This window comes from Cupressus sempervirens, chromosome 1 (genome assembly GCF_028749045.1).
Source record: "Cupressus sempervirens isolate cs-2001-9-10 chromosome 1, ASM2874904v1, whole genome shotgun sequence".
NCBI classification, from domain to species: domain Eukaryota; kingdom Viridiplantae; phylum Streptophyta; class Pinopsida; order Cupressales; family Cupressaceae; genus Cupressus; species Cupressus sempervirens.
The window spans coordinates 140,556,256-140,628,344 of record NC_143118.1 but is presented as its reverse complement, the minus strand read 5'-3'; the positions used below and the strand labels follow the sequence as shown (position 1 = coordinate 140,628,344).

General features: G+C 36.1%; 1 protein-coding gene across 1 annotated transcript; it reads right to left on the bottom strand.

Moving 5' to 3' along the window:
- Window positions 1-11,680: 11,680 nt before the first annotated feature.
- Window positions 11,681-67,782, bottom strand: LOC149576579 (uncharacterized). Its single transcript, XM_089818027.1, has 2 exons — window positions 67,258-67,782; window positions 11,681-12,091 (listed from the first exon to the last, which is right to left on the bottom strand). Exons 1-2 carry the CDS (start codon window positions 67,322-67,324, stop codon window positions 11,907-11,909), a joined length of 252 nt encoding a protein of 83 aa, XP_089674153.1. The 5' UTR covers window positions 67,325-67,782; the 3' UTR covers window positions 11,681-11,906.
- Between the last annotated feature and the right edge of the window lie 4,307 nt (window positions 67,783-72,089).

The following is a 72,089-nucleotide window of genomic DNA, read 5'->3' as shown; positions in this document are numbered from 1 at the left end:
ATTTAATCTTACCAAACATGGACATTTCAAATTATTTGTTCATTTGCTCTAAAAAATTCTTTGCATTGATCATCATTCCCTGTAAACAAAGTATCATCCACAAATATTTCTACGAAAACAATATTGTTATCCGGTCCTTCATTAATGTACAAACTACAGTTATCATTAGTTCTCTGGAAACCAATTTGAATAAGGTAGTTATGCAATCTCTCATATCATGCTCTAGAAGCTTGTTTCAAACCATACAGTGCTTTGTGTAATTTGCAAACCATGTCCCTTTTATCTAGATCAACAAAACCTTGAGGTTGTTCAATGTAGACTTCTTAATCAAGAATACCATTGAGAAATGCAAATTTAACATCCATCTAATATACCTTAAATCTTTTATGTGTAGCATATGCAAGTAAGGTCCTGACACCTTCCAATCTTGCAATAGGAGTAAAAGTCTCACCATAATCAATTCCTTCTTCTTGAGAATATCCTTTACACACCAATCTAGCTTTGTTTCTTGATACCTTACCATTTTCATTCAACTTATTCCTGAATACCCATTTTGTTCCAATCACATTTTTAACTTTAAGCCTGGGTACAAGAGTCCAAGTTTTTTTCTTTTCAATTTGTTCTCTCTTCATTCATAGCCTCAATCCAACTCTTATTTTCCAATGCATCTTTGACATTTCTAGGTTCAAAATCAGCAAGTAAACATGTACCTTTTAGCTTACTTCTTGTCATAGTACCTTCTAATTTATCTCCAATAATCTGATCTAGTGCATGATGCCCTCTAACATACTTGGCCAACACAAGTTCATTGCCTTTTGAATGAATTGCTTTGTCATCCTCTTGAACTTCAACTTCAAGTTATGGCTGCTCAAATTTGGTGGGCATTGGCTTGATAGCTTCAAAATGTGACTTGGGTCCTTGTGACTCAGTTTGAACTTCTTACAATTCAGTGACTGAGGAAGACTCGGGAGTAGTAGTCTTCTGATTGATAAATGTGTCTGGAAATGTATCAAGTTCAATGTAAACAAATCTCTTGTAATCCTTTGGTTCATTTCTGCTTTCTTCTTTAGTCCTTTCTGCAAACTCATCAACTTTCACATGTGCACTTTCCATAATTTTGTGAGTAGACAAATTCAAACACCTATATGCCTTACTCTTGCAAGAATATACTAAAATTATACCTTCATCACCTTTCACATCAAATTTTCTTTTTCTAGATTCTTTCAAGATGTAACATTTACTTCCAAATACTTTCAGGTAACTTACATTGGGTTTATAGCCATATCATGACTCATAGGGGGTTTTGAATGAGTCCTTCAAATGTACTCGATTTAAGGTATGAACTGCAGTGTTAATAGCTCCCTTCTAGTATTTGATAGCAATTTTATTTTCAATCATTAGAGTCCTTGCACAAGTCATGATAGATTTGTTCCTCCTTTCAGCTAATCCATTTTGCTCAGGAGTTCCAGGGGTTGATACCTGTCTTTTGATTCCTCTTGCAATGCAAAATTTATTGAATTCATTGGAGATGAATTCACCACCTCTCTCTGCTCTTAAGCATTTCAATATTTTCCCTGTTTCCTTCTCTACGCTTGCCAAATACCATTTGAATTTCTCAAATGCTTTTGACTTCTCTCTTAGATACATAATAGTCATCATTCTAGAGTAATCATCAACAAAAAGAATAAAGAAATTTTCTCCAGTATAGCTCTCAATTCCAATAGGTCCACACAAATCAGTATGCACAATTTCCAAAATATCTTCAAAGTAATAGTTTTTACTCTTAAAACTAGTCTTTCCCATTTTACAAATCTGACAATTCTTGCATAGACCAACATCAGATTTCTTCAAACTAGGAATGCCTCTTACTTTCCTGAATTTTCTTATTTTGACCATGTTATCAAAATTTACATGACATAACCTTCTGTGCCATAACCAAATTTCTTCAACTTGAGCAATAAAACATGAGCACTCACCAAGATCGAGATAAAATAAGTTACCTTTTGTTTGTTTGCCTGATCCAATTAGTTTTCCTTTATCATCTAGCAGCCTTGCCTTGCCATGTATGAATTCTACCTTGAATCCAATGTTGATTAGTTAACCACTTGGAGGATGCTTGGTTAACACTGCGATCCAGCAAAATCCTTTGGAGATCAAGTGAACTCAATAAACACTAAATTTCCTTTGTTAATGATGTGAGCTCGATTAACACTACTTTCTACCACATTTTTCTTTGACACCTGAGTGAGCTCGGTATGCATTGTCTACACAGAGTAATTTCCAAGAATGCTCGGTAGACACAGAAAATTGCCTTGCTAACCAACTGAGCTCAGTAAGCACTATCTACCAACTGATATGACATTTGTGTAACATCAAAGACAACACACAATTAGACAATTGTATCCAACACTTTAGTCTATGGTTTGTCATCCGGCCAAAAAGGACTTTTTGATGCTTTGTCATCTAGAAAGTGAAGGTAGGCTCCCTCTTCAAAATTCAATTCTGCAAATACTTCTAAATTTTCTTTATGCACTACTAGATACATTCTCAATCTGCAATTGTACACAATTTTAAAAACACACACTTAACTCAATTAATCATCTATCACCTCATTAATGTCGATTGACTCGTTTATGATTTGCTCTATCCTGATTCTCCTTTCCCCCCATCTGCACAATGTGATGTCATACATCTCACATCATCATAATCACCCTTCTCATCTATGACTACCCAAGGCTCAAACATTGTGACTAATAATTACCAACTCCTACCTGTCAAAACATGAAAGGTGGAAACCTACCTTAATTCCTCTTCTTCCCTCTCTTCTAAAATGACTAACAAAAAAATATAATTATTTAAGTGCCAAGCTCCAATCCTATTCTGTATAATAGCCTCTACCGCCACCATCGAATCCCGCTCTAAATGTAGATTTGACACACCCAAAGATTGAGTACATTGAATTGTTAGAAGAGAAACCTTCTTCATCCCCCAATTTGCATTCATGATCTTAATACCTAACCATTATTTTTGAATTAAATTGTCTACTTTAACAGGGAGAGTTTACACATATTACCTCTACAAGAAGAAATATCGATCCCAAAAAAGATCAACAACATCAAAACATGAGTCCTCATTCCTCGAAACCAAGCTATAACCTGGTTTAACATAATACTCCCTTGAAGATGAGGCACACCAAAACACTCTATCTTCCTTATTAATTCTAAAGACTTCCCTCACACTAAAGGTATATCTTAGTTGTTTATGTTGTTGTGTTGAAAGTCCCTCCACCTTTTAAGTCCTCATACTCTTGAGAATCAGCGAGATTTGGATAATTTTTCCAAGAATCATCCCAAAACTTAGCCTTGTGCCCATCCCCTACCTTCCAAGATACATGAAAAATAATTAAATATCTACAAGACATCATTAAGTTCCAAATGGTTGACCCCACAGGGGGGTTTCTCATAGTGAAAATCCTCTTATCCTCCCATGAGTCTAAGTACTACTAGAAGAAAATATTTTAATATTATTACCTATTAGGCTATTTATTGTGCAATTAATTTCAATGCAAACAAGAAAAAAAAAAGTGGTATTAGTCAATATGTTTTTCAAGCACTTTCAAAACAACATTTTAAAAATTTAAAAAAAATTCACCAATTTGACTCTAATACATAATAAGGAAAAAATTAGAAAATGTAAATTTATTCTCAATATGTTATTGTAAAATTGGTGATGTTGTAGTGTGGGATTCATTAAGAAGCAAGGGGAAGATTTTAATAACAATTAGAAAGCCATTGGTGTTATGCTTTCGAGCAAGATTGTGTGATTTTTTTTGACATGGTTTACATAAGAAACCACATAAAGTTTTGAGAAACACTTCTTGAGGTATCTCAAAGGTCATTTTACATGTTTCAAGGATGTGCATCCACTCCCACGACATTTAAGGTTGAAACAATTTATAGAGGGATCATTAATCCTTATCACATGTGCCTAGAGTGATATTATATTTTTTTGAGTAGTACTTCCTTACTACAACATTCCTCTATAAAAGGTTGGCAAAATTAAATAATGTGTCACAAGATTTTGAAATGGTTGGCAAGATTCAATAATGTGCATCAATAATTAGATAGTCTTTCATTAGACCCTCCAACAATAATAGTTTCAAGAGGCATCAAAGTTTAGATTTGAGTCCTAAATAAACTGGAATAAAGAGTCTTCTAACACTAAGTTGTTGTGTAAGAGACCCCTTTGGAGAGTTGTAATTATGGTTATGATAAAATCAACAAAGTGTGAGCCAATTTGAATATGATTTTAATTCATAATATGCGTGAATGTCTCCATAAAGAGTGGACAAAGCTTACGAGGTTGTTAACACAACAAGAAAAAGATGTTGAAGATGTTGAGTGACTCTCGCCAACTGCTGAAGATACCCAGTCATCATTAGAACACATTTCTTTTGTTTTTGGCTCATTCTAAGCACTTAATTTTCCTTAAAATAGGTTTGAAGTGTGGAGTAGAACTTGAAGAAGGTGAAAAAACAAGATCATAACAGAAAATGAGAGCTAGGTAAGTGATTTTTGTTCTCCTTTATTATTATTATTTTATTTCCATTTATTGAAATTCAAAAATATCTTGAATTTGGTTGTGGTTGTGGTTTTTTCATAAAAATGGACATAATTTGGGCTATGCATTATGGTATTTGATTGGGTTGTTGTTTTCTTGAAGAACATATTTGAGACGCCAGGCTTGACTGCGACATAGATAAGTCTTTGTCATCAGTCTTTGATCCCCCTGCAATGACAAACAAAATTTGACAATAATGACTCATCTGCTCTCTTTTGTAAGTTGAAAATTGTAGCAACAAGTTTGAGCACATGTTCATATTTTTTGCTTCAATTTTTAACTTATAGAAGAGAGCGGATGACTCATGACTATTAATTTTGGCCATTGTGAGGGGATCAAAGACTAATGCCAAAGAGCTATCTGTATCACATTCAAGCTTGGCATCTCGAAGGTGATCTTCTAGAAGGCGTTGGCCCTAGCAAATACCATGTAATGGCCATCGCAATTGTGAATGACTCTCCATTTTGCGACATCTATTTCCACATTTGTGTTGTACATCTGAAGCATGTTTTGACATCTGTGTCGTTGGAATTGTGACACATTACTAAATCTTGTGATGTCCATTTTGACGTCTATGATGTGCAAGCAACAGAAGTGTCATGGCAATGTTTGACGGAACGTTGTCACAATTGCAATGCCAAACAAAATTTTGTTATGCCCATTTTGACATCTAAGTCGTGCAAGCGACAAAAGTGTTGAGGAAATGATTGATAGGTCACCGTTGCAATTACAACACTAGAATGAATATAGCGACGCTTTGTGCAATAACATTTTTGATGTTTGCATCATACATATGACGCCTATTGCAATGACAATGGTGTACTTGAGACACATATTACGACATCCAAGTGACACTTAGGGTCCGTTTTGTTCCTGGAAGATGGTAGGAATTGGCTTTTTCAAAATTCGGATTTGAAATTTTTTGCATTTGTTTCAAAATTGGCAAAATGGAATTAGCATACCGGACTTCCAATTTTGCCCCAAAACCAAGTTTTCCAACTTCCTATTAGCAAGTAGCAATTGAAAATCAAAACTTGGTTATGTTTTTTAAGGAGTGTAAAAGCAATAGATTGGACTACTTTTTGAAATTTGCCTTCAACTCCAAGCTTATGCATAAAAATGTGTCTTCACACGCATCTTCCGAGTGAAACAAATGATTCTAGCAAAATTCCAAAAATCGGAATGAAGATTTGCAAAACCTTGATTTGGCTAAACCAAGGTTTGTAGAAATCTCGGTTTTTTAAATTCCACGAACCAAACGGACCCTTATTGTGACACTAAGACAAATACTAGATGACATACCAAATAATGCAATAGCACGTGCAAGTTATAGGAGACACAACTTTCGACTACAATAGTCATCATAATTGGGACACCCCAAGAGAGTGTCACAACGTGTGACAAATTTGTTGCAATGCCTTCAATTGTTGCACTTGCCACACTTTCCTGTCAGAATTGCAACACATGACCATCGCAAAATGCATACAAATGTACTAGTGATAGTCCCATGGGCTAAGTATTGATTACATATAAAATTAAGGGACTTATCAACATTTGGTCATAGTTCAAGATCAAGCATCAGAACCCTCCAGGACTCCCCAAACCGGTCTCATCATCTAATGAAGTTCCAAAAACACTTCAAAAATTAGATACCCTTTTTGGGACTAATGTAGTGTTTCGAACTATTCAATTCCTAATTCAGCATTCAAAGACAACAAGGTTCCAAGAATCATCTAGCATGAATATTGACATTTGGAGCTTTCCTTGACAATATTTGGTATTTTCCTCAATGTCTCATGTGGCAACTTTCTCTACAACTTGTGATTTTTCAAGTGCCTTCTTTCCAACATGTGTGATGAAAAGGCCCATTTTTTCCTGAGATTGTGCTTCATCCTTAATAAGTTTTGTTATTGTTGAGCTATTTATTAATGCTTTTGGTGATCTCTAAAACAATGTTGAGTATCTTAATAGTGGGGTACTTAAAATAAATTATGAACTATGTTAGGCTTCTAGGGTATTTTAAGAACTCATTTTGGACTCCAAAACCAATTTCAGAACCAAAACAATGTTGTTAACTTTCTTTTATTCATCCCTCACTCTGTGTGTCGAGTCTTTTGAATGCTACCATGTAATATCCCATAAGCACATCAAGCTCCAATGAGCATCCTATAGTTTTGAATGTCACTTTCTCCTTTAATTTCCTCCTTTAAGTCTAAATTTTGGGAAAGTGTAGATGGCCTGGAATAATTCCAGTTATTGGATTGTGTATGGAAGACTAGGTCTTTTTATAATTATATATTGGTTGGTGGGTTCCAAAACTTTACTTGGAAATCTTTATACTTTCTCAAGTTTGAAATTCAATTTGGAACAAAGATATAACATCACTAGCATTTAAAGATATTTAATTTTTAATTCTAGATATTATGTCTAGACATTTGGACATTTAGAATTAACAACTAGCTTGATTGGGGACAAGGATTGCAAGGATGAAGCAAGGAACCTAAACTCTCTAGAAATGATAAGTGCTTTATGTCCATTGGGAAATAGAACTAAGAGTCACAAATACAGGGAAATTGTTGTAGTGGGGAGGAGGGGAACATGACAATAGCTAAATCAAACAGGCTAAATTTTACTAAAGCCTACAACAAACAAAAATCTTATTTATAGAAATATACGTATCAAGAAGACCCTACCTCAAGAAATAGACCCAAGGATACTCATGCAAAGTCGTTACTAAGTTGAGGAAAATAGGATCCATTTTTGGATATGAATGCATATCCACAGGGCACCATATGAAGGCTCACTATGATGAATAATCCATGGCAAAGAAACTCACAATAGAGAAGCCATTTTTCATTATATACTTCTTTAGGAAATAAGACACTACATAGGTTGACTGAAATTTGTATTAAAAAGATATTCCTCATTATTTTGCATGATCTTTTTAGAAGGATGAATTAATTTTTACATGGGACGCCCCTTACACAAAATGCAATGATGATGAATATCAACTAAGAAAAAAATTTCATCAAATTCATGGTCTCCAAATACTAACTCATTCTTCAACAGTCCTTGACGAAAATCATGCAAGAAAAATAAAACATGCGTATCTTTATTTTCAAAGTGAGAAGATTCCATAACTAAAGTATCTCTTACCTTCTCCTTGTAAAAAAAATATTTGTTGACTTATTGGTGTTAATGAAAATTCTTGTAGAATTTGTTGAGCATTAAAATTGTTTTAAAGTAATTATTTCAAAGTGCCACTTGATACCTAGTTAAAGACACCACAATAGTTGTGCACTCAAAATTGTCAATACTTGTAGATAAATCTCTCAATAATCATGCACAAATGTCCTCACAGTGGTGCACAAATGGGCTAAATATAAAACTAAAAAACTAAAAATGTTTAAGTATTTGTTTCACTTTTAAGTGTCATTCGATCAAGATATTTACCTCTACCCCTGTTAGGAGCTTTATCTTGTCAAGAATAGCCTTGTTAGAGGACTTAGAACACTAATAATGTCACCATATTAGAGGATTTACAATAAAGGACTTGTTAGGATCCACCCAGTTAAAGGATTTTATTGTCACAACTAGTTAGGGAATAACATGTAGAATGATCTATTAACACCTCATTTGCTTGATCAAATTCAATATAGCACCCACACACACTTTACTTCATTCCACGCTAACCTATGTCTTGATTGGACCTTCACACTTTACTTGCGCCATGAACACTACACCAAATCTTTGCCTTCAACAAATATATAACATTATTTGAAACTTTAAACATTCCACTACCTTAAACTTGCCCTAATGCATTTTCCTTTGATATTTAAATGCATCAATCGCACACAATGCTCCAAAGAGCCCATCTCAATGCACACAATGAATTTCCTATACCGTCTCATCCCATAATTTACTTTCCATTTGAATTCGTGAAGAATAGTCAAACACATTTTGACCAAACAACTCCTAGAATCTTCATGGCATGCTTGATTCAATCCTTCGAATTCTAGATCATCACACACAATCACTTAGACATGTCACCACATCGTGTCCATCTCAACTAAATTCACCAATTCATCCATACTGGTTACCAATCATTGATCTACCATCGGTAGCTTAAGAACACAAATAGTTTATCTAGAAATTTTGTGCATATTCACAATACTTTCTCACAGATCATCCAAATGACTTGTGGTCATAACTACAACACGTACAAGTCATTTTTATCTTACTCATATGGCTGATTCACTTAAGTCATAGATTTGATAAAACAATCGAATCACCTATTGTTTGTCATTAATTGTTCTAGCAGGTTTCAGTGTCGACCTTCCAAGTGATCACAACTTACTCAATCTTCCATATTAAGAGTAGTGATCATACATTTGGCTCACAGATACATCCCAAAGTCTCCCATTAGAATAGCTACCACTAACTCTCACTACAACTACTCATTCATCACTTCTATATTCAAAAACTTGTTAAGAACACTAGGTCAAGACTTGGTATCAATGGCAACACAATAATTGATCATCTTGCAACCAAATATATATCATGAAAGCTCCAATCATCTCCTACCATTATTTCATTAGTTATGCCAATAATCTCGAAACACCTCTATTCAAGTGGACTTTTGTTTCTCACCTGCTTTGTCTCTAGCACAATACTTCTTCTCTGTCAACTCCGAGGAACTCCCCCTTTCACCAGTGTCCTATCTTCTTGTTGTCTTCTACACTACACATTTCTTTTCTTTGCTTTCTTCCTTTGATAGTTGTAATCTACTCCTTGTGTACTCACTATTCTGTGCGTTGCTTCTCATTCTCTCCCCCTTTGACAATAATGTCAAAGGTGCCATATATATCTAACTGGCCATGTACCTAAAAACTATTGACTTCTCCACCAAGTTGGTTTACTTCCTTGTACTAACTGATTGATTCACCATACTGACTTCTCCTCCTAAGGGGTAGTTCCATGGCATCAATCCATGGATAAGACATCCAATAAATACAATGGACTGATGCATCAACATCTTCTTCTAGTTCAAATTAGGTAAGGAAATAACCCCTAACATGCCTCTTAGATACTCAAATGTATCCTTAGGCAATGGATTTGCAAATATGCTAGCTACTTGCTCCTTGGTTGGCACATATTCCAACCTTACCTGTTTATCATGTACTCTCTCTCTAATAAAATGATACTTTATAGAAATATGCTTGGTCTTAGAGTGCATCATTGAGTTCTTGGATATGTTTATAACACTTGTGTTATCACAATAGATAACCATTGATTCACTCACTTTCTCTTGAATGTCTTCCAATATCTTCTTGATCCACACTACTTGTATAAAATTAATAGCAAGAACACCATACTTAGCTTCAACTATGGACTAAGAGATATTTCTTTTTGCTTGTCCATGAAACATGCCTATCACCAAGAAAGAATGCATCTATAAACAAACTTACAGATATATCACCCTTACATGCATACCAAATACCAGTCTTCAATCCCCTTCAAGTACTTGAATATGCTCTTTATTGCCATCAAATGTGATTCTGCAAGATTAGCAAAGAACCTTTCAACTAATTCAACATGTGTTATGTCTAGTCTACTATGCATAACATACCACAACTTCCCTATCATGGACCCATACAAGGAGAACTTTAGAGAGATATGACTAACTCTTTAACCTTTACCTATTATGGTGCGGAGAACTTTAGAGAGACATGGAGTCTAGTAATAAGTGTTGTGTTTTGATAAGTTAGTTGCAATTTGTAGATCATGTTGTATTCTTGACAATGTAGTATTTTGATTTCATCGGCACACCCTTTGTAAAAGTACAAATTGACAAACTTTTAGTTACTTCGATTGACCAAAATTGAATATTGCTCATGTAATAGGAGTACTAAGAGATATGTGTCTTTTGTGGATAGATTTTCATTAAATTGCAATATACACTCAAAGAAAATCAACAAGTTATCTACCATGGATTTAAGAAGGGTAGTATCCAACCAAGAGGAAAGCAATTAATACCTAAGAAGAATAGGAAGGACTATTAAAGAGTATTCACATAGGTGAGCTACCTTCAAAATGCATTGAAGGCGAAATGGAGAAATAAGTGTTCAGAATGGGCCTGGGTGTTGGAAATAGCACTAGGGAAGCTTATTTGCACAATGGGAAAACAAGATACTAGGAGAAGATCACTGCATTTTTTTGGCAACGGATACTCATGTTAATTTTTATGAAGCAAATAGCACAAACAAGCATGTGAAGTGAAGGTATTTGTTGTTTATGAAGCTTGCACGTGAGTTTGTGTTGGTGAAGGTAATTCCCTTTCAAGTCAACAAGGCATCAATGATGGCAGATACTAGTGGTATTATTATGTCTAATTCTGGCTTCAACTATGTCATTTACGAAAGGTATTGTTAAATTAAGTAACAACATTGGATCCACTTTTAGTTTGATGGCATTAGGGAATGTAGATGAACCAAGGATATTTGCAAGCGAGTGACACATAACTAGTAGTGTTTGTGTTCGCAAACTAGCAAGGTATTGAACATGCAACCTATTGGGTCATTGAGTATGCAAATAAGTAAACTTTCAGCTGCTGATATTAACCATAAAGCCAAAAGAAAGGTCACTTCTTTGTACTCAATAAGACTTAATAAAAAAATACTCAAGAAACATGGTAGCATTGATATTAGTCCTGATGAATACAAATTAGCTAGATCTCTTTGTATTCACAAGGTGTAACACCGTCAACTTCTTTTTATTGAAGTGGGGAAATATTAGCATTATCATCTTGCCTCTTGAGCTTTTCTACAAATAGGAGTAATATTAAGATTACCAACTTTAGAAGTTATTTAGTGTTAACCCATAATTGCCAGGAATGTCATTGTTACATAAATTTATTGTATTTTCATTTAAGATATTTTCATTGACAAATTAAAAGGAAAGAGAACACTGATCACAAAGTTGTATTTTCATCTTCAACAAAAGAAGTATCGATTTCAATGAGAAATGACATTACATGTTCTATTTTCATGTAAATAACACATTTTCAAAAAGAAAAAAAATCTATTAAAAACTTTGAATGAAGCTTTCTACAAAGGATATAAAATTAATTCTGTAAACTGAAAAAATAATAGTTAATTCCTGGCATCTTCCTCTTTTAATTATAGTTTGTCCATAGATATTTTTATGGTCCTGATGTTTGTTGTTACTGTACTAAAGGGTTCTTCCTGCTCTTATCAAATAAAATTGTTGAAAGAAGGCATGCAGTATCAAGGAGAGTCTTTCTTTTGCCCAGAAACGGATGCAGTAGCAGCTGCAGTCACTGCTGCAGCTGCTGCTCCCAACTTTACACCACCTGCAGCCTTCACCACACCTGCAACTTTGGCACAAGCAGCAATAACAGCTGCAATTGCAGCCCTAAATGCAACAGTTGGCTTTATATCCATTTTAGAATCTGCAACAGTAATAGTGATGTGAATAACAAAAAACATGATAATATTACTAGATGGTTGATCAAATATTTTCAAGGAAAAAAGCAGAGAACAAAATTTTAAGCAGAGGTAATGTATTTTTGTCTAAAGAGTAATGCCAAATGGAACGAAAAGAACCCAAATCTGATTCATATTTGCAGAAGCTGCAAAAGTAATAGTGGCCTGAATAACAAGAAATATGATAATATTACTCAAGGGCTGACCAAATACATTCAAGGAAAAAACAAAAGAACAAAATCATAAGTAGAGGTAATGTATTTTTGTCTAATGAGCAATGCCAAAAGGAATGAAAAGAACCCCAATCATGATTAAAATTTAACTGTTGAATGAAAATCAAGGTTGAATAAGGTTAATATAATTTTAAATTTAACGTTAGCAACTTGCAACCATCCTTCAAAACTTTCAAAAACACAAATAGGGGTCCATATATGCAAAGAGCTGGTTGGAAGAATCAAATTCCAAAGCTGATACCATAAAGCGAGACCATTCACAAAGAAAAGATGGCAGAGATATTCTGGGTACGATTCTTATTGAAAAATTATTGTCAAGAGATATTCAAATTCCAACTAATTCTGAAATTTATATGAAATGCATCTCAGTTACAGAAATTTTGGCACCAAAATTAAGATTTCAAGCTAATTGCAAAACCATCCTTTTTTCCACAAACTATATATTTACAATGAGCTGCTAACACTATACTGTCTTCGGTGCAATAAACATGGAAACATTTCATTAATTTCTATCTTTGATCCAATGCAATATAGGTAGTCTCTTTGAACCAAGTATCACCACAAAAACAAACCGTGAGGTACAACTCCAATTCATTGCCACCCAATACTTCAGGTCTAAAGAAAACTGTCCTTAAGCCAAGCTTTTAAAGATTTGGTCCAAGTTCAAATCTCTTCCACTGCCAAACCACTTGCAATTTCGGATATGCTGAAGACTAACATTGTTCTTTCCATAGATCATCTTCCAAAAGCATGTAATTTGGCTTTACCATTTAAGCTATTTTCAAGGCATTGCTGTTTGATAAATTAGTCACCAGTCAATTTTTTGGCTAGCAGAACTTGGATTTTATCACTATTCAAATATGCTCTATTCTAATTTCAAAGTAGAGATTAAGGATCTAAGTAATGAATTCGTAATTATTAGAGATGCATCCATCTAATAGCAAAGAAAATGTGGGTGCCAATAAATGAAGAATACTATTTTGTTTGTGCTATACACTTTGTCTCTGACATAGTCACTGCTTGTTTGTGTGGTGTCCCAATCTTTAAACAAGAGTGTTATAGCAATAAAACACATGTGATCAAGGGTGGCAGACCTTGAACACCTCCATATAGTTAGAAAATACACAGTAGTTAATTGTACATAGCGTTAAGAGTTCAAGTAGATAGTTTGAGTTATTAAGCACCAAGTGTATCTCGGAAAATCGTGAAGTTGTATAAAGAAGACAATTTTCCCAGTTATCATCAAGAAGCACAACAGAATGTGTTATGAGAAGGAACCAGCATCCAAGATGACAGATATCTCCACTGAGCACTACCAAGCTCACAAGTGATGCAAAGTGACAAGATAGTCCACAACAATCCTTAGGGCCTCTCCTTATTGGGTATGTTCTTAGGCACCAAAATAATGGTCCTTACACCAACAACCCCACCAAGGTTGGTTCTACCCTTCAGCCTTACTCTTAGGCCCTCCTTAGAGTCCTTTTATCTAACAAACAATTGGAGTCATAACCCCTTGTAACAATACCCTTATTCCCTAGGACCTTCTTGGGCAACTTTTTCACTTGCGACCTAGGATCTTATCACCAAGTCATGGGAGACGTGTGAGTGCCTTCCATTATCCCTATTAGCCATACTTTCTATTTTGACTCCCTTGATGGCACAATTACAATAACCCACAACTTGTTTTGTGCAAATAGGCCTTGATGGCACATTAACAATGACCCAGAACTTGTTTTCTGTAAATAGGCCTAGTGGAAGACCTAAAACAATTAGTCCTCCAATAATCTGGATCTTTCTCCCAAACTTCTTGAACAACCTCCAAATTAAGCACAGTTTATGACACCCTTTTGGACATTGCATGAAATGTCACAAAATGGGATGCGGGTTTTGCATTTGACTGCATCAACCAGAAATGGGGTCAAACATGCTTAGTAGCCATGGCCCACAACTAGTGAGGGTTTGTGATATTTCTATCAAGATTTAACTGTATGATTTTTGAGTCAAACTCAATGACCCATATTTCATGAGTAGTGGTTCACGAACCTATCTCTCATGAGAATGAATGGAACACTTAGCACTCATTGGATCTAGAAGATGCTCACAAAGGTGAAGCACTGGGACTTCCTGGGAGGTCACCCATCCCAGTATTACTCCAACTCAAGCACGCTTAACTATGGAGTTTTCCCCCATGGTTAAACTCACTTTGCTTGCAACCCCATTTGCAAAACCTTCACCAAGTGTTGTGACTCACAAACCATTCATTAGAAAGCCCCTTAAGCTCATCAATTGATAAGTAGGAGATATGAATTGATTCAGACAAAATGGTTCCTGATCCAGTCCCACCTAAGTTTAGTAACTCCAAATCAACAAAAACTTTGCACTTGCACACTCCTTTTCCTTCTTGCCAGGCTTATCACATTTAGATGCAAGGCTTGGGGCATCACAACAAAAATCAGGGACTGACTGCTTTGGACTGAAAACAAATGCATTTTATGGTACAAGTGGAGCTAACATTCCCCCAATAATGGCCCAATTTCTACATTGGAATGTTAGGGAAAAGCCATGAATTTCCAAAACCCTCGTTTGGACTGTTCTTTTGGACCAGTCTCCACTAATCTGCCAATAACATCCTTCAACAATTATCAAATGAATTCAAACAAAATGCAATAGAAAGCTATCTCATAGATCTATATATGTCCCAATCAATATATGTCCATACAGCCACAGGAAATAGCAGAAAAAAGGAGAAAATTCTATGAAACAACAATCCAATCCCTTTGATTACTTGCCAAACCTCCTTGGTACATCTTAAATTGACACCAAGGTCCTAAAACATGTCTTCCTTAGCCGTTCCACCCAAAGTTTGAACCAGTTGACCGTTGGTGTGCAACATTATAACTTTTTACATTTTAATGCATTTTTAGCATTTGTCCTATCCAAATGACCCAAAACTCCCTATTAACATCCAAAATGACATTTTTGGACCCTAAGACTCTTCTACCCAAGATTTGGCATGGTTTGACCCAATTTGACCACAATTGCCCAATGAACAATAAGGCAATTACAACTAAATAGATCACAACCTTGTTCCAGATCAAATCAATTGCTTATATAACGCCTTATTACAATGCAAAACAAGCAAAAGAGGGTTGACCCTTGATCAATCATGGTTAGAGAGGCTGCACCTGCACCAACAAGTTATTGATAGTGAGAATCTAAAAGATAACCCAAAGAAACGAGAATTACCGCAATTCGTCTAGTTTAGGCGATTCACCAAGTTGGCTTGATTTGGGCGATTTTTGCTAACTCGTTGAATCGACTTGGCAATTTCTGGGCATGAATCACCATGAATCGTCGGTTTGGATGATTTCAACAAAAATTGCCAAAAATCCCTCGAGAAATCAGTCACCCAGGAGGCGTTTGGGTCAACACAAAAACATAAAAAATAGAAGTCAGGCCCTACTGATGCTATTTGTACATCCATCTCACATGCAGGGGCTATGGCTCATCGCTCCTCTAGGACATACCTTAGACGCCTTTGTAGAAGGCAGACAAGATACAAAGAGGTTAAGGCTGTATCCAAGCTTGAGGATGATGATGAGGCTTGAGCTAGAGCCTTGTTTATCATTTTGTTCAAATAGACATACGTTTCATGGATCTTCATCTTACATACATTTATGATTTAATAACATTTATAATTCTATATATCTATGTCATGACTCATTGTAATCCTATGATTTCTATTTACTTCAGCTACAATTTACATTTTACATGTATTTTATGTGATGGATTTATCATTTATGTTCCTTGTTTATGTATGTTAACTTCTATTTGATATGTTATAGTGTCTTTAAGTTATATTCAATAAAGAATGCATGAAATAAGTTTTCAATCATTAAAATCTCTAAATTTCAAGGGTTTTTTCATTTTGCTGATTCGTACCTAACATAGGCGATTCATGGCGGGTTTACAATTCGAATCAACCTTGCCGATTTCGAGTTTTAGTTTTTGGGATAACCACCTAATCAACATGTGAATCATGATTGTACTATCCAATCAAAATGCTGAATAGTATACCCATGATCAGTCATGTTGATAAGATGACATCCTATGTCAATCGTCATCAAAGCAACAAGGGTGAAGCATGGTACTAAATGAAGATATAGGCCATCATAATACATCAACACCTTCATTACAACAATCCATTATACAACGATGATAAAGGATAGTATCATCATGACAATCAAGAAGATTATATGTATATCATAACAAAGACGTCACACACGTTCTCTATGAAGTGAAAATGGCAGAGAGCCTGGTCGAGAATCATTTACCATCAGCAAGCTAAATAATATTTTAAGTATCAGTTAAATAGAGTTGGTAGCCAGCAAGCACTGAGCATATCGACCATATTTGAAAGAAAATATTCGTTGATATCTGATAAGAGATATTATCAGACAGCTTAGTTCAAATATCGCTGCAAATTCAAGACCGGTCCGTATATGAAGCCCAAACAAAGATACAAGTGACCGATAAGATAGTAAGCCTTGCATAGATTGATCACATATGTGAACTCAACAAGGAAGATAGAAGGATAAATAAAGTTCATGAATAACTATTAGTTTATACACAGATCTGGGCTTACAAAGTTACAAACCATAAAGATGATCATTAATATTGACATAATAAGCATCCAATTATCATCAATTATGCTACATATTACAAACCAAATAATAGAGATTCAAGGAAGGATTTGACTAATCAAATGATCAGTCATAACTATCAAAAAAACCATCGATATCAGGAAAAGATACAGCTTGTATAACAAATCAATTAACTCATGTTATAAAAGAAGCTCAATCTGTAAGAGCTCCGTCTTCAACAATCAAGAGGTGCAATCCCTTCAACCTTAAGTTTAAGATGGAGATATAAATTACTAAATCAAATATCATCGAATCTTTTATCTCTTTTCCATATATCCTATTTGGATCCCTCAAAATGAGCAATTGGCCTAGTGTCAAGAACCAGTTGCATATAGAACAAAAGCGATATCAGAGAGAGCACCACTATTGTTGGAAGCGCATCAAGACAAATCAGAAACAGCATTGTCTGCCATAGTTGCAAGCATATCAAGTCAAATCAGAAATAGCATATTATCACTATAAGCGATACCGTTATGTTTGCATATACATATCGTTATAGCAGAAACAACATATTGCTATAAGCAATATCATCATACACCTCTACATATTCATAAAAGACATATCAGTAGCAGCAGATCATTAATCACTATAAGTGATAAGAATACATAATTTGGAGCATACTTCATATTGTTATGGCAGAGACAGCTCCCAATCAACATAGCATACTTTTCATTGTCATATCAGAGAAGGCTAATATCAAATACATATTGATATTAAGCCATCCTTGTATATTGGTCATCATTCATATCAGAGACCACAGAAAAAATCATATCACAATTGAATTGCACTAAGTGATGATATATGGACCAACTCATCTTGCATATATTTAAGTGTTGAAACAAGATCGCACTGATAGTGTCTCATATATCTTGCTATTTATATAGCATAAACATTTAGAAGTGGTCTCATAGATTATTATCCTTAGTGTTATTTGAGACTTAGAGGAAAGAAGTCGCATGTAATTGGTCTTTGCAAGTTGACTGTCCCTATTTTAAAAGTTCTAACAACATTACAGTTTGTTGACATGGTTCATAGAGTTGGGTTGAATTCCTCTAATCCATAAATGAGCCTTTAACCAATTCATATACTTCTAATATCAAATCCTGTCTTAGCTGCAAAAAGCTTTCCTGCTACACGCCATATTCTTTGTACCCAATCCAGTAAAGATTCCAACAGTCATCTTTTATTTCTCAAAATACCTTTCTCATTTCAATTGAAAGACATTTATCCACTAAAATTCAGGTGTAAGGTCCTCAGTAAAATTGCATAGGAAAAACAAATGATATAAGTGGATGGTTATAGTTATAAATTATATTGCTATATATAATAGACATACAAAAAGCAGCACAAATGCTAACATATGTTTTGAGTATCAATGATCTTGAGGAACTAATCCTGCCATTTTAGGTGAAGTGGAAACAATTCAATCCAACCACTCGGATAAATGGAAAGCAACTCAAAACCTGAACAAGATTGTGATTTGGAACACAACCTGTTATTCAGAGCTTCAGGCGAAGTCCCAATATTAGTGTTAGATGGCAACTCTATCTAAGTCCTAGAGGTGATTACATCCATGCAGGCAGTTGTCTATTAAACTACAATGTTAGTATCAAAAGGATTTCTTGTAATGTAAGGGTGCTTAACAGTGCCATCAAGTGAATCACCAGATTCTACAATGAACTGCTTAAGATCTTCAGAGGCCTGAACCCAGGCAAAACGAAAAAAACTGATTGCCAGATAGCCACAATGGCTTTAAGGTCTTGGTGCTCTAATTATTTCATGGAATACTTTTTAATCAAATACAGCATCCATATTCAACTCCAAGAAAATATTATTATAATACAATTCCTTGATTTAACACATTCATCATTCATGACATGCTTAACTCCTAAATGTATAATTTCCTCATTAAACATTTGAAAAAAAATTCAATGTCTTAATAGTGTAACCCTCTCCCACAGCAATTTTATCATTGGCAAATTTCTCTTAGCAAGCCCACAAGAAATTCACAATCCCAACCTAATGTTTTAATATTATAATACCTCCAAATCCCAGAAACAAGATTCGGGAAAGAAAATAGCATGGGAACAGAGTCAAAGATGGGGACTGGGGTGTGGGAACATTTCCCTGTAGAAAATAGGAAAACGAGGACCCAAGAAACATGATTTGGAGACAAAAATAGAATGGAAAAACAGCCGAAAATGGGGAACTGGAGTATGGAAATGTGTCCCTGAATACCATAGGAGAAAAAGGCTGTGAGAACCATCTGCCAGTTATAAATTGTCCTACACAGATACCTACACCTAGTGCCTGCCCATTTACCACATATGTTCATTTAAGGTTGAATAGATATAAGGACAGATTAAAATCATCACCAGATCAAAGCTACAGACAAGTATCCATTGACATTCATTGCCAATAAGGAATCAATAATTAAAGAGCCCAAGCATCTCATCTCCATCCAGTCCAAACCTACTCATGCATTTCTTTTGTTTATCAATGGCAAGTCAACATCCACCTGCATCCACGATGGATGCATCTCAAACCATTTCTTGGCTTAACAAGAAGCAGCTTACTGTAACTCTCAAAACCAGGGCCCACAACACATTGTTTGGATGAGACGGGCCTAGAAAGCCTTTGTTTTTTAGAAGCAAACAACACCGTTAGCCTATGATACACACAGAGCCATCAAGTTGCCCAAAAAACTAGCAGAAAACCCCTACATCAAGTGTAAGGAGATACAATAGCATTTTGCTCAAGTACATAGAGCAACTAATATGTCGTGGCGCAGATGACAATACCATAGACACCTACACTAAACCTTTGGCCATTTAAGTTTGTCATGTTTAGATATTCTATTGGAGTTGGAGAAAGTTCCACATGTCATGGATATTCATCACAGTTCATGTCATGTTTAGATATTCTATTGGAGTTAAAAGTTCAACATGCCACAGATATTCATAACAGTTCAATTTGTTGGTACTTTGATTTGTCAATTTTCTAACTACACAAAAGATAACAAAGGATGAGGAAATCCTGTCTTCAAATTTGAAGAGTAAGCTCTTTGATTTAATCATTTCAGGTTTTGCATAAAATGAAACATCTGACGCAAACTTGACCTATCTGTTTTTTTATCTCAAATGACAGAGCATGAGACTTGAAAAACATAGGGTTTCTGTGCCCACTTGTAACACTACATTCAATAAGAGTTTCATTTATCTATAGAATCAAATCCAAGACCCAAATGCCTCCTCAAAGAACTTGTTCACATCTATTGACTGTTGTAGTAACCCCTATCAGTTATGGCTCAAACAATCATCAATTTCCACACCAACAGTGGCTTGACATTTCATCAAACACTTGGCAAACAATTCTATTACCACTGTACATATTATGTTTTAAAATTTTGAACACAATGCTAGTAAGTGTGATGTTCTACTCACAATTATCAGATGAATCAGACTTCAAAAAATTGTATTGATAAATACCCAACACTGATTCGAAATACTGCTCTTTGAATTTAGCATATAAAATTCTGAATTCTTATTTAACTAATTAAACTGAGTTCTTATTTGATAACAGTAATTAACTAATTAAACTTATTTGAAGTCTTCTTTAACTAATTAAACTGAGTTCTTATTTGATAACAGTAAGGGTGCAATGATATAAATTACTACAAAAATTAACCTAACCAAATGTCTTTCATAGAATGGTTGCAGAAGACTTCCATAGAATGCTGCATTAGCATTCAGACTTGTCAACGGGCCTCTGTAATTCCTAAACACAGATCCTTATGCTGATCGCAGACCTTGCCAAATCCAACCACAGCCCAGGGTAAACACAAACCACTGTTTAGGCGATTCCACATGCCCAGATTTGACAACTGTAGGCTCACAATTCTTCAACAGGGCCCTTAGAAACAATCTGCAGGCCGAAAACTTGGCCGCAGGTCTGCAAGTTAGAATGCGGACTTCCAACAAAATTCAACACTGTCAATTCCCCATTAATGGCAGCCACAAAATGAAGTTCAAACCCCCGAACAGTAATTGCAGATGCACACAATGTAAACAAACCCAATGTCTTAATTTGCAGCAGTGGAAATCAATGAGGTAGCTGGGATTAATTTACCCAAATCTAATGCATGATCTCCCTCAGGTAACTGTGACAATGCCCACTTCTTGAAAGTATGATGCAAGCACCGCAATACTCTCACCAATACTTCAGATGCAGATCACTCTAGAACAATCTCTGTATTCGCAGGAGAAATTTCAAACAATTTCCTAATCACTATCAGCAGACAATTAAGAACATTCACAATCCCAAATCCTCAGCTAGCAAGCACTTCTCCCAGCCACAGATAAATACAGTAAGGAGGTTAAATCAAATTTGAAATTAAATCACTATACCTCAGCAGTGATTCCAAAATACCTCTCAACTTCAAACCCTTATACTTTAGCAAAGGCACAGAAGTGAATAAACTCAGAAAGCCTTTACAAGAAACAAAAGAAAATCTCAATCGGATGCTTTTCCATCAAAATGAGCTCATATTTATAACCCCCATTGGCACAAAGTTTCCCAAATGCAACTTCGCTTAAGAAACTTCTTCAACACAACATCATTTTATAACGTGCCATATATTATAATTTATTAATATCTTTTGGCTCCCAAAAACGACCTTTTCAACCATATCATGAACTTCTTACACGCGAGGCCATTGTTTCTTGTTCTCAAGATTTTAAACTTGTCAACCTAGTTCCAATGAGCTATGACACTCAGGTGGCCAATAAACAATACCAACAAAAATAGGAAAAATAACATATTTAGATGAAAAATAATAATAATTCACCTATCTTGCGAAAATGACTGAGGAAGCATTAGAATCAAAATCTCACAACACCGGAGTGATCCTGATGAAGAAAGACGATGAATGAACTGGACGGAGTGACTTACTATAAATAGAAACTCCCTCCAAGATTCTTGGAGCCCAAACCAAAAGTCCAAAATAAAAACTGAGAGCATCACTTAACTCTAACTCAACTGAGCTCATCGGAACCAACTGCTGACTTACTATAAATAGTAAGCCCTTCAAAAGGAGCCAAAACACACCATAGGCTGTTGGAAAGCCTATAACCCCACAACTGAGACCCTCAAATCCCATTTTCAGCTCACGATGGTCGTGATGATGAACTGACCAAGCCAACTGTAAGAACCCGCTAAAAATGAGGACATTACAACAGCTGAATGTGATAATTATATTAATACCCCAAGTACCAGTGACTTTGTGTAATGAGCCCTGCTGGTTCTCGCCCAACTATGCTGTAGAAGTAATACTGTTTGCTTTGTTCTTTGGAAAATTGTGATTTTTTTGTGTTTTTTTCAAATATATGCCCTTTTTTAATTTTCCAGAATATATGATAACAAGGTAAAGTAGAATGCAAACTAACAACTTCTATTTAATTATGCGATTTTTGCAATTATATCCAAAGCAATTTATTTATTATCAGAAAAACAAAGAACCTGGTATGGACATGGAATCTCAGTGTTGCAAGATATCAATAAAAAATGGGTCCCAATATTGACATGGACCTCTCAGAAGTATAAACACAGACCTGAAATGGTGAAGCACAGGTCCATTAGCATCAGTGATTGCTCTATAAACTGATCACAGATCCTTAATCTTGTACGCTGCTCTTCTAGGAATAATCGCAACCCTTAAACACTTGAAGTCAGCTAATTAGAAAGCCCCAGCAACGCCATTTTCCACCTCAGAATTAACAGAAAGCTAGCCATCCAAATTCATATCTGTAGAAATAATCTTCAGCACTTAATATTGATTCAACAGCACCAGATAGCAATGTATCTTTGCTCAAAACTTCAAATACAAATACCAAATTGCCTCAAGCAGTGTAATGACCAGATGCATAATTCATTGGCGAAATTCACCAACCCAAAGTGCCCTTCCTGCCAAGAGAAAACGTTCTCCAGCAGTAAACCCTTGAATGCTCACAAAAAATTGGTTCCCACTATTGACGTGGACCTCTCAGAAGTATAATCATGGACCTGAAATGGTGAAGTGCAGGTCCATTAGCATCAACAATTGCTCTATAAACTGATCACAGATCCTTAATCTTGTAAGCTGCTCTTCTAGGTATAATTGCAGCCGTTGAACACTTGACACCAGCTAATTAGAAATCCACAGCAATGCCATTTTCCACCTCAGAATTAACAGAAAGCTAGCCATCCAATTTCACTTCTGTCGAAATAATCTTCAGCACTTAATATTGATTCAACAGCAGCAGACAGTAATGAATCTTTGCTCAAAACTTCAAATATAAATACCAAATTGCCTCAGCAGTGTAATGACCAGATGTTGCACAATTCATTGGCAAAATTCACCAACTCAAAGTGCCCTTCTTGCCAAGAGAAAACATTCTCCAGCAGCAAACCTTTGAATGCTCACAATTCCCAAATTCATCAAAAACATAAATGTATAGATATGAGTTGATCTTTTGCAAGGAGCTCAATTTATAACATTTAATTCAAAAGCTTCTCAATCAAGCCCAATGGCTAGAAGCTTATTGCCCATACCTTTCCCTAAAAAGGCTTCATCATTACACTTTTCACTTAAATTACAATTTTGCATTAGGAAGCATATTCAAACTTTTAATATAATAACTCCTTGCACATTTATAATAACTTAATCTTATAAGTAATTAATTAATAACTTATCTTTATACACCAAGCACATAAACTTGTCAAGCATTCTTCCAAATGCAGATATTGCTTGACCCAAAGCTTCTCCAAATGCACTGCTAAAAACAGAAACTCGCCCAACAAACTTACTATAAATAGCAAGTTGACCAACAGAGACCCTCAAATCCAATTGCTAGCACACAAGGGTCGCAATGATGAGCTAACATAACCATACTCCTGGAACCTGCTAAATTGGGGACATCACACTTTGGATTAACTTTTATTTCAAGTTCCTGCAGAATCTGCTCAACAACAGACAAGTGTCTTTGTAGATATGCACTTGTAGTGTCATAAATTACACCGTGTGATTCTCCATTACATAATGCCTCTACTTTAGCTGAAAATGGAAATTCCACATGAACTTCCACATCACCCCGTCTGTCTTATCATCTTCCATGTCAAGATTCTTGACCACACGGCCTATTTTTCTCCAGACATGTGCATATCACAGAGACATCCATGCAGCAGACACTCGTCCCACAAATATGCAGACACACAAGTGGTTGTTGGGAGATTACAACTCTTGTTCCTGGCAGTGTAAAACCTCTTCCCACTGCCAAACTAATGTGGAGAATCATCTGAGTTGCTTAATTCTTCATTTTGGACTCTATTTTTCCCTCAACGAGACATCTTGGCACTTCTTGGCCGTTCAAGCTACTTCCAACTTAATTTCACAAGTTTCTTGATCACCTTGGACAATTTTCACAGCTCTTTCGCCATCCTAAATTGTCATTCAACTACCTCAATTGCGTACCAGTGTACTCTCACCTTCATTCCAGTAAGCTTTGGCTTATTGGCTTCAAAGGGCAGTTACCACTCATCTTGCGCTCACTTTTTAATCAAATAAGCATATCAATAGTCTCTTTGACATTATCTTGGATCTATTATTGTTCTATCATTTTACTGATTATCCATTACCTATCAGTATCTATCTATATGGCTGTCTGTGGACGTCAAAACACCAAAACGGGGATCTATCTTTGGCAAGCCTAATAAACAAACAGTCCCAACATTTTTCTTTGTCTTGTGTTCAGATCTCGAAGAAGTGACAAAACGATCTTGGAAATCTTCTACCTCCTTGCGTGAGGTAATATTTATTTCCTTCAACTTTACAATAATATTCTATTCCGTTATTTACATTTTGTTATTAGCAGCTTTCCTATTTCCAGTTTTGTTAGCATATTTAGTAGTCCCGTGCCTTTTTGGTTTTCCCTGTCCACACTTGACGTGATGGCATCCCAAGTCTGCATTGTGGTCCTAGACTCACACAGGCGTCCAAGGCAATGAGCTTGCAGACTTCGCCACTCAATCTTGAGTTTTCAATCTTTCATTTTTAGTAATCAAAATACTTTTATGATTTTATGAATTGATAGCATCTAGTTACTTTTGTTTATTTCCCATGTCTTGCATTCATTTAAGTTTTAAGTTTAATCTACTTAATTAATCATTTTGATCACCCTAGCTCATCAGATCACTAGTTTAATAGGGCTAAGGCTGATTGACTCTTGGGGATTTCATCAATCTCAAAATGTGGCAAATTCCCTTCTCCACAGCACTCTCTTGCTAATAAAACCATATTATTTGCATAGACTGTAGATTAAAACCTCACAACTGTACAAAATTTAGAAGGTTCAAATTTAGCCGTGGGACTTGGCAAAACTTAGTTTGTCCTGTATTGGCAAAATATTCTGACAGTAAAAAGCCACAACATATTTTCAAAATAATTGCTAAAATCATGCATAAAACTCATTTTGAGAACTGATAAATAGTTTTTCATTCATCCATATAGATCAGAAAAAAGTTCAACCCACATCATGATGTTATATGATCAAAAATTAAAAAACCACATTAATATTTTACAAATTTCTTCAAGTAGAACTTCTAAGTGGCTATGTGCAATTGAAGTGGACAATGTTGATTCTTCTCGAGGAATAATATCTACCTCAGCATGCCATGGTCATCCATATCCAATGAAGGCCCAACTCACATCTATAATTGCTGAGTAATATGCTAGTTTTCTATCAATTAGTATTCCTCAAAAAATAAGGATTCCTTAGGCTCATCCACATCATTTGTGATACAAGCGGAATATGGATCTATGTTATCAAAGTCAACGGCATTGTGTTTATCGCTTCCCTCAGCCTTTTTGTTATGCAAATAAAGATTGGAGCACACAAGAACAAGGTCATTCAAGGATTTTTTTTCTTGGGAATTTCATTATATCTATAGTACAGTTAAAAAATTAATAAATAGGTGTTAGTTTAATAGTTAGAAACAAACAAAGATAGTTATGGGCATTTTCCATATGGAGGTTGTATATGCTAAGGTGTAACATGAAGAAACAGTTGCCTATGCTCACCTCCCCAACCCCTACCCACCTGTCTTGGTGAACTACCCATGCTTAAAATTAGCACCAAGATGATTACTTGTGCCCAAACAATATGATTATCCTTCTAGTCAGCCCCAAAATATTGGCATCATGGAAACTAATAGAAAGGTCCAAACCAGTTCAAGGATGATCCAGATCATGTTGGGGAAGGCCCAAAGCAGTCCAGAGGTGATAGAACTGAGAAAAAACAGAAAATGAAAATCTAATTGTTCAGTATGTTTATGTTCTAGTAAATCACATTTTCCAAAGGTCTTCAAAGCAAATTTGATGTTGGAAGTCTCACCTGTCCTTCAGATTGATAGACAAAGGCATTGTTTTAATGGACTAAATTAGATCTCTTGGAGACCTTTCCAACAATGTAAGCTGTTTTAAATTCAGAGCACTGAGAAGTCATGACCCCATCAAGTTGGGGGATCCACTTTTAAAGTTTTCTGAAAAATTGTAAATTTGTTTATGGTTTTATTTTCCAAAACTCTTCAACTTGAATTGGCTGGAATCTGGAAACAGATGAGATTCCAAATATGTGTATAAAATTCATTTTGGTTAAGTTAAATGGTGACTTTTGATGCATACAACTCCTGTTTCAAGTTTTTGCTATTGTCCATTTTTTTCATGCAATAATTGCAGGTTTCTGCTGACCCTGTATTCTAACTGAATTTGCCATTGAATTCAGATCAATGTTATATTTACAAGAGCAATGAAATGATTTTAAAAAAGAGGAGTATATAGCTTATAGCAAGAAGAACTTGTTTATCAAGCTTACCTTCACTAGCAAGAAATGGCTCAACAAAAAAAGGGAATGAGGAAGAATGTCTTGTTGGAGAGAATGCATCTAACGAAGAACCAACAAAGCAAGAGAATCAATTAGTGCCCCCAATTTGTGAGTTACAAATCCCAAGCTTGAGGTTGTCATAACTTACAAGGGCTTATTCCTGGACAAGCTTGCTCTATTAACTGACAAGAAGAGCCCTCTTAGAAGCCCATTCTTCCTCAAGAAATTTCTCAAATCCCAGGGTTTCCTTGCCAAGCCAGTTTTATTGTCCTGGCACCATTTCACTTTTCAAGGGTAGGCCTATCATTTGGAAACCTAGCTTGTTTGATGGGCAATAACATGAGATGCTTTATCCACACGAACAACAACTTGTTCTTTGTAAGCCCTCATGTTCATGAAGATTGAAAAGCCAGACCTATTTGAAGAGGAACACAAGCATAATCAGCTGGAACAGAATGACACTAGGCAAGTAAGTAATGATGAAAGGGAGGAGTTGGTGCTCTCGGTCGATCAGTTTCCTTGTTTTGTTGACAAAACTGAGGAAAGAGTACCAGTGCCCATCTTTGCAAAACATTAAAAGCAGCAAATAAATATTAATGGCCTTGATAAGATGATAATCCATGAAGAACAGTATGAGGATGGAAAAGAACAAAAGGCCAGACTTGTTTCAGAGGAAGGAAGAACTGATATACTCGAGGTTGATCATCAAGTTGAACAAGATGTCAAACAAGAACCTGTTGGAAATATTGTCATTGATATCAAAGGGAGCTAAATTAATATTGTGAAATGTTCATCATTGATGTTAAATGATTTGTACATGTGTATTAACAATATTATCACCATCATTGGTATCAGACCAAGAGTTCAGAAATACAAGGACAGCTTTGGATCAATTACACATCATTTTATGAAATAAGAACAACTCTGGCTATTGTAACGTAATAGACTTATAACATACATAGAACATGTTACAAATTAAGGAAGGCTGTAAAATATAAAATATATCCGTGGCCATCACATCTAAACTATAGACATGTAAAGCAAAAGACTATGATGAACAATTTAATGGCAATGAAAGTAAATAAGTAAAGCCTTTGATTGAAGACTTACATCAATAAAAGTACCAAACTTCATTCAATAAAGATGTTAACAATCATTATTATTTTGAGAGGTTGATTGTATAAGCATCAAAAGCAGTTGCAGCCAGCAATTAAAAGTGCAAAGAGAGGCATCGAGTGCAATGCATTAGAAAACCAAAAGACTTAACGAATGATACAAAATAAAGACAATGATTTATGTATGAGGAAATGGTGCAGCGATAAGAGTAACTCTCAGCAATCAATATAAAAATTGATGTGGCAGTGATCTTTATAAAATGGAGCGACTAAGACAAACAAAGTGGGACTGGGCAGAGTCTATGAATTTAATTTGATGACAAAATTCATTTAATGAAGCCACAAATTACGAAGAGTATTAAGAGTGATCCCAAAGAACGATCTGTTCAGGAAAACAAGTGTAATATAACATGGTGTTGATTTTCTGAGGATCGCTGCAAATGTACTAAGCACTGCCATATATGTGGTATGTGTGTTCCAAATGGTAGCGACCTCTTATTTATAAAGAGAAAAGGATAAGAAGAGACATGTCCCTTCATGGGACATGTCTATTCATTAATTTGATAATTAATATAATAATAAATATAATCATAGTTATATATATAATATTAATTTCTCTCACATAATAAACTTATTTCTCATATGTAATTATATCTCATATATAATTATATATAGCCATAGTTTTTTCCGACTGAAGCTACCAAACATCAACACTCCCTCTTAGCTAGGGAGGATAAACACAAGACAGATATTACATCACTGGCAATCTTTAGGAATGACACATTAAGAGAATCTTTGATCAAAACATTTCCACTATTTTGATATCATGAGTATTGGCTTTCAGAATATCAACATATGATATTCATCAAATACACTGAGTAATGGTCTCCAAAATATCAACACTTGATATTCACCATATACTTAATAAGGTAATGGTCTACAGAACATCAACATATGATATTCACCATGTTGATATCACAATTGAGTATTGGTCTCTAGAATACCAATATATGATATTCACCAGATACTCCTTGAGTAATGGCCTCCAGAATGAGATGCAAGATATTCACCAGGTACTATGAGTAATGGCCTTCAGAACATCAAGTCGTATAATATTCACCATATACTCCATGTAATGGCCTCTAGAACATCAATTTGCATAACATTCACCATATACTCAAAAATGTTTATAAGGTATGTGCATACGCATTCTAATGCTTACCATATAAACATCCACCATGCATGGTATAATCTATAATGATCTACATAGACATCGTAAGATATCCATCATAATAGAAAATTAAGTTATTGTAAGATCGTCACCTTTCAATAACTTTTGCAAATACAAGTGACATCATTTGGAAGTTGTCACTTCCTCATGATGTACACAGGGGATAGGCCTATTAAAATCACATATTCATGAGGCATATTGATGGATCACAGTCCTCTTGATTGCTAGAATTTATTAATCACTAGAGAATCCATCTCAACATGGTTTACTCCTTCTAAATCAATATGACCAAGATCTCCAAAAGTTGACTGAATCATATCCTCTATCTGCTCCTCTTTCAAGGTTGCATCAAATAAAATGTCAAGCTCCATCTAAATCTTAATCTTCCTCTTCTTGCAATAACATTCTCGGAAGAAAAGATCAAGTCACATAGCTCTTTTATACTATGTATTAAAAAACAAATAAGAGAGAGACTAATTATGCTCTGAACATATATGCATAATAATAATCGAATCAATTCCTTAATATAAAAAGTATTCAGATAATATTAACACTTTATATATATATAATCCTTTGCATATTTACATATCTATATAATAATTCATACAAAATGAAATAATTTCATAGACTTACCTCTATATCCTTCGGCTTTATATTTTCGTCAAAATAAAAATGTATCAAAACTCACAATTGTGTTTTTAACCAATGTCATCTAAACTTTTCTTTTGTAAGAATACATTAAAACTAATCATCTCTTCAATAAATTCACATATTTTTCTTTTCCATGAATTGATGGACACAAAGACTATTTTGATAGATTTATGCCTTCCTGTACCTTAATTTCCAGCAATGTAGAAAATTCTCAAAGATTTAACCCTTCATATTCTTAAATTTGTCACAAAGAAGAATATTTTCATAAATTTAGGCAATTTGTCCATCAATTTCCATGAAGAGGAACATTTTGCAAGATTTGTTGCACCTCCAGACCTAGTGAAATATTCAATGATTCTACCTTCTATTTTAGTGATTAATTTTGAAGCAGAGCAAAAAAGGGTGTAGTTCGCTACTAATGTTCAACCGTCAAGTGACAACAAAGAGTACAAGAGATGACATTCTCGCAAATCGATCAAAGATCATTTATCTGATTATCTTACTTTTTCTTTTATATTATGATGATTTCATAGAAGATTGTGCACCTTAATTCTTTTAGGGCTTCCTCGAACCAGGATTCCATATCAGATTTAGTCCCCTAAAAGAGGGAATTTTAATTATACTCTTGATTTAAACTAAATCTTCCATTAATTTCAATAGACTTGACCTCAAAACTTGCTTTTCAAATTGCAAATTATCTGCATTCAAACATTCACCCGAGCACACCACGTGACATTTGGGCCACCGACCAATAGACTGCTCAGCAAGTAGATATTGAAGCACGGTTTGGAGCAACAACTCACAAATGTTCTCACGCGCTTCCTATTGCGTTGGGGCATCAATACCAAGGGGCTGCTTATTTGTTTCTTGAGCTCTCTAGCACTCTCGATCTAAGGTAAGCATCTGATCCTTTGTATTCACATTGGAAACCAAGCATTGCCATAGTTCTAAATCGGTGATAAGACAGTCTAATTTGTCGCTGTTGTATTGATCCCACAAAATGAGTACCTGAGTTGGAGGCATCAAGCTTTGGTCCATCTCACCCTATTAGCTCGCAAAGACATTTGGACATGATCCTTTGCGAGCACAAATCTATTGATCTATCCAATGATATTAGCAAACATGTATCTGTTATCGGCAAAGTCTAAACATAAGCCGAAGGGATTAGTTAGTATTCAAAAGGTTGCGTGACGGTTGAGTCACCCCTTCAGACAATATACATATACATATATATATATACCTTTAATGTATGGTCAGGAGGCCGTAGTACCAACAGAGTTTATGGGACCGAGCTTACGAATAGCAATTGAAAAGAAGTTGGGGGATATGGAGAATCTCAGGGAGAGACTATACAACCTAAATAAGCTTGATGAACGAAGACTACAAGCACAATGGGCTACAGAGATTTCATAGCTTAGGTGCAAGGTCTGTCATGACAAGCATTTGAAACAGAACAGATTCTAACCAGGCCAACTAGTATTGAAATATAACTGACACAATGAGACTAAACCCAGTAAATTCAAAGTAAAGTGGATTGGACCATACAAGATCCATGAAGTTGGTGATAATGGAGGGATCAAGCTTTGGACATTAGATAGGAAGGAAGTGACCAACCCAGTAAATGGTTCGAAGTTAAAATTTACCATCAGAGAAATGAATCCCGAGAAGATAACGACATCCGAAAGAACGATTCGAGTAGAATTTAATGTATATAAAAAAATCAAAAATCAAAAAGATAGAATTATATATAGTCAATGAGACAAACAGAGGAGAGTAATAAAGATGCAAATTGGTTTAAGTATAAGATTACTAACAGTATGGCCCCAAGCAATTGTGTGAAGCATACGACCACCTATAAAAGCATGCTGCAAACACCAAAAGCACCATACGGGCACTTGATAGACACAAATCGAGAGGGAAGTAAAATTGTATGGACTCGGCAAATGGAAAGGAATACCACCATACGGACCTTGACAGCCAAGAAAGCAGTCATCGTACGGCCTAGGCAAGGGAGAAAGTTAAAAATAGTGCATGGTTGTACGACTTGTTTAGCAAGATAAAGCAAACACCGTACAACCATTGCAATTGCCTTACAAGCACAAGCAGGCAGTAAAGCAGCAAGGGAAATAATAGTGCATCATACGGGCATGAACAACAACGAAGGAAAGCACGGTGTACTACACAACTGTACAGTTAAGTTCAAAGACGACAGTAAAGGGAAAGCGCTTCCACAAGGATACTGTATAGTCGTATGAAATAAGCAATCACAGAAGACAATAGAGAGACATGTCGTACAGTGATGTTAGGTGTTGTACAGTAATAAAGGAACGCAATAGGAAGCAATAAAACATACGATGTTGGTAATCATCGGACACATTGATAGTAAGATTGCCAAGGAAAGCGCATTGCACACCAAAAAGGTCATCGTAAGTATTTATATCAAGGAGGTCATCGTGAGTAGCAACGTTAGCAACTTCCAAGGTATTTACATACACCATACGACCTTCTTACGGCAGCCTACGGAGACACACAAGGTAGGGACTGTACGGACGATAATAGAAGTCCTTTCTGAGCATAATTACCACATTGTATCAGCCATAAGGAGTGTACGAAGGAGTTGTGACCTAACTGTTTTTTGTACAGAAAGACAAAAGAGGAGACAGTTATGGAGTTGGTTGAGAAGAGAGCCTGAAAGAAAAAGTTGGAAGAGGATTCGGCTATCAATAAGAGAATCAATAGAAATGTGAAGACATTGCCTTCAAGCGTCCGCATTACAGAAGGCACAAGCACGAGCAAAAAGAAGGGCAAACAACAAGCACAAAAGGCTGCTACAACAATACATCTAATGCCTCAAAACATACCTTTTGAAGGTCTAAATGGGTTAGAATGCAGGAAATGGTGGCAGGATACCCCCGATAATCACCCGATAAAGAATAGCATAAGAAAGGCATAGGTAGAATGGGCAATCCGAATGCTAGCCTTCTGCATTCAAGAATATGAGGGCTTTTTGCACACCATGATCAACACTTATGACAAGTTTTCCCGAACTAGCTCAATTTCCTACCTAGGGCAAGAATTGGTAATTTCCTTCAGAGCACCAGATTTCACTAGGGTATTTGACATACCCGGCCATGCACAACGAGGCAAGAAGATTGATGGCAAACCAAAGAAATTAAGTTGAAAGGCAAAGGCATACCTAATAGAGCTCATGTACAAAAAACTATCTCAACCAGAAAGAGAAGCATTGATGGACACCTTTAAAGGCAGAGGATTGAAAAAGTCTAATATTCAGGAAAGATAATGGCATTGCCTGATGGACTTTGTTAAGAGCAGGCTCACGGGATCGAGTCACACATCTAATATTTTCTTCCCACAGGTAGCAATGATGAATGGGATCATGAATGAAAAAGTGTACGACTAGGTAGTAGTACTTGCGGAACGTATGTACGAGTTTATGACGCTACAGCACAAGACATTTTGCATTCCCCATTACGCCATTGGATTGTTCCTTGATCCTACAACATGGATGATCCCCCTTGACAGGTTGGAAGTCAAGCCTGGCCCACTCACTCCAAGTGAGCCCCCCATCATGTAGTGGAAGCATTTAGACACACCAAGCGAGCAAAAGGCCACGGTTGGGCAAAAGCGACCCAGGCAAGAATTGGACGCAGGCTCGGAACATGGCAATACAGATAGCGATCAGCAGGAGACGTCATCTGAAGATACCAGTGCAACAAACAAAGAGGAAGAGGACATGGAGGATGATGAAGAGGCTGAAGTCATTACCGCGACATTGCTACTATTCCCACGGCTTGCCCTCTCAGCGACATCTCATTTGGCCCCTATAGGTACGCATATTCTGGGTTTTGGACAGTTCAAGCAGCCCATAGTTATAACTCCTGTCACAATAGCAACTTAGCCAGTACCCACAGGGATCCCATCCATTCTGGAGGCAGTGGCTACATTATAGACAAAGTCTCATCCATCGCCACCTACAGCCGTACCGGACGAGGTGGTGGAGATACCAGTGCAGGAGTTACCTGAAAGTTCGAGGGCACCTCAAGTTTGACTGGATGTAGTTGGTTCAGATGTTGTGGTCACTATAGATGCTAAGTTATTGGCTACCAGTGAGGGCACTAGTAGGGCGAGTACAACACAAGACATGAGTGCGCAGGATTTGAGTGAGCAGGACTTGAGTGCGTATCTGAGTCGAAGGTTTACCATCAGACCAATAGCGTTGGCATTTAGTATTCTCTCACTTATGAGAGAAGTATCCCAAGAGGTGGATCCTATGGCTCCATAGGAGGAGGAGAGTCACCCCACTGGTGCAGTTGAGCTACCACCTCCACCCCCAACAAACAACACTGTTGAGAGGATGTTAGAGGCTGTGGAGACACCGATGGGCACATAGGAGCAGCCCACATCAGGTCCCTCAACAGCCATAGGGGAGGATGTAGAGGCATACTTGATTGACATGTTGACTCGAGGTCACCAAGTGGTGATTTGTGTGCAAACATGCACATTGGCGATAGTGGTGCAGTAGTTGAAGCAGGTTCTATCTTTTATACAAGTTGATTGCCCAGTTGTCTTTATAGTATGCTTTGAGGCACGAGGGTGGCCTAACACAGAGACTTCGGAGATGAGGCAGGAGTGGATTGCGAGAGAATCCGTAGTAGAGAGCCGAGTGGAGAACTTGACGCACGAGATAGTACAGGTGTATCGGGATGAATACTATGCTCTACGGAAGAGTCAAGCAGATTAGGTAGCAATAGAGAGGGCTCGGGAGGAGACAACTACCAAATTAGTGGCAATAGAAGCCAGTTTGGCTACGCAACAGTCATCTTGGGAGTCAAAGTGGGCAGTACTCATTGCCGAGTTGGAGGCAGTTAAACAGGAAAGGGAATCAGAGAAGGCAATGTTCTTATCTCAACTGGAGGAAGCAAAGCAAGTCAACAGTCGGCTACAGATGGAGTCGGATGCAAAAGAGGTGGAGCTCCGAAACATAGTAGAGATGATAAAGAGAGCTTTAGAGATTAAGATGTAGGCTAAGGTGGATCTAAACACCCGAACCCAACACATGCATGAGTTATAGGCACAGTTGAAGGTTACTACACCCGCACCGCCACGGACACACCCTTCTTCTTAGTCTTCTTTTGATGTACTTAGTTGTCTCTATTTTGTCTTCCGGAGACGACTTCTCTTTTTTTTGAGGGGGGAGGGGGGGGGGGATGATGTTATCGGCAAAGTCTAAACATAAGCCGACGAGATTAATTAGTATCTGAAAGGTTGCGTGACAATTGAGTCACCCCTGCGGGATATATATGTATATTGTCCGATTGAACTAGGGATTATCACTATTCTACTCGTGATTGTATACTCTGCTTATATGAATAAAGTACTATCTTGTTAGTGTCATATTCTAGTCTTTTAATGCAATAACTATGCATTTACCCTGTACAGTAAATAGTATCTCAATCTGATCCTAACATTTGAGATATTGCCCAGCAGCCATCGCACAAACATTTGAGTATTTAAAGCCCAATCCATCATTGTCATTTGTAATGTAATTAAAGCCAGATCCATCTCAGCTCATTAAATCATGCTTCATCTACTTAGATTTACTCAGCCACTGAATCAACACATTTTATTATTAATAATTTCTCATTTGCAGTGATCTAGCTCTGATACCATGTTGATTTTCCGAGGATCTCTGCAAATGTACTAAGTACTGCCATATGTGTGGTATGTGTGTTCCAAATGGCAGCGACCTCTTATTTATAATAAGAAAAGGATAAAAAGAGACACGTCCCTTCATTAATATGATAATTAATATAATAATAAATATAATCATAGTTATATATATGTGTATATATATATAAATTATATTAATTTCTCTCACATAATAAACTCATATGTAATTATATCTCATATATAATTATATATAGCCATAGTTTTATCCGACTGAAGCTAACAAACATCAACACATGGTGATAACGATCCTGTTTAAAGAGAAAACCAATCCATGATACAAAATATAACAGTAATTAAAAGAAAATTATAAAACAGCAATCTATAATACTAAGCAGTGATGGAATATACAATGTACGTTGGTCAAATTTATGAGCAAATGTGATGCAAAGCGGGGCAAAATATTATCTTAGCATCAAGAGGAATGTCTTTGGCCAAATTAAAGATTAGTATTTTGGTGAAGGGGTGATATTAAAGATTAATATTTCCACCCACGATAGACACTTATCGCACTTAGAAGGGAGATTTCATTGATAACAAATTAAATATTGGGCCTTATTTCTGAAGGGAAAATATTACAATTAAATATTTCAAGCCCACTATAGCCACTAAAGATTATATCAATAAATAGAATCGCTGGAGGTTGAAGATTATATTGCCGATACTTCATTGGGCATAGAAAAGACATTGAAAAGATTACTGGAGGGAGGGTTTTATTATTGGCAACATATGGAGCCTGGATTGAAATGGATTCATCAAGCAATATAAGCATTTTAGTTGATACATCGTGAGTGATATAAAATCAGATAGAATAGTATGAAGGTTTAATAAATTGTCAGAAGACACCATTCAGACTAAGGCATAATTGTTCAGACAAGTCTGCAATTAATAGAGATGCGATTCAGAGTTAGTAAACAAATGGTGGTTGATTAGTGAGGCAGTGTTTTCTTGGTTCGCATGCAAACAAATTTGTAAAGAGATTACTAAGTCTGATTAATGGCAGATTGTAAAGAGTTCAACATACAAATTCCTTGTTTAATTCATCTTGTATTATGGCGTGATTTGTGTGTCTAAAAAACTGTGATTAAGTAAAAGGAAATAACACCTCTCTTTAAAGACATTTTTTGTAAAGGTACCTCTCCATGACTGGCCATCAACGTAAATATTTGGAATAAGATTTTGATAGATGAGGGATGTGTTGAGAAAAGACATTACACACCTAGTGAAGGATACACGTGTAGAAGATAAGGACATATAAAGCATATACACACACATACACACATCAAAAGTTGAAGCACAAAAAGATCATTGCAGATCTAATAGTGATAGACATAAGAAAAATGAGAATATGATCGTATGGTGAAAGAATTATATCCAGATTCATAGCAGATGTTAAAGCATTGAAAGCTTTATCCGATATAGCACATTCAAGGAGAACATCACAGCAGATTTGCAGACCTCATAAGCAGATTAAGAAAGTATTTTAGCTGATATATCATACGAATTTATAGCAATATAGTGAATCCATCATCAGTTGATACAGCAGCATTGTCAAAACGGAATTAAGAATTAGGTGAAGTTGGTGTTTTTCTTTGTAGGGGCTGGTGCCTCTAGTAGGTTGGTGCCTAAAAACATTGTAGAAGCAATTATTTCCCATGGTTTTCTCCCACATTGGGTTTCCACATAAAATTTGTGTTTGGTGTTCCTATGTGGACTTGTGTTTAAAATATTAAAATTCAATAAGTATTAAATGTGAAAGTTCTTTGTTATACTGATTCAACAACCGCCCCCCCCCCCCCCCCCGCCCAACTCCCAACTCTATATAACTGAATGCTGTTTAATTGGTATCAGATGCAGTTCCTTTGAAAAAAGCCTTACTGCTTAAAGGAAGATCCTAAAGAGCACAAATGGCCAATAATTAAGCATCACACAAGACACCAATCTTTGATGGGACAAATTATGTATTTTGGAGTATTAAGATGGAAGCATATTTTAATGCTCCTAGATTTAGCGTCTGTCAATCAGTAGTAGATGGTCACACACCTCAATAAACTCCACCAATGTTTGAAAGAGCTAGACAAGTCAACAAAGGATGAACTATATGGTATTCTTACCACTTATAAAATGAGGATTGGGGGGAAAACACCTTAGAAGGAAATCTCTTTTAAAGCATCAAAGAAAGAGAAAAATGAAAAACATGTATCAAGCAAGAGCTAAGTAGTGAAACTGATGAAACAGAGGCTTATTTCTTGAGGAAGTTAAATAAAGGGAATGGAAAGTATAAAGGAAAATTTCCTTTCAAATGTTTTAAATGCGGAAAGAAAATGTCCTTGTATGGACCTACCTGAAACTCAACCCAAGATTGTTCTTCTACCAATGATTGTTTTCCTTGTGTGAGCCAAGAGACCTTACATGGGCAAGGATGTGGGATTCTTCTCAATTTAAGGTTCTCTACCATTTTTAAAGACACCAAATTTTCTATTGAATCAGACTCAGTTGTAACTTTACACACCTTACCTTCTGCCTTGCATGTGGTCCTGAAAAGTGACTTCCTTTGTCGTGGTTCAGTGGTACCTTCAACAGTGTTCTCCTCAACATCAAAGCTTTGCCATTTTTTGGATGTCCCTATGAATCAGGAGAGTTGACACTCTGGCAATCAATGTCTTGGGCCAGATGTGTTCTCCTTTCTCCTTGAGAGTTGGATCCTATCTTCTCTGGACACTTGGCAACAGCATGGCCCACTTGACTGCAATTATTGCATCTGAAAGGCTCTAAACTCCTTCCTCCAAATCTTCCCCTGTGATTGGGTCTTCTTCCTCTAAAACTTCCTTGAGTTGTCATCTCCATGTTGACCTTCTTGACTAGACTCTCCTTGTAGTCTAGGACTGTATCCCCTATTGTGGGTTCCCTCTTCCTCTGAAATTCTTCCCTCTGCCTCTATTGTTTTGTTCTTTTCTCCTCTCAATCCTCTCCTCTACCTTTAATGCCATTTGAAAGCATTAATGGACAATATCAGGGTTTGACAAATTCAATTCATCTTGTATATTCATCCTAAGGTCATTCAAATATTTGGCTACCCTTACACTTTTACTTTGTCTACATCTCAGACTGAGTCTCTGAAATTCTTCAATGTATGTGCTCACATCCATCTCTTTTTGTTTCAGATTTTGTCTCCTCCTATGAAGTTGTACTTCATAGTCCTCAAGCACATAGACCTCTTTGATTTTTCCAAGTGGATATCATACTTTTCCCTTCCTTCACCCTTTCACCTTGTACAAAATTCCACCATGTAAGGGTTGTCCCCTCAACTTGGATTTGGTATCTTGGTCTTTTGGTTCTTGAGAACCTCTTCACACTAAAAAAAATGTTTTTCTATCCGTTCCATGACACTGTCAGCATCCATCTTTCCACAAAAGGTGGATTACTGTCCATTTTTCTCCTCTCCACAGACTTGAGGGCATTTAGGAAGTGCATGTGCTCTGCAGGGATCTCCTCGCCCTGCCTAGGGGGCCTACTCTTCTTCCCCTCCTCTGTTTGAGCACTCATCTTCTTCCCCTCCAAATCTACCCTTCAACTTCTCCAACTCTACCTTCAACCAACGGTTTTCCTTTTCCTGCTCTTGCATTCTCTTTGCAAGTTCTAGATTTGTCACTTTAGGAAGCATGATGTGAGCTTGTCCTTCTAATTCTCCTACTGATACATACTCAACTTCCTTTCCCCAAAGATTCTACTATGCTCTAATACCAATATGATGGAGAGCCACAAACACAAATTAGGTGGTCTACTCCACAACCACAACTATGGAGGCAAATCCAAGAGTTTCTCCTTGACAATAGGTATCTTAGGACTCACTCAACATGTTGGCAAACTTATCCAACATTTGTGTGACAAGATCCATACAAACTTGTTATACCTTGTGTTACAAGATTCAAGAAGAGTTGGCAGATTAACAGATTTCCGGATGATTGATTGATTAACAGAGGAACAAATGTGTTCCTTATAAAGAATTAGAAGGACGTTGTTTCTAAAAGAAACAACGTAGACTGAAGACGGAATTAGAAACAAAACTAAGACAGGATAGGAAACATTCCTATCTGGACTGAAGAAAAAGAGACAGGATAGGAAACATTCCTATCTAGACTGAAAGACGGACTACAGACAAGTAGTTGACTATTATAGAAAGTATAAGATATTATCTTAATACCCTCCCTTAATGGTCAACGTACGAATGTCGGAACATTCTAGGATAATTGAGACCCTCCTTGGATCTACAGAATGCTGAAACCAAGAAGCTTTGTCAGAAGAGTGCTATGATCCAAAACAGATTGCAATTACAAAACTTCGTTTTTGTGGAAAAAACGGTAAAACCCAGAATCTCACACAACCTTGCGTATTACAGACAACTTGAAATGATTTTTGAGGAGAAAATCAACAAACCCATAAAAAACAGAAACAAATTCAGAAGGCGAAAAATGCAGCTTCACCTTGATCAGGACCCGGAGAAGTCGGACGCTGCCTAACACCCAAAACAAGTTGATCGGTGTTCCGATATTCGAAGATTGCGATGATGCGCTGCTTCCAGGTTCCAAAATTGCGACCATTGAATTTGGAATTATGTTCGAGCAGAATATTTGTCAGAGATGCCATGGCACGTTTTTCAATGAAAAACTGTGAAATTTTGTGAAGGCACATTCTTCAAGGCAAAAATATGAAAGACCCAGAAGAGAGCTCGAAAAACTCAAAAGAAATCTGCTGTCGTTTTTTGGATCCGCTGGCTCGAAAATTGAGGCACCCAGAAAAAATGGACGACAACCCAGTTGAGCTCTCGAAAAACCCACCAAGAATCTGCAAACAAAATATTTTTTCGACCCCAAAAATTAGGGTTTCGAAAAAAAAGGCCCTAGCTGAAAAAAGCTTGAAAAAACTTCAGATTTCTTGATAAAAAATGGCAGATTTTTCTTCAAGGATCGATGTGCATGGATGAATGGGGCTAGAGTGTGCTAAACAAACACAGGCAGACCCGAGTTCGGGAATTTCTCTAGGCCGAAAACCCTAAGTGGGTTTTAGAGAAATTCAACAGAAATAATTTTGAAAAAATTTAAACAAATAATTTCACGAAGAAATTATAAATTTTTTCGAAAAAATTTAAGTAATAGCTCTGATACCATGTTACAAGATTCAAGAAGAGTTGGCAGATTAATGGATTTTCAGATGATTGATTGATTAACAAAGGAACAAATGTGTTCCTTATAAAGAATTACAAGGACGACGTTTCTAAAAGAAACAACGTAGACTGAAGACAGAATTAGAAACAAAACTAAGACAGGATAGGAAATATTCCTATCTGGACTGAAGAAAAAAGAGACGGGATAGGAAACATTCCTATCTAGACTGAAAGACGGACTACAGACAAGTAGTTGACTATTATAGAAAGTATAAGATATTATCTTAATACCTTGTTCCTCCTTTAGGGTCTAGACTTGTTTAGATTTGCACCTCCAAACAATGGATGGAATGGAATCTTCACATATCTAGACTCTTAGTAGTTCAAGAAACATATTGTTGGTCCCAACTGTAGGTCACTATACTAAGAGAGGGGGAGCGGGGTGGGGGGTTGTTGATGTTTGATAGCTTCAGCTAGATAAACCTATTATACGTGTTATTTATATTTGAGATATAAGGTTATTGTTATATGAGGAAGAAAAAAAAAATGTGTGTGTGTGTGTGTGTGTGTGTTATTGTATTAATTATTTGATTAATGAATAGACATATCCTATGAAGCGGCATGCCTATTCATGGCTTATGCTCAACAAAAATAAGTGATTGATGCATTTAGAAAACACATACCAAATAGGCAATGCTTAGTACGTTTGCAACGATCTAGGAAAATCAACATGGTATCAGAGCGATGTTGCAAATGTAGATATGTAGATCATATAAAATTGTGACAATAAATAATAAGCAATGAAACGAATATCAATCAATATTTCCATGAAACGAAAAGTCAGAAATTGATAGATATAATGGATTGAAATACATTCTCTCTTTGCATCTACAAGTGGAGATTTGCTCAGGGAGTTGTCTAACTAAAATGTGTGTGTGTGTGTGTGTGTGTATAGGTACAATTGGATCGAAGTCTGCTCCTGTCTCACTACTCTTTGTCTCATGCACAAGTGGAATCATTGAGTGCGAGATCAGTAAGCAAAATCCACAAAAGTCTTAGATCGAGAAGCAATGTCAACTCAAAACATGTGGATGAGGGGGTCGGGCTTGCTAATACCTAGTAGATTGATGTGCAAAGTCTATCTTCTCGTGGAGTAGGCACTCAACGCCAATCCAAATGTGGAACTTGCATAGAATGGGCACATGATCCACCATGAACATCCTGAAATTTCAAGGACTTCGATATTGGAAGAAAATATACACCTTCAATTCTAGGGACGTGCTTCTATCATGGCCGCTATAGTCTGCAGCGGATGGCAAGACTGTATGGATGCTTTATAGTGGAAGCCGGAGAGAAGGAAACCTTCTCCTACAATGAGGAGTTGAAAATTCTGGTTGATTTCTGACACCAATCGCTCTTGATCACCAAGTCTATAGAATGGAACGTAGGGGAAGAAATTCCAAGTCTAATCGCAGAAACATAGAGTGAGTGTCAAATGAAACTCACATATCTAGATTTTGGAATGACAGATTGCAATGATGTCGCCAATGTCAACAAGAATGAATGCTCGATCATGCAGAGCATTGATCAATTATTGGAGACGATCACTACAGATCGAGCTTGGGGTTGGTGTCAAATGTCTGCACTTACGATCTCATAAATGATGAATCGATGCACTCAGGGAATGTTGCTAACTAAAAATAAAGAGACCCTCTTTGTGTGTTGGCCAACCTTCATGGTGCACGTGTGAAGTCCACTACAGGCTTGATAATGTGCTACTTGAAATGGGGCTGGCCGTACTTGAACAATTGTGGTCGGCGATGTGGATCATGTTTGGACTCTTAGTTGAAAAAAATATGATCTCTCTTCTCGCTCATTTCACTAGGTTGGAGAGCTCAGACTGTACAAATTGGAAGGAATGACTATAAGAGAAAGAGGAGCTTGATTGAATAATGAGGGCAAATTATCAATCTGTAAATAATTAGAGATGGGTGTGATATCCCATACAAATTCAGTTATAATTGATTAGCAGGTCGGATAATATAATAAGTGGACATAGACATGATCATAAGGTGTTAGAGGCATCGAGCACTGGTCAAACAAGGTATGTCTTATTTTTAAATATGAGATTATAATTGAGAATACCTTTGGTTATAAATATATAATGAAACTTTCTACTATTGAAAATATAAAATAAAGAGAAATGTTATAATTATTTATGTTAGTAATAAGCATGCGTTAAAATTACTAACATTTTGATTGATATTAATATTCTATACAAGCATTTGACTTGATCTTTTCTTCCGAGAATGTTATTGCAGGAAGAGGAAGATTGAGATTTAGAGGGAGCCTAACATTTCATTAGAGGAAATCTTGAAAGAGGGAGCAGATAGAGGATGTGATTTAGTCAACCTTCGTTAATCTCGGTCATATTGATTCAGAGGGAGTAACCATGTGAGATGGATTCTCCAGTGATCAATAAATTGTAGCTGTCAAGAGGACTATGATTCATGAATATACCTCATGACTATATGATATTAATGGGCCTACCCCTGTGTACATCATGAGGAAGTAATGACTTCCAAATGATGTCACTTGTATTTGTAGAAGTTATTGTAAGGTGACGATCTTACAATAACTTGTATTATGAGATCAAACAAATTGACTATATGGTGAATGTCTTGCATCTCAGCATTCTAGGAGGCCATTACTCAAAGAGTACTTGGTGAATATCATTGATACTTTGGAAGGCCAATACTCTTGATATCAAATGTGATATCGAACCTTATTTTGAGTACTTGGTGAATATCATTGATATTCTGGGAGGCCAATACTCTTGATATCAGATGTGATATCAAAACCTTTTGAGTACATGGTGAATATCATGTGTTGATATTCTAGAAGGACAATACTCATGATATCGGATGCAATATCAAATGGTGGAAATCTTCTTAGATATCCTTAAATTTGTTATTTGTAATATTACATTGAAGTAATATTTATTCTTATGCGGTTATCCTTCTAATCTAAGAGGGAGTGTTGATGTTTGATAGCTTCAGTCGGATAAACCTATTATATATGTGTTCTTTATATTTCAGATATAAGGTTATTGTTATATGAGAAGAATATATATTACTATATTAATTATTTGATTAATGAATAGACATGTCCTATGAAGAGACATGTCTATTCATGGCTTATACTCAGTATAAATATAGAGATTGTTGCATTTAGAAAACACATACCAAATAGGAAGTGCTTAGTACATTTGCAACGATCTGGGAAAATCAATAGGGGTGATTAAGTATACTAAGTTTAACATTTTTCCTTGAATCACACTTTACTTCAACTTATGGGTTAATGCAGGTTATAGCTCAACCAATCAGGGTTAGACAAAAACATACCACATGAAAAAAAAAGTGTAACACAATATTTATTTGTGGAAACCCAGCTAGGGTAAAAACCACGGTGTGTGAGTCGATCCTCACAAATTTGCACTCTTCTGAAGTGCACCCGATCAAGAGCTTATCCATGTTAAAAGATTACGACGACACTGTAAGGTGTCACCCTATTAAGGGATTAAGATAAGACCTATTAGGATCTTGCCCTATTAAGAGCAGCCTGGTTAGAGGACTTTAGAACAAAGTTAATATATCACCCTTTTCGGGGATATATACAAAGAACCTGCTAAGGTTCACCCTCGTCGGAATTTACTGTTGCAAAGGTAAGTAAACAACAGGGAAATGATCTATCAATTTAGCTACTAAACTTAGCTTGACATAGATCTCTAATTGGCTCTTTTGATCGATCTACAACTATGCTCTACCTCTTCTTGGCTCTACAATCTTCAGACCTTGATCACTAGTGCGCTTGGCTCTTCCAGCTCTAGCACACAATGTCCTTGAGTTGTATTTTGAAAGCTTCTCTCATGCTTTCCTTAGTCTAACAGCTTTTCATTCTCTTGTCATTCTCCTTCTCCTTGTGAGGCTCCTCTTAGCTTGGCTCTTTGGCTAATCACCTGGCAATCTAACCTTTTCTCCTTTCATTCTACCTTCTTTTATACTGCCTTTTCAACTTCACTTAGAAGCCTCAAATTATGAATTCAAAATTTAAATTCTCACCCTACTGCTAGCTTTGCTTTCTATTGCAATGATGTGTTGCTCCTATCAGATATGGCGTGTTCATACAAGAGTCACGAGTACCATGTGCCTTCAATGATTTGCCCTCATTGGGAAGAATTCTAATTCTAATTCTTCCAGGTGCTCCTTGATCTAAATTCCCATCACCATTAAATGCGACATAGATTACACTATTACCCTTTATATGACTAGACAGTCACGAGTTTCTTGCTTGATGTTCATTATGATATCCAAGTCGAATCTGCTTGCTAATCTATTCACTTGTTTCTACCGCTTAGCTCCTTGCTTGCAATGGTGCGTTGCTCCTATCAGATATGGCATGTTCGTACAAGAGTCAAGGGTACCATGTGCCTTCGATGGTTTGCCCTAATTAGGAAGAATTCTAATTCTAATTCTTCCAGCTGCTCCTTGATCTCCACTCCCATCACCATTAAATGCAACGTAGACTGCACTATTACCCTTTATAAAACTAGACAGTCGCGAGTTTCTTACTCGATATTCATTATGATATCCAGGTTGGATCTACTTGCTGATCTATTCACTTGTTTCTACCGCTTAGCTGCTTGTTGCACATGCAGTCTTCACTTAGCATCATTTGTCTAAGTGAATCACCTTTGTCTTTGCCTTCCTTAGGCTCACATATCTTCTTTGCTTGTGTAAATTAGAGTTGCACATTGTAGTGCTTTGTCGGTCGTGCCTTTCTACCGGTTATGTTTGCTTCATGAGTGTTGCTAGCAATGACAACAACTTTAATGACTAAGTCTACCAGTTTGCTTTACCGGTCAATGTTCAACACTTAGGCCAACAATCTCCCCCCTTTGGCATTAATGGCAGCACTTAGCTCGATTTCTTCGTTCCTACTTTCATTGTCTCCCCTTGAGATAGTGCACTGTCGTGCATTGGATCAACTTTTCTCACGCCTTTTTGCCTTCCTACCCTGATACTTCTTTCCTCAACTTCTCCCCCTTTGGCAGCAATGCCAAAGGCAACTATCTACCTGTGCTTGCGCTTGACTACCCCCATATGGAGGAGTCCCTCTTTCTCATCAATCCATCTTAGATTTCTTCATTTCTTGAGTATGGATTGATGCCCGCCTAATCAGAGCTTTAGTTCAAACTAGATAGGGGTAAGACCCCTAACCATTCTCTCAGAATTTGAAACATATCCTTTTGAAGAGGTTTTATGAAGATATATGCTAGTTGTTCCTTGGTTGGTATATCTTCTAACTTGACCTTTTTGCTTGCACCTGTTCCCTTAGAAAATGGTTCTTGATGGATATATGATTAGTCTTTGAGTGCATAACCGGGTTTTTGGATAATTGATTGCACTAGTGTTATCACAGTTGATAACTACTAGTTCCTCCATTTTCTCTTGAAATCCTTCGAGTAGTTGTTTGATTCAAATAACCTAAATGCAATTCATTGTTGTACCAACATATGCTACTTTAGTTGTTGACTGCAATATGCAGTTATGCTTCTCGTTGTTTCATCCCATTAGTCTTCCTCCAAGAAAGAATGCACCATTGGTTGTGCTCTTTTTGTCATCTATATTCCCCGCCAAATCAGTGTCAGTGAAAATGCTAAGTTCAAAAGTACCTTTGCGAGCATACCATAGGCCATATTCTTTAGAACCTTTCAAGTATCAGAAGATCCGCTTCACAACTACCACGTGTGATTCCTTTGAGTTGGCCAAAAATCTAGCCACTATTCCAATTGCTTGTGCAATGTCTGGACTGTTGTGTGCTACGTCTTGCAGTTTATTGATCATGGACTAGTACAATGTCTTGTTCACTTCAAGGCTTTCATCTTCTTTTGACAATTTGCAACCGGTCACCATTGGAATACTTACCGGTTTTGCTTCCTCCATGCCAAATGTTTTAAGTACATGCTTGGCATATCCCCATTTTAAGATAGAATTTTAATTAGATAATATGATCTTATTAAATAAATAATGATAATAAAGTTATATTAAAACTAATACTAAAATATAAAAATAGGAAATAATACCTATTTAATCTATATTATCAATGAAATAATATTTAGTATGATAGTTTAAATAGTTAAAAAATAATAAAATTTCAATGAGTAAATAAAGAAATAAAATTAAGTACAAGAGACAATATTGTAGAATGTTGGCTTTCTAAATAGAATTTAATAACAAATAATAATAAACACAAATAAGTAAAAAAAATATATAAATTAACAAAATCTAATGAAAAGTCAAGAGATGTTGAACAAATAGACATGACTCCTTAAAATTAAGATATAAAAGGGAGGAGAGTTTATTTTAGAGAGAGGGATAGAGAAGAGTAGAAGATAGGAGTTCAAAAGGAAAAATGGAAGAGGAAAGTAATATGAAGAAAATAAGGAAGTGACTTTTTGAAAGGGTATCAATGATATTGAAAGGATGTGAACCTTCAAAAGGGTCATAATTATGAATAGGTGCGACTCTTCAAAAATATTGTGATTATGAAGTATTGAAACTTTTCCAAAGGATTTTAATTATGAAGTGTTGTGACTTTTTGAAAGAATTATAACTATGAAGTGTTGTGACTTTTCAAAGGATTTGTATTATAAAAGGTTGTCTCTTGGAAAAGAAGAAACAAAATAGTATATTTTATCCTTTCCTTATAATTAGAAAAGAAGAATTTTAGAAAGTAAATATAAAGTTGAGATAATCTAGAAGGAACAATTCATTGAAGGGTGGACTAAGGATAGAGCCACATGGACCAAGAAAAGAAGAAGGTAAGAAAGGTGTGTTAATGGATTATATTTGTTTAATTATGTTTATGAATTTATTCATATTAATGAATCATACTTGTGGATAATATTGTGTTAGCTCATGGGGTTAACAACATGGAGATTAATGAGACTCGAAGCATGGGGTATGCAAGATATTAAGATCTCCATCTGACCACCATGGCTGAGAATCAATGGATATTCTCCATGTGCCAAAATATTATGATGATGTCAACATATGCATATGTGATTGGCCTTGGATAGAGGACGTCCCATCCAAAAAGAATCTTAAGGGGTGCGCTCTCGAGAAGACGGCAAGGTAGCTATGCACTAGGAAGCCCAATCTGGAGACATCCTTAAGATTGGGGTTAAATTAGAGGGTAGAATAATATAGTTAGTTTTCTTATTGTTGTGATTCTAACCATTATTTTGTAGGCATTATTTGTCCCAAACTAAGCCTAATAGTGGGGACATTACACTCCACATATTCAATCTTTCCAATGAAGATTCCTTCTTTTAACTAGGACACTTGAACTCCAATGAAACTTTTTATCTCCTCGATCATGGACATCTCGAACTCCTTCATGGCTTCTATGAAATCATCACTCAACTTATCATCTCCTCCAAATATGATGTCATCCACAAAGATTTCTGCGATCAACAGACCTATTTCTTTTTCTTGTTTCATATACAAATTGCAATTATCACTAGTTCTTATGAACCCAACTTTTATCAAGTATGAGTGTACGCTCTCATACCACGGTCTAGGTGCCTGTTTAAGTCCATACAGGGCTTTTCGCAGTCTATGTACTTGTCTTTCCTTGTTCATTTTCAAACCCCTCAAGTTGTTCTATGTAGACTTCTTTCTCCAAAACTCCATCTAAGAATGTTGATTTCACATCCATCTGGTATACCTTAAAGTTCTTGTGCACTGCAAATGCTAGAAGTATTCTAACTCCTTCCAATCTTGCTACTGGTGCAAATGTTTCTCCATAGTCTATGCCTTCCTCTTGTGCATATCCTTTGCAAACAAGTCTAGCCTTTTTCTTGACCACTTCTTCTTTGTTCATCTTACTACTGATTTTTGAACACCCACTTTGTTCCAATGACATTCTTGTCATCAGGTCTGGCAACCAAGGTCCATGTGTCGTTCTTTACTATTTGATCTATTTCTTCCTCCATGGCCTTTCTCCAGTATTTATCCTTTAGAGCCTCGCCTGTTGCTTTCGACTCTTTGTGTGAGAGCAGTCACACCGCCTCTCTTGCCATTCTTCTAGTTATTACTCCTACATCCTTGTCACCAATAATTTGATCTGTTGAGTAATGTCTTCTTACATATTTCGCCAGCACTAGTTCTCCTCCATGTGCCTCATCTTTTTGTTCTTCTTGTTGAGCTTCTTCTACTTGCGCTGATATAACCTCTTGCATAGGCTCCTCTACCGGTATTCTCTCCATTGTACTACTTGGCGGGAAGTACTCAAACTGCTTGTAGTCCTCTGGTTCTTTCTTACCGTCTTCCTCATTCTTTTATGAGAATTCGTCTACCTTTATGTTGGCAGATTCCACAACCTTGTTTGTCCAAAGATTCAAACATCGATAAGCTTTTCTCTTGGTAGAGTGACCCTCATCGCTCTTAGGTTCAAACTTCCCTTGGTATTCATCCCTCTTGATGTAGCACTTGCTTCCAAATACCTTAAAGTAGCTAACAGATGGTGTGTGACCAAACCACAGTTCACAAGGAGTCTTCTTTGTCCCTTTCTTTATCTGTACCTTGTTCAAGGTGTACACAACTGTGCTTACAGCTTCTCCCCAATAGATTTGTGCAACATTGATTTGGATCATTAGTGTTCTTACACAATCTATGATAGTTTTGTTTCTTCTCTCTGCGATCCCGTTGTGCTAAGGTGTCCTAGGAGCAGACATTTGTCTTCAGATTCCATGCTCCTCACAGTAACTTTCAAATTCTTGTGAGGTGAACTCACCTCCCCAATCTGATCTCAAGCACTTCAATGCTCTATCAGTCTCTCTTTCCACTTTTGCTTTATAGACTTTGAACATGTGGAAGGCTTCTAACTTATCTTTCAAGTAGACATTTCACATCATTCTAGAAAAGTCATCAATAAAACATAAAGTATCTGTCTCTAGATATGCTCTTCGTCCTCATGGGACCACACAAGTCAATTGTAATCAAATCTAGTACATGTTTTGAAGTAAACGACTTATTAGAGAAACTTGAGCTTGCCAACTTTCCTAGTTGACAATCCTTACACATAACATTGTCAGATTTAGTGATGGAGGGTAGACCCCATACACAGTTTTTCCTTCCGACTTTGACAATGATTTCAAAATTTACTTGACATGGTCTTCTATGCCAGCCAACTATTATCATTTCTAGCTAACATTCAAGTATATGAGAAATGTTGAGGTAGAAAAGGTTACCTCTTCTTTGTTCTCCTATGGCCAGTAGCTTGCATGTCTTGTCACATATTTTGCAAGACCCTTTGTTGAATTTGAACCTATAACCTTTGCCCATTATTTGAGCCACACTCAATAGGTTATATTTCAATCCTTCCACTAGATATACATCTTGACAGGTAATGGATTCATTTAGGGCTATAATAGCCTTACCTATCACCGATGCATGGCAAGTTATTGCCGAACTTCACCATTCCTCCATCATAAGCTTTGACTTCGAGATCTTGCTCTCGTCTCCTGACATATGGTGGGAGCAACTGCTATCTATTATCCAGTTCTTGTGGATACTAGTGTTGGTTATCAGGGCTCTCTCTATCCTTTCTTTTGTAATGGCGACAAAGGATACTTCATCCTCGTCATCTTCCTCGTCATTGGTTGACTCTTCATCAGTCACACCTTCTTCAACAATGTAGCACTGTTTCTTTTCTTTTGCTTTTGACCACTTTTTGTTGGAGCCTTTTGATTGGTTGTTTTCTCTCCAGTTGCTTGTCTCCTTCCTAACAAGTTCAGGACATCTAGCAACATATTGTCCTACCTTTTTGCAGTTGCAGCATTTGAAGGGAGCTTATCCTTGTACTTCCTTTTTCCTCTGACCATTCTTTTTGTGAATAGAGCCTCCAGCTCTTCTTGTTCTGCTTCTTCAGCGTACAGACTTTCCAGCTCCTTGTGTTTGCACCTACTTGGTTCTCCTTTCTCCCACAGTTCAATAGCTAGAGCAACCGAAGCTTTGAATGTTGTCTCAACCCTTGGTGGTTGACTATTGTCAAAGTTGCTAAGTTCAAATGCAATAAACCTATCGATGCATCAAGTGATACATCAATCTCGTTTATTGTTCTCAGCTCTTGAATGGATGACACTCTTATGGCACATTTGGGCAACAGGGTTCTCAACATCTTGCTCACGCACTCATCTTCTGATATTACTCCACCACATGCTCTGATGGCCAACATGATGTCTTTTACTCGCTTGCCATAGGCTTCAATCTCCTCACCTTCTTGCATTCTCATGTCATCAAACTTTCCTCGTAGACTTTCAACTTTAGCCCTCATAACATGCTTGTTTCCTCCATGGACGACCTTCAGTTTCTCCTACATTTCGTAGGCAGTCTCTAGTTCCTCCACATCTTTGTATTCTGAGTATGATAGGGTGCTTGCTAGGGCATCCATTGTGGTCGTGTGTATCTCCTTCTCTTTCAACTCTTTTAAAGTAAGTTGACCATGTGGTTCAACATATTTGACCTCTATGTGGGCCCAGTAAGCATCTCCAAGAGTCCTAAGATGCAAACGCATCTTTATGCACCATGAGTTGTATTTTTCCTTAGAAAACTTTGGTGCTTCTCTTTTGAACATCTTGATCTTTTTCCTCGAATTGTTAAGCTCTCTTCTCCTAAGGAACGAGGCTCTAATACTAATTGTTGGTCCCAACTGTAGGTTCGTATACTGGGGGGAGGTGAATCAATATACAATCTAAGTTTAACCTTTTTCCTTGAATCACACTTCACTTCAACTTATAGTTTAATGCAGGTTATAGCTCAACCGGTCAGGGATAGGGAAAACATACCACATGAGAATAGCAACCCAACACAGTATTTATCTCGTGGAAACCCAACTAGGGTAAAAAGCACGGTCTGTGAGTCAGTCCTCAAAAATTTGCACTCTTCTGAAGTGCGCCTGATCAAGAGCTTATCCTAGTTAAAAGATTGCAATGACATTGTAAGGTGCCACCCTATTAGGGGATTTAGATAAGCCCTGTTAGGATCTTGCCTCGTTAAGAGCAACCTGGTTAGAGGTCTTTAGAACACAAGTTAATTTGTCACCTTGTTAAGGGATTTATACAAAATAGTTGCTAAGATTCACCCTCATCGAGGTTTGTTGTTGCAAAGGTAAGTAAACAAGGAAATGATCTATCAATTTAGCTATTAAACTTAGCTTGACATAGATCTCTAGTTGGCTCTTTTGATCGATCTGCAACAATGCTCTGCCTCTTCTTGGCTCTGCAATCTTTAGACTTTGATCACTGTTGTGCTTGGCTCTTTTGGCTCTCGCACACAACATCCTTGCACTGATGTATTTTGAAAGCCTCTCTCAAGCTTTCCTTAGTCTAACAGCTCTTCGAAGATGACCTCTCTTGTCATTCTCCTCCTTGTGAGATTCCTCTTAGCTTGACTCTCTCTAGCTCTCTGGCTAATCACCTGGCAATCTAACCTTTTCTCCTTTCATTCTATCTTATTTTATATTGCCCTTTCAACTTCACTTAGAAAATTTGAATTCTCGCCCTACTGCTAGCTTCGCTTCCCGTTGCAATGGTGCATCGCTCCTGTTAGATATGGCATGTTCATACAAGAGTCACGGGTGTCCATGTGCCTTCGATGGTTTGCCCTAATTAGGAAGAATTCTAATTCTAATTCTTTCAATTGTTTCTCAATTTCCATTCCTATCAACATTAAATGCGACACAGACTACACTATTACCCTTTATATGACTAGACAATCATGGGTTTCTTTCTTCATGTTCATTATGATATCCAGGCTAGATCTATTTGCTGATCTATTCACTTCTTTCTACCGCTTAGTTGCTTGTTGTGCATGCAGTCATCACTTAGCATCCTTTCTCTAAGTGGATCACCTTTGTCTTTGTCTTACTTGGGCTCCCGTATCTTCTTTGCTTGTGTAAATTAGTGTTGCACATTGTAGTGCCTTACCGGTTGTCCCTTTCCACCAATTATGTTTCCTTCGAAAGTGTTGCCAACAATGACAACACCTTTAATAACTAAGTCAACCGATCTACTTTACCGGTTAGTCTTCAACACAACGACCATTGGGTTTTGCTTCCCAATGACCTGTAGGGTACTTGCTTCACAACTGACCTATCTCCCTTGTAGCCCTCAAAGACTTTTTTCCACACAACTTCTTAATCTTCCAAAGGACCTAACCAACCATTTAAAATTTTGGATACCCTTTATGGACTTACAAAAAACCCTAAAGTTAAACTCATTGACTCCAAGTTTGAGGGTCTCAACCTTAACTGATCACACAGACCTAATTAAGCCAATTAGGCCTAATGTGCAAAGCAAGGACCAACTAGACTTAATCTTGATTCAACCCAACCATTCCAACATGTTAAGGATCATGTCAAACCATCAAATCTCTGATTTCAAGTTCTGAGTGTGCCCCAAGCCTTTTATGCAAACACTTTTGCATTTCACAGTCAAGCGGTCACATGAAGATGCCCGCCTAGGGCTCAATTGTTCTCCTTGGATTTAAAGCCTTCCTGCAAACAACCACCAGATTCCTATGGTATATTGGCCCCTCTAACATCTTTCCAATGGCCATTAAATTCCACTAGTGAAAAAGCTAAATAAGGGCATGTTTTCAGTCAAACCCTAGGAAAGGCAAGGTTTCAGACCTGTTTGTGCAAATTTGAGCAGATCTCTTCAGCCTGATCACACCAAGACCTCTAATTTAGTTCAAATGAAATCTAATTCACCCCGCTACATGCTATAATAAGTTTTAGATTATCTAAGGATGAACAATGCAAACACAAAGTTGAAGGAAAACTTCAACAGTTTTTATTGCTCCAAACATTATTATCATGCAAAACTCCAGCACTCTCCAACTGTATTTCAGAGACTGTTAATGTCCTCCTACTAAAAGCACCCACCACCTTATTGCAAACACCCTTTTTGTGTTTGATAGTAAATGTAGAGGCTTGGATTGTCAACCCACTTCATATGCCTAAGACTGAAGCTTAAGGCCTGATTATTTGTATGCTTAGGGCTTGAACTAATACATACATCTCCAGATCATAAGAAGGCTTTTCCTTTTTGCATCATTCAATATTTCACTAAAGAATGCAATTGGCTTACCTTCTTCACTGAATACTTCTGCTATGGCCAAATGACTTCCATCACGTTCAATTTGAAAGATTTTATTGAAATCAGGTAAGGTAAGGACAAGTTACGATACCTTTTGCTTCAACAATTCAAATGCTTCATCTGCTTCCTTGGTCCAAGAAAATTTGCACTTTTCCCCTCCTCTAATGGTCTCAAGCATGGGAACACGAGTGTAACTGAAATTTTTGATGAATTTCCTATAAAATGTGGCAAGGCCATGAAAACTTCTTACATAACCAATTGTTTTAGGAGTTGGCCATAAAAGGATGGCACTTACTTTGTTTGGATCCATCTTCAAACTATCTTTGGAAATCACAAAGCCCAAGTAAGCCGATTCTTCTTGCATAAACACAAATTTCTCCATATTTATCATCAGCTTCTCCTCATTGAACCTTCTCCGCACCACATCCAAGTGTTTTAGGTGTTCCTCTTTTGTTTTGCTAAATATTAAGATGTCATCAAGATACACTATGATAAACTTACCACTAAAATCCTTCAACACTTCATTCATAAGTCACATGAATGTACTAAGAGAATTAGATAACCCAAAGGGCATCATCCATTAATGCAATCCATCATTAGTCTTAAAGGTAGTTTTCCATTCATCACTTGTCCTAATTCTTATCTGAACCACTTTTTAAATCAATTTTAGAATAGTATCTTGCACCTCCTAAACAATCAAGAAAATCTTCTATTCTTGGCATAAGAAACCTATACCTAATAGTTATTTTGTTGATGACTTTGGAATCAGTGCATAGCCTCCATGTTCTTTCCTTCTTGGGTGCTAAGATTGTTGGGACTGCAGAAGGGCTTAAGCTCTTTTTTATAAGTCCTCTATCAAGGAGTTCTTGGACTTGCTTAGCAACTTCTTCATTCTGTTGTGGAGTCATTTTGTAAGAAGTCTTGTTTAGCAAAGTGGCATTACGGACGAAGTCAATACAATGACTTATCTCTCTCATAGGTGGTAGTGTCTTTGACACATCTTTGGCTACAATATCTTGATATCTGCTCAAAAGTTCCTTTACTTCTTCTTCTTTGCTCCTCTATCATTAGTAGACTTCTCTTCTTGTCTTGGTATAGGTATCAAAGCAAAACAGGGTGAATCTTCTCTCTGTCTCCTTAAGGAAATTCTTCCCTCTACAATCATGATCTTTGTTTCTTTTTTCTTCTATTCTTCATTATCAGGCAATTGCAACAACTCGATCACCTTCCTATCTTTGTTGGAGTATGTGTTCCTTTGACCATCATAATGAGCCTTAAGGTCATATTGCCATAGTCTTCCAAAAAAAAAAAGATGGCATGCATCCATTTCAACCACATCAAACCAAACTTTGTCCTTGTTATGAATGCTTCCTCATTCATGACAGGATGTGTACCAAACCAAGTGCTATCATAAAGCTCAACATCTGTTACGGTAGTGTACCCATAGTCACTAGATAAATGTGCTTAAGTACTGGCTGTATGAGGAGATGAACCAATCAATGAACCCATCTGCACTGTCCTTTCTCCTTATATGCTCCTTGGTCATTCTATTAGCCAAGTCTCTATCCAAGGCTGATTTGTAATCAGCCCTATACAGCTTTGTCAAATGTAACAAGGCAGCACCTCCTGGTTACAATCAAATCAATTTGGAACTCTTGATCAATATCAAAAGGCATCCCATCATCAAGCTCAAATAGTAGATTCTCCAATATCCAATCAATATCCATCTCAAAAAGTTAATTACCATGCTTCATCCAATCAAAATTATGTTGGTTGAAAGCTATTATCATCATAAGAGTAAATATCCTCATCCCTACCCTCTGTTGCCGCTACACAAATAGCTGATCAATCCTTAGTCATAACCAACAGGCATGATGTCATAATGCATGGAGACTCTTTTGAATTCCTAGGTAGCTGTCCATGATTGTGTCTTTTTCAGCCATCTAGTCCCTAAGAATACCATCAGCTTCATCCCTGCCAAGCTGCCCACATGACTGAGTTTTGTCTGTCTTTTCATACTCCTCTATAGGCTTAAACAAAACTTCTTTCCTTCCTCCCTCAATCTTATCCCTTGTTAAGAATGATTTCAGTTTTTGTTCACATTGTTTGGTGACATTGGTAACCAAACTACAAGCATCAAAAGAAGTAACCTGCTTTTTTTTTTTCAAGTCAGCCAATATAGTAGATAAGAAATGTTGTGAATCATCACTTTTCTCAATGATCAAAGACATAATGGACTGCATAAAAGATAGAACATTTCGCTTCTGGTCCCTTTTAATGGCAATCAAAAACTGATGGAACATTACAAAGATTTAGTCTTCATAACCAAGATCTAACATAATCACGCTAGCTCTAAGTCTTGCAACTGATTCTAAAATTTGAACTACCTTACCAAATGATGGATTATGGATATTACTCAATCCTTGAAAACTTTCTACAATCAATTGGAATACCACTTTCATCACTTCCCTATAGTACGGACCATGTGGCATTGTTATCGTCATAACATTAACAATGCATTGAGTAACTACAAGTCTCACCTCTTTATCTAGATGTCTCAACAACACTCGTCTGACTAAAAGAATCATAGCAAGAAGGATGTTCACTTGCTTGCTTTTAGAGCCTAGTTGTTCTATCATGGATAAACAGTTCTCAATTGCATCTGAATCACAAAAGTAATCTATGTTTTGATTGAGGCAAACCTGCAAGTTTCCTTTCTATGTTGTAGAGCTTTTCTGCAAGGACTTGTTCCTTGTCCTTGGTAATGAATTTTGGTAGTTGCCTGAACATGTTTGTTGTTGTCATGAAGCGTTGGTTGCAAGTTTAAGATGTCAGCTGTGGTTTCCCAAATATGTAACTAAATAAAAAACACTTTATGAAAAGTGAATATAACTCGTGTAATTATGTCAAACATTTGGCACGATATCGCATGAATTCCAGTTGGCAACTTTAATGATTTAGGTTTTTGTATCTATAATGTGCAAAATATAAGGAAACACACAATCAAATGATATGACAAGTGATGTACGAGTTTATGATATTCTTCTTCAGAACCACTACAATACCTATTCTTGGCACCAAATCACTAATGATTGCTTAGGTTCAGTTAAGACTAACCACGATGCAACCTAATTAATATTTGTTCTTTAGCAATCTCGTTATTAGAGCCAAACTGTATAATTATCCCAGTTGTACGTTCGAGTGAACTTAAGTTGCCTTTGGCAAAACTGTGCATGTTTCCACCTGTTAATGAGTAGATTTTGTGTTGTTTAATGTGCAATAATCTCCTTCTGACAACAATGTGTTGCTTCAGCATTAACAAATTTAGAACTATGGGAGATCGAGAGAGAAACTAAGAGATCCTTAACAATTTGTCTGCTTCAAAATTCCAAAATTTGTTTCACTGTCTACAAAAAACATTATGGCAACGGCTAGAAAAATTAAAAGGTTCTCCAAACTACTCTTCATCTTCCTATCAACTCTCATATGTTGAGACTTCTCTATGATTTTCTTATCATCTACCGCATGGTAACCTATTCATTCTTAGTAATGACAATCACTAGACTTTACACAAGGTTACACAAAATCACATGTCAAGTCTAGATTGCCATGACACTGCCAGATGGTCATTCACCATTTGAACCCCTGTCATGCTAAACACCAAAATAATTTGTTTTAGAATTTAAGTTGCATTACATAATATTTTGACATACCCAAAGATTATTCCATTTGCCTTGTCTCATATGAAACAATTCTCATGCGTTATTTTTGCCTGCAATATTGCCACTTGTTCCTAGAGAGATAAGATTCTAACAAGGAATTTGAAATTCAATGCCCTTATTATCCTTCTTCCCAATTATTGATGTTTATTAGTTGTCATTGGGGTGTGTTACCATAAGGATATGTTGCCACAATCACAGAAGACTGTAGGTATCTTTGAGAAGTAATTATAACATCACTACAACTCCTCACTTTAATCGTTTTGTGCATAGCCTCTAGTAATACCCTCTTTTACAGAACTTCCTTTTGGCTCACAGAATTGTAGTTTTAGCTTGGAATCTCTCCTTGAATTGGTGCTAGGGATGTTTGTGTAATCCTCCCTACAGTTTGTACTTAGATAATTTTGCTCAAAGTCTGCGATGATATTATAATTGCGCAGTGGCTTCTGTTGGATTACCAACAACTTCTCTTCATTAACACCAAACCTTTATGCCAAAAGTCATCAAACATTTGTCCCATCCCTTAATTCTTTCACATAATGTTCTTTAACTCTTGAGACACCTTTCTTTACAATCACCAATCGAAGTCCTTCTCTCGTTGCGATTCTTCAATGATTTCTTCCTTGCATGACAATTCAATCCCAGGAGGATGAACTATTACTTACTCTACCTAGGAGACTCAATAATGATTCTGAATTGTATTTTAAATCATTGTTGCGATATAAACCTCAGCTCGCACACTCCAGTGATTCGACTACCATAACATTGATACCATTGTGTAGTGGTAGGAACAGAGGAAGATGCAAAGCCAACTTGGTAAATTTGTCTCGACTCTTGTAACGACAAGTCTATTGAAACCTAAAAGGAGGAGACTCTCAATTTTTTAGAGCTTCAACAATTTTACCACTCGTCTCCCTTACAATAACCAGCTACAATAACTCTAACATATATGTTATGACTTGTTGGAATTCATGGATTGCAGCAAATGTAATAGCATTGCCATAATATTTAGTATGTGTTTTCCAAATGGCAGCGACCTCTTATTTAAAGAGAAAACAAGCCATGAAGAGACATGTCCCATTAATGGGACATGTCTATTTGTTAGTTAGATAATTAATATAAAAAATTTAATCATTGTTATATATGTATGTATATGTATATATGTGTGTGTGTGTGTGTGTGTGTGTGTGTGTGTGTGTGTGTGTGTGTGTGTGTATATATATATGTATGTGTGTGTGTGTGTGTATATATATATGTATATGTATATTTATATGTATATGTATATGTATATGTATATATATATGTATATATATATGTATATGTATATATATATATATTTCTCTCACATAACAATAAACTTATATATATAAATTATATCTCATATATAATTTATATAAGGGTTTATCTGACAAAAGCTACCAAACATCAACACTCCCTCTTAGCTAAAGAGGATAAACACACGTATTACCTCAAAGTAATATCAAGTCAGCAAGATTAAGGATATCTTTGATCAAAAGATATCTAATATTTTGATATCATGAGTATTTGGTCTTTAGAATATATGATATTCACCAAATGCTCTAAGTAATGTTCTCTATAATATCAACACTTTATACTCACAATGTCAAGATGCAAGATATTCACCAAGTGTTATGAGTAATGGCCTCCAGAACATCAAGTCATATGATATTCACCATGTACTCTGTGTAATGGCCTCTAGAACATCAATTTGCATAAGATTCACCATATACTCAAAAAATGTTTATAAGGTATGTGCACACGCATTCTCATAATGCTTACCATATAAACATCTACCATGCAAGGTATAATCTATCATGGTCTACATAGACATCGTAGGATATCCACCATAATACAAAATCAAGTTATTGTAAGATCGTCGTCACCTTTCAATAACTTCCACAAATACAAGTGACATCATTTGGAAGTCGTCACTTCCTCATTATGTACGCAAGGGGGTAGGCCCATTAAAATCACATAATCACAATGTATATTCATAAATCACAATCCTTTTGACTGCTACAATTTATTGATCATTGGATAATCCATCTCAACATGTTTTACTCCCTTTGAATCAATATGACCAAGATCACAAAAAGGTTGACTAAATCATATCCTCTATCTGCTCCCTCTCTTTCAATGTTGCTTAAAATGTCAGCCTCCCTCCAAATCTCAATCTCCCTCTTTTTCCTGCAAGAACATTCTCGAAGGAAAATATCAAGGTACATAGTTCGTATAGAAATAAGAAAGAAACTACTATAATACCCAAGGATAATCATTCTGCATAATAAGATCATTTCAATATAATATAGATCTAACCTAAATCTATATTTGCAACATATTGTTTTCTTATTAATGCCACATATAATCTATATTCACTCTTATATACATATATAATCACCATACATATTATTTGTGAAAATTTACATCTCTATATAAATAAATATAACATAGATAAGTCTCTACAAATAAAATACCATAAATTCATGTAAAATAAAATAAATTCATATACTTACTTCTTATATCCTTCCACATTAGTTTACCTTTATTCCTTCCAAAAAGTAAATTGCATATACTTTCTTCTTTTAATATAAGGAATCTTCATGCTACTTTTTAGTCTTTTGACTACCGTGCATCAATCTATGTCCAATTTATTCCTTGCTATGTGCTGTACGAACCCTTTATTTGATGCATCAGCCATCAAAGCTTTGCAAAGTTTAGATTCATTATTTCTTCCATTTATTTCCACATTATTTCAACCTATCTAACTATCTAAGACTTTGGTGATGTAGTTCTTTAATCCATTGTAAATTGAATCTTCGGTATTCTCTCAAATGAAAGAGAGACAAATCACTGTGTAATGCACCAAGTTGAGTTTATATTGAGAAATGAATCACTACTCATTGTAATGCAACAAAAGAATCATTGACTATGATGTATCCCGATCAAGGATAAGACTTGCCTTTGGAGGTGCTCTATTGGTTGATGTGCGACATGCCTACTTTTGAATCTGGCCGATCTATAATGTGAATGACATTGATGGCTTCCAAATAACCACCCCTTATGCATGATAGGAATAAGAAAATGACAAAGCTAATATTGTATATAGAGTCACGCCCAGTCAAGTTGTAGATTGAAAGTCTCATTCCACTGTAATCTTTCACCTCCAGAAAATTATAAACCAAAGTCTTTGATCGGTATCCAAATACTTTCCCACAAGAATAGCTATTACAACACTTTTTTTCTATCCAAAGACGTCAGTGATCCCTCGACCCTCCTTATTGAAACAACATATGATATGAATACAATTCTAATAAATATTTTTCCTTCTGCCGCAAAGCACCTGTAAATAATGATCATTTTGTATTTATCGAACAATGACTTAAAATTTTGTGGCAAGTTGACTCTTACAAAGCTAGGGTCTCGCACATTTTTGTAGTCACTCAAAAGACCCCTTCACATTTTCTATAGATTGTTCACTTTATATCTTGAATTTTCATAGGATTGGGTACGACAATTTTATCATCACATGATATCCATATGGGCTTGATGAAAATGATTGCCACTTAATATAGATTTATTGTTCAAGAGTAGTATCCATGCCCTCATGATTGATACACTACTCATTTTGAACTAAGAAGTTCCCGAACTCAAAACATACCAAATACCTCCCTCATAGAAATTTGTATTCATCATGTTGGGATCGATCTGATGTTGTTAGAACAAAGGAATGACAGATCATGGATTCCAATATTCTTTAAAATACCATTTTTTTTTATTAAAGGGTGTTCTACTATTATGTATCTCAAGACTAGGGTTGGACCCTTTGAATAGTTGATTTTAAAAACTCATTGTCGAGCATATATTCCCTAAACAATTATCTCTCTTTATTGCTGGTTAACACAAATCTTTCCACCCAGTCAATTTGATAATCCTCTACGATTCACGATTGGATTCTCTCAATATCCTCTTATTGCTCTCTCCACACATATATCCATTATTGTCGTGTCGTGTATGCATCCATATTCATTAGCAACAGCATTTGCAACATCTTAAAAAAATGTCCCAATCTTAATACTACATTTTATCAACCATTCTAAAATCTGGCAAATCATTTGCTATACATATCTTTCTCAACTAGGCTCTAATACCATGTTGGAATTCATGGATCATTGCAAATGTAATAGCGCTTCCATAATGTTTGGTATGTGTTTTCCAAATGGCAGCGACCTCTTATTTAAATTGAAAACAAGCGATGAAGAGACATGTCCCATCTATTCGTTAGTTAGATAACTAATATAAAAGAATTTAATCATTGTTTTATATATATATATATATATATATATATATATATATATATATATATATATATATATATATATATATATATATATATATATAAGGGTTTATCCGACAGAAGCTACCAAACATCAATACGACCAACCAAAGGATGCACGTCACCTGGTTCATCCCTGTGTACAAAGGATTCCCCGATATATGTCGCAACGTATATTTTTCTTTTTTCCAGGCTAAGAAATAATAAGTCGATCCTTCATAACAATTAAAATTCAAAAACTTTTCCATTGGTGCCAACAAAAATAAATTGTCGGCTATATGGTTCTAATGAAGTATGAACTACAATGGATGTTATTTCTTTCCCACATATTAAGAGTTTGTGAATGCCTTGTTACTTCGAAATGGAGTATAACAGAAATCTTTGAAGACTTGAATCATTATATAATACTTACGTTATTTATTTTATTCCACAAATGATATTTCTGAGTTCAACCAATCTTATTCACAGCCGTAGAAAATATTTCCAAATATGAGACTTTTGCATCTTCAAAAATTATTATTATATTTTTCGACCAAAAACGTCCCTGACTTTACATAAGAATAATTGATCTAATATAATGCCACAAAAAAAAATTATACAATTGCACTCTCAGCCAACTTACTAATATATGCAGTGAACATATCTCTTGTTTCTTCATAAAACTTCCCAGGCAAACGAGCTGAGAAATCTTTTCCCAACACTTTGTTTTTGAAGGAAAACCTCACAGGCTGGCAGAATTTTCAACTTTGATACCACTGTAATATCCCAAGTGGATATTTTTTCCAGATTGTCTCATAGTAATTTTCAGAATATAAGTAGATATTTAAAGCAAAATAAAACAGCAAATCGACCAACGGATGCTCATTACAATACTCAATTTTAAATAACTTCAAATTTTCTATTGTATTTTAATAACCAGCAATACAATAACGTAATGTTTCCCAATCTTAGAAATAGCAAACGCAGTCAGATTGGACAATGAAGATAAGCATAAGCACAAGTGAGACACCTAGTGTGATGTCTCCATGGACAATGGGTTCTTGTCAATTGTCTTCCAGCTAGGGGGTTCTCGTCCTCCAAGCTGGTTGAAGTTGCGCTTCCAATTCTTCAAGAGAAGAAATCTGTAAATCCAAATCAATATCAAAGCATAAACCAAGCATGCTGAAAATGAGCTCCCTCTTCTCCTTTAAGCATACCAAGACGAACCCTCATAATCCCTTGCCTGTCTCTTCATTTTTTTTACTCTTTTTTCCCTTTTAATTTTCTTTTTTCCACTTAATGGACTAATATAACTTTATAAGATAAAGTGACTTATTAATTCCCCTTTTAGTTTTAAAGTTACTTTATTAAAACAATTTAATCTTCAAACATTAAAATAAATATCCTATCAATCTCAGAAAGCCAAGAATAATAGCTTGTCAAAAAGCTCTTGGCAAGACGCTTGAAGTCTAATACTGCAAAACCGAGAATACAGACCCCAACAGACTTATTGTAAAGAGTAAGTATCAAGAACCCCCACTATCTCGACTCCGATCTACTTGAAAGTGAAGATGCTTATGACAAGACTCACATTGTCCCCCAACAAAGGCCTAGTTAGCTAGCGAGACCATGATGAAAAAGGCTAACAACACATCAGAGGTTAATGGCTAGAAAAGGGGACATTACAAGGCGCGACAAATCCATTTGATGCACAAATTGGGGCCAACCACACTCCACATAACATCATGATAGGGAGTCTAAGAGGCTACTCCTATTGCCTTAGTGCTAGCACCTACACGCAAAGCAATTTATATTACTCTAACAATCGAGGATGTGGTCCCTTTGATTGAAGATTTGATCCCTACGGCCAAAGGTTCAACCCCTACAATTGATGGTTTGGCTCCTATGGCCAAAGGTGTGGCCCCATGATCAAAGGTCTAGTTTGCACAAATGAAGGTTCGACTTTACCCAGAGCCAAGGATGTACACCACAATACTACAAGGGATGTGGAAAGAGGAAACACAACTGAAGGGGACACATCACCAGGATGATAATCTTTTAGGCTGGTTTGAGATGCACATGCTGAAATCCCACCCCCTTCACCTACTTTGTTGATGGTCCAACACTTCAAGTGGACAGATGTCCAACCCGACACTCAGCTCTTAGGTGGGGAGCCCCTTGCAGATAAAGAGGTGGTACCAGTAGGAAGGAAGGAAGTGATTGAAATTGAAGAAGAAAGTGTGCACCGAGCCAACATTTCCCTACAACAAACCATAAGGCCAAGGGATGCTAGCAAAAGAATAATACAAGAAGATGACTAAATTCGAGTTTCCAAGCCTAATCCACAAGATACAATAGGATCGTTGTAGAGGTATATTGCAAAATTCGAGGGGGTTGCTAGTAGCATGTGTGATGGCAGACCTCACCACATAGGTAGACATGGGACCGATTTCAATCCAAGTAGAAAGGCTCTTGGAGTTAAAATTTGAGGGGATTGGTGGTAGCATGCGAAATGGCAGACCTCACCACATAGGTAGACATGGGGCCGATTTCAATCAAGGTAGAAAGGCTCTTGGAGTTCATGAAATAAGGAGGCAAGCAACTGGGGGATGGCCACTCATAGAGACACCGAACATGGTGGAGACCTCACCATGTAGAAAGGCTCTTGGAGTTAAAATTCGAGGGGGTTGGTGGTAGCATGCGAGATGGAAGACCTCATCACATAGGTAGACATGGGACCGATTTCAATCAAGGTAGATACTAGAGAGGCTCTTGGAGTTCATGAAATAAGGAGGCAAGCGACTGGGGGATGGCCGCTCACAAAGACACCGAACATGGTGGAGACATGGTGTAGACCATACACTTTGGAGGGACAAAATAGCATAATGGGCACCCTCCATAGCACCGAGCATGTAATCATAGACACATTCCTCCAATTCCAAAAAGGCACCACATATAGGAGGAAGGCAGAAGAGGATTGTCAAAAGGCAGAGGAGTCCCCGATGGCACTATGTAACACAAGCTCGTGGAATAGGAATAAAAATTCTATTACCTTCGAGGAATAGTTAGTACACAAGCGAGTGGTGTGGTCAAGGAGACTCAGCTAACGGAGGTAGAGAGACAGTTAGGAGCCACTATAGGGGAGCTTGAGGAAACGAAGAAAGATCTTATGGATGTTGTCACACAAATAAGAGATGCTCGAGAAAAAAAGCTAATAGCAAAACATGACCTGTAACTTTTTTGACAACAATTTCTCAGGCCAACATCCTCAACCACTCCAAAGGCGTCCTCTCACCATCCCTCCCAATAGTTATTGTTGTGGTGCATCAACCCATTTTTGTTTTGTCATCCAGAAGACGACTACTTTTTGGGAGGGCTCATGTTGGCAATAGTTTCATCAACTATAAAAAAATAATGTTTTCTTATGTAGAAGGAAATATAATAACAAATAAGTTCTCAAGTAGTTGTAGGGAACCAGCGGTTGGCACTCAACTAACCGTCAAGTGCTTTATACTATGAGTTGATACCAAGAACAAACTAGCATTGTATATACATTACATGATATGAAAAGTTATCTCTCTGTCAAATAATTACTATTTTATGTGTTCCATAGATTGCAAACTCTTGAAGTACTGTATGAGTTACCGAGAACTCTTTTTTTTCTGCTGGGTGAGATTTCTCAAGTTCACTCGCATTTTTATAAGCACAAAAATATGTGGATAAAAATGTCAGTGCAGGTAAAACACTAGTAAAAATGCATTGTTTATGTGGTGCTTATACTGTAAAACCATGTGTTTTCTCTTTCACAATGTCAATTTTCAATTTAAAATACTCTGTGTGTGTGCGCGTGCGCACGTGTGCGTGTGTGTGCGTGTGTGTGTATGATAGAGAGAGAGAGAGAGAGGTTGGTCTTGTCTATATAGACAATGATATTGATCAGTTTTCAACCAGAAAATAACAAAGTGGAATTTGCAGTTCAATGTGTCATTGGTGATTTCTTTCAGTCTGATTGTGAAAACACTTCAAATCAACATGACTTAGTACATCTGATTTCTGGATTCATCTATGTAAGCTTTATTTAACATCAATGTTTCAAGTCACACATCAAAATTCATCATTGGTATGAAAAGCTGGAGGAGAAAGATGGTTGATTGCAAACCAAAAAAATTAAAAAAGAGTGGGAGGGGGATGGGAGAGGAAAGGCTACAGACTCTTCAAGGCGTGAAAGCAACAGTTGAAAAATTATTATTATTAAGCTTTAAAACAAATAATCTAATATTAGTATGGCCACGTAAGAATTATTGGTTTCTCCTCCAGGTCATCATCCTGAAGATGGCTCAGGATCATGGAGTATGATCCATCATGTTGATGCAAAACAAATCTTACACAGATGAATCATGTCGACACTATTTTAGAGGCAAAAGAATATAATCCTCGATGCATAATTTCCTCAAGTTACAAAATGTCATTGATGAGCCCATCATTCATTCTTTTGGAGCTATCTACAGCCCATACTTTCCAGTCTCAAACTTTTAAAATTGATTCTACTATCGTCCCAAGTCACCTGGACGTAATCATAATGGTCTTCTACTATTTTAGAGAGCCATCATCCATACGTATGGTTAGATATCCAAAAGCAAGGAGATAATGATTCTGTTGGAACCATGATCCACAGATCAAAAAAGTCCTCGCCCTCATTCGTCAGTAGAGTGCCTAGAGGTCCTCGTCCTAACAGAAAAGCAATTTGCTGCACTCAAAGCTTGGCCGGAAATCTAGACCAAGTGCTTGACCCACATACAGATTAGTTGGTCCATACTTGCGACATCTCATCACCTGTACAATTATTCTCGTGTATATTGGCAAGCAGGAGCACACACCAAATGGAATTTACCCTCCTCAAGCAATTAAAGAACAAGAAATTGACCGTGTACACTTGCATTACACAGCAATTAACAGGGCTACCTATTACAACTCATTGACACACATTGATATTACTTGCTGCAAATTCCCAATCGTATTATTATTAGATAATCAAAGGATTGGAGTGGAATGGTAACCAAGAGAGTCTTGCAAGAATATCGCCCAGACTTAATTACCTCTTACAGAAAAAAGGCAGCTCGAAACCTCAACAAACATGTTGCAATGTTGTACCGCAACAAACATAGATGACTTTCATCGTAAGCGCGATTTAAATTCAAGCTTGTGCCAGATAGTAATAAAGACAACCCATAGCCGCCCAATATTGACAAGAGCTATAATTAAAAACTGTACGCCCATGACGCCAAACCAATTTCTGTTCTTGATGACTGTATGGGAATCGACCCTGTGGCCTCTTTCGGATTAGTCGTAACCTAATTGCTATTCCACAGACTCTTCACAAAAGGTGGTCTGTGTTGCGACATTTAAAATCCTTTATTAAGTTCTAGGGAACTAAAAAAATGAACGTTCCAGTAGGCTATTCGGCAGATACTGAATTTTGTGTTTTTATTTTAATTTGACAAAAGTATATAGAACTGACTTCATACCGGTCTGTCGAATCGTTCCGGGTACCGAAACTTTCTGCAGTGTTTCCCTTCCAGTGCACCATAAACCGCAGCTCTTACGGAGTGAGCAGCAGGTCTCACCGAATAAATATGCTTACAAAACAGGTAATCGAAGTATAAATGCAATTCTCTGTCCCCGCTACACACGAGCGTAGAAGGGTAAGGTCATATTAGTTACGACAATGAAATTGACGGTTTCTGGCCTGTATTTTTAAGTTTTTTTCACTTATTTTGTGTAGCATTTTGTTTGGTTAACTAATTAGTTTATAGGCCATTATACACGTAACTTGATGGATTGTGTAATGTTTTTTACTATTAGAGTTGTATCTTGATGTGTAATGGGTAGGTCAATTAGAGAAAAAAAATTGGTCTATTTTGTTCGTGTATGTCGATAACTTGATGTGTAATGGGTAGGTCAATTAGAGAAAAAAAATTGGTCTATTTTGTTTGTGTATGTCGATAACTTGGCAACTATTTAGTCAATGATAGAAGTTTTGTGGTTGTGAAATAACTATGCATCCACTTATATAACTTCAAACACCAATACAGTGAAAAAATCTCTTAATTAGAAATATAATTATGCTTTGTTACCTAAAACCTTAACCATAATTCAAATGACATAGAATCCTTATTTATGATATTTATTGTCTATTATAGAACTAGAAAATTTTACTTTTTTTAGTGAATATTACAATATTTCTATATTGGAAAAGATTATCAAGCATTCTCTTTCTCAAACCTAATAATTCTAAGATGTGTTAATGAATCATCCATAGAAAAAAATTATAAATATTCAACATTGTAATCATATATTCCATTTGACTTGTGAATATATTTAATCTAAAAATTTAAGGAAATAAATAAATTTGTAACTTATTGTCTGCTAAATTTATAAAGAATGGATTTCAAACATTTGTTATTAAAATTAATACTCATATCAATTTTTTCACATTAAGTATAAAATTTGTTACACATAGAAACCTTGAACATAGACTGATAATAATTATGGCATAGGTGCATGCAAGCTACCTAGATATCTAATTCTTGATAAAGCCCCCAAGTATGGTGAACACAAGTATACCGAGAGATGTTTTTACCATTTCAAGCGACACTTCGGAGACAACTTCACCCACCTTGGTTATAGCTGAGAAAGGAGAATTTGAAGTAGATTGTACTTATGTAAACTAGATGGGATTACAAGAAAGAGTACTAGAATGGCTCGCCAAAAATATCACCACTAATAGTGAAGAAATAATAAGGATGTTAGCCATGCAAATAACTCTATGAAAAATGTGTAGGATAGCGAGATAAAGGAGATGGAGAAGGGTATGTAGAGACATCATATAGTGTGTGGAGTGAGAGAAAAATATTACAATTTAGAACAAGAAATAAAATACGTCTAGTATTATAAAATGGGAAATAACAAGTACATGGAGTACAATAGAGAATGTGGTGAGCAATGAACAACTTGAAAAACATATCCTACTCTGCAAAGCCTAATGTATAATGCTAAGAACAAAAATATGAACAGAAGCAGGTCTTGTGAATGGTGCTCTTGGTGAAATGATTGAGACCTTTTACGGCCTTGGTGCTGTCCCACTCAATGTTCCAATGTATTTTATAGCAAGAATTAAAAATTACCATGGGCCATTGTGGGATAAAGACAACCCCAAAGTTGTGCTAATCATTCTTGTGTCACTAGGCAATAGATGAAAAATACTGTTGGTGATGGCATGGGCCATAATCATACATAAATCCAAGGGTTGACACTACAAAAAGAAACTATCAACATTAGCAAGATGGAGAGGCAACGGTTGACATTTACAACCATGTCAAGAGTCAAGTCACTAAGCAACCTTCATAATCAACCAATGTTTTCTTTTAAGAGATACTCAAAGATACAAAACAACCCATACATAGCTCTAAGGAAAAAGAAGAGGCCCTCTTGCAAAAACTTCTTGTGTGACAAATTAAAGATTGCAAAAGCACAATAACTATCGGCTCTAATACTTTTTGATGTGAAAAATAACTTTAAATATTGAAGATCTAGTGGAATCGTCTATTACATGTATTTGAAAATATGCAATGTATACTACAAACATAAAAAGGGAACATCTTGACTCCTACTTCTTGTTGTTTTTTCAATGGTTTAATAGAATACTCATAGTATATCTTTCTATGAATGTAACTATTGCACCTCATTTTGGTGTGAATGCTAGTTAGTATTTTTTTGTGCATTCTTTTAGGTCAATTGTTAGTTTGTTGAAACAATAATATTGTGGCTACAATCAGAGTGTTTGAATTGATTGTTTGTGCAGTTACACTTTTTATTTTGCATGCAACAAGTTGTTGATAGGTAGGCAATTGTGGAAAGAAAGAGAAAAAGGCTTGTTGCAATGTTTTTAGCCAAACTAGAAGAGCACGATGGTTGTACTTATTATTTTATTTTATATCGCTTCATGTTGAGAATGAGTATAGTGTATAAGGTTTTTATTGGTGGCCACACTAAAAGTTTGTCAGGCTTGTCAAGCAAAACAAAGGAGTGACAATAAATTATAATTTATTTATTTTTGTAACCAATATGATTATTTTAGATAAATGCATGATTTTTATAAAATTTTGACCAAAAAATGTTGGACATTGCATATAGATAAGAAATAACATATATTATCACTAAATTATGCATACATGAAAATGGTAATATGTCGTCAATTACTAGTAAAAACTTATATATATAAATTTTAAATTTCTACAACTATTACATTTACCTTTAATGATTTTTGAATTATTTAAACTTTTTACTTTTTATATTACAACTATAAAATATATTTGCAACTGAAAACTAATGACCATTCAAAAAAGTGAACAAGTTGTTGACCTGTTAAACTTCATCGTAGTGTAATAGTAGTCAATACATTATATACGTGGTGTGATTGCATTGACAGATTTATTTTGAATATTTTGTACATAATTTATATGGTAGCATATGGCATTAAATTTAAAACTTTGATTCTCGATATTAGATTATAAAATGATCTTTTGAATCTTCGGTAGAACCCATAATAAAGAGCAAAAATGTTCGTAAAAATATTACATAAAGTCAAATGTATTGTTTTTTATCCTCCTAATTTTTGTATGGAGATGTAGATTAAGATGTGGTGAAGCAATTGGCTAGACAATGATTAGCAATGCAACAATAGGTTATATTCTATTCAAAAGATCATCGAAAAAATAACCCAAAGTCATCTTATTACATCTTTTGAAGACCATGTCTAAAATATTACAATGTGGTAAATAATATTCTTTGATTCAACCAAAATAAATCTTGTAGACATACATGGTATCCCATGCTTAATTAACATACATGTTACAAATAATTGTAGCTCTAGATATTCTAAATCCGCCTTAAAATTTGGTATTTCATGTTGGAACGAACAAAAGACATTTATCATATAATGTATGCAACTCAAAATAATATTAAAGGATCACATGTAGGGTGTAATGTAATGGGTTTGCATAGCCAAATAACCAATTTGGTGCTCTTGATTATCTCTTTTGTGATTATTGACTTGTTGTTGGTTTTGATGAATTGGGTGTTGTTGTTCATGGTGTTGATGATTTGGATGTTGTTGTTAGTGGTGTTGATGATTTGGGAGTTGTTGATGGTGGTCGAACAATTGAATTGTGTTGATATCATCCATGTTTTTGTTGATGTTCAAAGCATTGTTGTTGTTTATATTGAAGGTATTATTGTTGTAGCAAATACTTGGAGTTGTATACATTCATATTAATGGAGTACATGAAAACAAAGATCATAAATTGTGAGATGCATCCAAACGCACTTGAGAACTTTTTTGGATTCATAAAAATTGAAATTCAAATCATAAAAGGTAGAATAGTTATCCACAATCATACAAATAATTAATAATGACAGTCAAATGAGCATTTCCTGTTCTTCAGAAAAATTACTTTGTCAATATTTTTTCTACCGTATGTGCTTTATGATTACCAACATAGACATGCACATAGTTGACATTTCAAAGGCATATGAAGAAAACTTAAGCACTTTCTATTTTGAACCTTATTGAAGAATTTTGGAGTTCCCGTTTAGCATTTCTACAACATATCAATTTGACCGATCTACAATAGAAAAGGGAGCAGAGGTGGGGTGATATACAGAGCATATGTGGGTTGATATAAGCAAACACATTTTATTAAGTATTTGTTAAATTCTTTGGTTTGAGATATGTTTTATGAATAAACATTTTTTTCATTGTTTCCAAATGCAATTTGAGTGTGAGATCTCCCTTTTTGTAAATGAAAAATGATTTAATATTACATAGGACTACCTTTAAAAAAATCGCTCTTGAGAAACCTAATCAACA

What these genes read in the sequence shown, in the direction of transcription:
- LOC149576579 (XM_089818027.1), bottom strand. Translation starts at nt 67,324, where the DNA reads ATGTTTGTTGCGGTACAACATTGCAACATGTTTGTTGAGGTTTCGAGC. An exon ending in CTGCCTTTTTTCTGTAAGAG is followed by an intron (nt 12,092 to 67,257) that starts GTAATTAAGTCT and finishes TTACTGTTGCAG; the next exon opens with ATTCTAAAATGGATATAAAG.